Source organism: Callospermophilus lateralis, unplaced genomic scaffold, assembly GCF_048772815.1.
Source record: "Callospermophilus lateralis isolate mCalLat2 unplaced genomic scaffold, mCalLat2.hap1 Scaffold_193, whole genome shotgun sequence".
Classification (NCBI taxonomy): domain Eukaryota; kingdom Metazoa; phylum Chordata; class Mammalia; order Rodentia; family Sciuridae; genus Callospermophilus; species Callospermophilus lateralis.
In genome coordinates, this window is record NW_027512944.1 from 1,766,292 (window position 1) to 1,838,380 (window position 72,089).

General features: G+C 42.7%; 1 long non-coding RNA gene across 2 annotated transcripts; it reads right to left on the minus strand.

The window, feature by feature from the left end:
* Positions 1-7,299: 7,299 nt before the first annotated feature.
* Positions 7,300-34,301, minus strand: LOC143390219 (uncharacterized). 2 transcript variants are annotated; one of them, XR_013090226.2, is made up of 3 exons: positions 34,232-34,301; positions 20,874-20,991; positions 7,300-7,424 (listed from the first exon to the last, which is right to left on the minus strand). It is a non-coding gene; the product is annotated as an uncharacterized LOC143390219 (long non-coding RNA). The 2 variants fall into 2 exon arrangements; XR_013090227.1 differs by lacking the exon at positions 7,300-7,424 and adding an exon at positions 18,898-18,932.
* Between the last annotated feature and the right edge of the window lie 37,788 nt (positions 34,302-72,089).

Below are 72,089 nucleotides of genomic sequence, written 5' to 3' on the forward strand. Positions count from 1 at the left end.
AAGGGGAGGGAAATTCCATCTAAGAGGTCAACAAATAGCTCCTCACGCCAATATAACTTCTAGTATAGATAAAGTCCTTAAAAACAAGTTACTATTAAAAAAGATAGTGCACCATAATCAAGTGGTATATTCATCCCAGGAATGCAAGTTCAATAGTTCAATATACATAAATTGATAAACATAATTCATCACATCAATAGACTTAAAGAATCATATGCTTATCTCGAAAGATGCAGAAAAAGCATGACAAAATACAGCAGCCATTCATGTTCAAAACACTAGAAAAGCCAGGGATAGCAGGAATATACCTCAACATTGTAAAAGCTATATATTTAAACCTAAAGCCAACATCATTCTAAATGGAGAAAAATTGAAAACCTTCCCTCTTAAAACTAGACAAGGATGCCCTCTTTCACCATTTCTATTCAACATAGTCCTTGAAAGTCTAACCAGAGCAATTAGACAGAAGAAAGAAATTAAAAGGATAATAAAAGGAAAAGAAGAACTCAGACTATCCCTATTTGCCAAAGACATGATTCTATATTTAGAAAATCTAAAAAACTCCACCAGAAAACTTATAAACGAATTCAGCAAAGTAGCAGGACATAAAATTAAAACCAAAAATCAAATTGCATTCCAATACATCAGTGATGAATCAACTGAAATGAAAGGGAAATTAGAAAAACTATCCCATTCACAATAGCCTCAAAAAAATAAAACATTTGAGACAATCTAACAAAACAGATGAAATACCTCTACAATGAAAATTACAGATCACTAAAGAAATTGAAGAAAACCCTGGAAGATGGGAAGATCTCCCACATTCCTGAATAGGCAGAATTAATACTGTCAAAATGGCCAGACTACCAGAAGCACTATATAGATTCAATGCAATTCCTATTAAAATTCCAATGACATTCTTTATAGAAATAGAAAAAGCAGTCACGAAATTCATTTGGGAAAATAGGAGGACCAGAATAGCCAGAGCAATCCTTAGTGAGAAAAGCAAAGCAGGAGGCATCACAATACCAGACCTTAAGTTAAAATACAGAGTAACAAAAACATGGTATTGGCACCAAAACAGACATGAAGACCAATGGTACAAAACAGAAATACAGTTTCATCATATTAGACAAAGGTGCCATAAACATACATTGGAGAAAAGACAGCCTATTTCAACAAACGGTGCTGAGGAAAGGAAATTCATATAACAAAATAAAATTAAACCCCTCTCACCCTGCATAAAACTCAACTCAAAGTGAATCAAGGACCAAACTCAACTCAAAGTGAATCAAGGCATTAATTAGACCAGAGACACCCCGCCCACTAGAAGAAAAAGTAGGCCCAAATCTTCATCATGTCAGCTTAGGAACTGACTTCCTTAACAAGACTCCTAAAGCGCAAGAAGTAAAATCAATAAATGGATCCAGGCGAGATGGCACACACCCGTAATCTCAGTGGCTTAGGAGGCTGAGCCAGGAGGATTGCAAGTTCAAAGCCAGTCTCAGCAACAGTGAGGTGTGTTAGGCAACTCAGTGAGACCCTGTCTCTAAATAAAATACAAAATAGAGCTGGGGATGTAGCTCAGTGGCGAAGTGCCCCTGAGTTCAATACCTGGTACCAAAAAAAAAAAAAAATCTCCATGATAGATAAAGAACTCAAAAAACTTAATAACAACAACAACAACAAAAAAAAAAAAAAAAAAAACAGAAAAATCAATAAATGGGCAAAGGAACTGAACAGACACTTCACAGAAGAAACAAATATATGAAAAAATGTTCAACAATTCTAGCAATTAGAGAAATGCAAATTAAAATTACACTAGCATTCCATTCACTCTAGTCAGAATGGCAATTATCAAGAATATGAGTAATGAGAGCTGGGGCTCAGTGGCAGAGTGCTTACCTAGCATGTGTGAGGCACTGGGTTTAATCCTCAGCATTTCATAAGAAGATAAATAAATAAAGTAAAATAAAGGTATTGTGTCCACCTACAACTAAAAAAATTAATAAAAAAATATAAGTAATGATAAATGTTAGTGAGGATGTGAGGAAAAGTGTACACTCATACATTGCTGATTGGACTGCAAATTGATGCAACCACTCTGAAAAGCAGTATGGAGATTCCTCAAAAACCATGAAATGGAACCACCATTTGATCCAGATATCTATCCCACTCCTTGGCATATACCCAAAGGATTTAAAATCAGCATACTATAGTGACATCAATGTTTATAGCAGCTCAATTCACAATAGCTAAACCATGGAACCAATCTAGGTGCCCTTCATGCCCTTCAACAGATGAATGAGTTTAGAAAATGTGGTATATATACACAATGGAATATTACTGAGTCATAAAGAAGAATGAAATTATGGCATTTGTCAGTAAATGGAGACTACCATGATAAGTGAAATAAATCAATTCCAAAAAACCAAAGGCCAAATATTCCTTCTGGTACACAGATGCTAACTCACAATGAGGGGTGGGGATAGAAGTTCACTGGATTAGACAAAGAGGAATGAAGGGAAGGGAAGGGAGGGAGGAGAGGAATAGGAAAGACAAAAGTAGGATGAATCAGACATGACTTTCTTATGTTCATATATGAACATACAACCAGCGTATCTCCATATCATGTACAAACACAAGAATGGAAATTTATACTCCATGTATGTATATCAAAATATATTCTGTCATGAATAACTAAAAAGAAAACAAGCAAATGTTAATTTGTTGCATTCTCCACAGAATTCTGTTTATATAGTTCAAATTTCAAAATAGTCTAAATTCTTCAAAATATAAGAACCAGCCACTGTTTCTTTGGCTCCCCCAAGAATGGCTAAAATCTGCCACTTTCTTATCTTTGAATCAGTATTTTGTGTGAGGCACTGGGTTCACTTTTCTTTTTTCGTGAATCAGTTAAACCTAAACCAAAAAATCTAATTTAATAATCACAAATGCCTTTGGGCACCCTGATGAGCTAATGGGTTGTGTTTACTTTTCAAAAGTAAATTCCAAACATACTTCATTTATCTTCTTGTTACAAGTCACAAATTTATGAATATGGTGGTATTAAATAATATTTGAAATGCCTAGGGTTCTAGGAAGTAGTTAATTGTTAAACAAAATCAAAAGTAAAACAAGAACACAGAAAGGAGGAGTGAGGACAGCTGTGTTCTTGATATATTCCTCCCCCAATGAGAGTAACCAGGACCCTGGTTGAAAACTGACAGTTTCAGGGGATCACCAGGAATAAGAGTGCCTGCCTCCAAGGCTCCTCCACCGGGCCTGGGCAGACTGCCTGCTGCACTGGCTACTTCACGGGGGAGCACGCCAGCACCCCCAGTTACTCTTGTTGCTGCAAAACACACACTATGAAAACACCAGAATCCTATTGCACCTGAAATCTAATACAAAATTTTTAAAAGACTATTGGGCTGGTAAAGCACTTCCATCAAGAGAAACAACAACCTGATTACAGAATAGCTCTTAAAACTGAGATGTTATTATACTATGGAGCAATATACTTCCCAACTTTGTATTAAAGCAGCTACACAGCATTCCCTTATGAAGAAGGGAATACATACATTTTTTAAATATATATATATATTTTTTAAATCAAGGATTGTTTTCTTCTGTACTATGCTGTTTTCATTTCTGCACTCCTTAGAATTTTCAAGATTTACACAAAGTTCTATCATTGTAAGTACAAATCCACATTTTTAAAAAATGAAGTTGAAAGACCAACCAACCTTTTTACATACAATTATGCTTCATTTAAGGATGAGATACATTCTGAGAAATGTGCCATCACGCAATGCCACTGTGGTACAATCCTCACAGAGTGTGCTCACACAGACTCAGGCACTGTGAGGTCACTGACTGATGCAATCTTATGGAACCCCCATCGTATGGCGGTGCATGATTGTACTGTATTTTGTTGTTAAAGAAAAAATTAAAACAACAAGACTTCAAACCCTTGCAACTTTTCCTTTGGATTCAGGCAGTCTTTATAAAATCAAGCACTCTCTCTTTTCTAAACATCGGCATATATAAACCTGAAATTTACCAGACCAATTAGGAAGAAGCAAGGGTCCCTAATATTCCTGATGCTAGATCAAATAAGAAAACTGCTCCAGAATCATTGGAATACCCAAATTCATACACACTTATCCACCCAAATCCATTCCCCAACATGATGTATAAAAAGTCATGAATCAGATCTCAACCTCAAACCTTGAACGAGTGAACTGAGCCTAAGACTAAAACTCATACTTCTCTCTCTGTGAGTCATGAGGCCCCACCTGATCTGGCCCCTGCCCACATCACCTCCTACTATTCCTCCTATTCCTCTCCTTCCTCCAGTCACATCAGCCTATGTTCTGTTTCTCTAAAAAAAAACAACACACAAAAACAAAAAACAAAACTACTAGTGTATTCCTCCTTCAAGGCCCTTTGCTTCTACCAGCCCCTCTTCCTGGATCGCTCTCCTCCAGATCTTTGTGTGGCTGTTTCCTTTCTAACCAGGGATGGAATTCAACGTCTTTCTCAGGAAGCCTTCCCTCGGCCGGAGGCCAATCAGCCTCTCCCTACATAGTCCTCCAGGGCATCTGACTGTCCTCAGAGCACTTGCTTCGATCTGGAATGATTCTATCGACTTAATTACTTGTTTATCTGCTTCCTCCCCTATAAAATGGAAGTTCTCTGACACTAGGACCTTATCTGTTCTGCCCACTACCCTAGAAGAGTACCCGTCTGCAGTGCACACTCAGTATCTGTCAAACTACTGAGTAGATGAATAAATGGATAATAGGCTTGTTAACTTTGAATAACTTTTAATCAAAGTACCACAAAACTAGTGTTGAGATTTCCCAATTATCTGGGTAGAATGAGAAGGTGATACAAAGCCCATAAAACATCACACGTAATTCATTCACAACACCTACCCCACAGAATGCTTAATCCAGAAGAATACAGTTAGACAATCACCAGTAAGGAATCTGAAAGGCCTCATGAACACTTGAGTAAATATCAAAGGTCAGGACTGGGGGAGGTCTGCAAAAATCAGAACTGTGCTATTTCTGACAAATTTAGGTAAAAATGATAGTAGCACAACTAGTTACTTCACATTCTGAGTAATTATGTTGGCCTAAGCTACTACATATTGGATTGCTTCATCTTTACAACAGGTATATGAATTAGTATTGCAGGTTGAGTATCCCTAATCCAAAAAATCTGAAATCCAAAATGCTCCCAAAAAGGAATCTTTTAGGGTGCCATCATGATACCACAAGTGGAAAATTCCACACCTGACACCTCATGTGATAGGTCACAGTCAAAAGGCAAGCACACTAAAAATATTGTATAAAACCACCTTCTGTTTATGTGTATATGAAACAAATGAATTTTACGTTTGGAAGCATGAAAATGGAGGTCTCATCCCCAAGTTATGCAGATACATACAGATACTCCAAAATTCAAAAATATCTGAACTTCAAAACACTATTAGTCCCAAACATTTCAGACAAGGAATACTCAACCTATACTACTACCACCATCTTGACAAGTGAGAAAACTAAGAGGAATGAAGGAACACCACATGCCACACGTCTAGAAGCCAACATTTGCTCACTAGGTGGTTTGCTCTAGAATTCCCACTCCTGGCACACACCACATCACCTCAGCAAAAACGACAGCTGTCATTAACAGCCCTTAGTTACTGGGTGCTTCTCTATCCATGTTCACCCAGGTGCTCATCACCACACTCTGTGACCTGTATCTGACCAGGAGTGAGCTAGGGCACCAAGAAAGGACATGGGAGAGCCACAGGGCTAGGGCACCCTGGCTCGCCGTGCCCAGGCAGTGTGGCCTCGGAGTTCCCCCTCCCACCCACTGCCCTGTGTGGCTTCTCAAGGTCACTGCAGTCTAATGTCACTGCAGGTCTGCTCTTGAAGAGAACAGACTTTAGTTTGAAGCCTAAAGAAGTAACTGCAGGGTCGTCCACCTCCCAGGGCTCGTGCTCCTTCAGAACCTCATTCCCACGGCCTGGACTGACTGACGCACAGTCACCTCCTGGCCTGCGTTCCATCTCCACCAAGATTCCACCTCACAGATTCAACCAGGTATCTCTCACCTAGGTTAATTTGTAAAACAGAATGAATTCTTGAATCACATTTAGAATCCAATTTCAAATCCGGTGGAACAAAACTGCAGTAATACCTACCAGAAAAGCATGCTGCTATAATTCAGCAGAAAGAAAACAGGAAGCAAGATTTCAGAAGTCACATATGAGAAAGTAACACACACATACAATTCCTACAAGGGCTAAATGCAAGGCCATGGGTATAAATGAAGTAACGGGCCCTCCAACTGGGTAGCAATGGCAGGAAAAAATGTAGCAGAAAAAAAATTGAACAGTTACCTGCTTAATGGCCAGTGACAAAACTCAACCTGCAAAGCTGGCCTGTACCTTCAGTGTTTGCTCATCAAGACTTATCAACTCCATAGAGACAATTATTTTTACGGACTGTCCCTCAGTCTATATTTAATGGAAGCAAGTGAATAAAAACAAGCTTTCCTTACAGCAACTTTAGCAAAGCCATCTATTCCAAACAAGCAACAACCATCGGCCTCTACAACCTCAACATTCCACCTTGGAACAATTCCATGCATGATGTGTAGACCTGTCTTCCCCAAGACCATGACCAGTGAAAACAAGGAAAGAGATGCAGTCTTGTTGGTGGCACACCTGACTTGCCCCTTCTCACCTCAGTGATTAATGTCTCCCAATAAAAATGTGGCAAAAAAAACACAACATTCTGTGTAATTTCTATTCTGAATAAAACTGAAGGAAAGGAAAAGCCAACCCAAGGCTTCATTGCTTCATTTACATTGAAGACTATGAACATATGAAGACTTTGAACCCAGCATCACCACAACTATTGATGGCTTCTTACAGTGGAATAAATCTGCCAGTCAGCCAGTTCCCGTGTGTCCTGGGAGGAGGGGAGCAGCTGCCCCACGCTTTATCCACAGTATCCAGAAACACACAGCATGTGATTACTCAATCCCATCTTCATGTTTAGTTAAGTTCCCTGACATACATGAAGTAGAGGCAACCATTTCTTTACCATAGGACCTTGAGTGTACAAATGAACCACTTCAAATATAGTCCTTTCAAGGTCAGAAAAATAGTTATTGTCAGTCACAGCTAAGGACCACATTTAGAAAACGCATGCAGAGTCACTTGCAGTAGACTATTCCAACATTGTTACCTTTAAAGTTTTATAGTAAATGGCTCTGTTGATTTCCAGTGGAAACAAATTTTGCTCCTCTCCTGAGCAAGCCCAGTTCACATATCGCAGCCAGTTCCCCTTCTCTGGATCAGTGGCATCGATGCACATCCATCCCAAATTCGGGTAATATACCTTGGAAATGGGGGAAAACAACCTTTGTTAAGATAGGAGTACTTACAAGTATCTTCATGTTCAATGTTTAAAACAAGTCTTCCTCATTACACACAACTACTCGATAAAGCATTTTACAGAAACAAAATAAGTGACAGAGAAAAGAAAAATACCAAGTAAAAACTGAAACTCAAAACCATGTGATTCCCATTATTTTTTTATTTGGGCCTGCTTACTTTTTCCCCTAAACAGAAGGAGCTATGTAACTAATATACTTGATGATCACCAAAAGCTTTGCAAATACATGCATAAAGGAAGTGACAACTACATTCCTGAAAATGTGACTTAGGACTGTGAAGCTTGAAGAGTGCTGAGCAGGGCAAATCCCCATTCTCAGGGTTGCTCTGCCACTCCAGTAGGGGGGCCTGGCCCTGTGGGTGACCCAAGTCAGTGGGTCTTTTTCTGGCAGGATTGACAGGGACTTCAGGAAGTAAACACACACTGTGAACCAGTCACGAGGGTGATGGAGCATGATGCTCTGCAAACTCAGCCAGCTCTTACCACTCTATCCAGGGCTCCTGTCAGGACTAAGGTGCCATGGGTCACACTCTAGGAAACATCAATGCCTTCCAAAAACATACTGAAAATTCAGCCCTTCTTTGAGAAGTCACATCAAATCCACTCTTGCAGGAAGCGTCCCTGCAAGACCCTTAGACAATTTCTCCCAGAGAGGCTTCCAGCGCTTAGCTAACATTCCTTCTTGTATTTATTTATTTTTTGTGGAATACCAGGGATTGAACCCAGGGGCACTTAACCACTGAGTAACACCCCTTTCTGTATTTTATTTAGAGACAGGTTCTCACTGAGTTGCTCAGGGCCTCACTATATTGTTGAGGCTGGCTTTGAACTTGTGATCTTCCTGCCTCAGCCTCCTGAGCTGCTGGGATTACAGGCATGCACCATCATGCCTGGCAACATTCCTTGGTTTTAAAGAACATCTATTTTTCAACAATTTTTCACTTTAACTTTTATATATGCAATACATGTACACATTTTATTCACCAAAACTAAACTGCAAAACACCCACTAGGCACTGAAAGAGAAATGCAGAGAGATAAGAACAAGTTTTTTATTTTCCTTTTAGGAGGAAAGAAAAGAATCTACATGCCATAACTCTTACCATGACTCCCACCACTTGCTCCTCCTCTCCTCTCCTCCCACTTGAATCACCACCCATAGCTGCACTGTTCCTTCCAGAACAAAGCACCAGCCCCTACCTGATGTCCTAGAGGCCTGGCAAGCAGGGTGCAGCACCCACCCTCCTGGGCAACTGCTGGGGCTCGGGGCTCATCAGGCACAACGCTCCGCTGCCCACCACTTCCTGCTTCCTCACTGAGCCCCAGGAGGCTCATTTACTACTACTTCTTCCACCACGTGGAAACCAAGGCTCAAAAGTCAAACGACTTTCCTTTCAAAGTCACTCAACTGCGGCCAAAATGGGCTTAAACCCAGGTCTGCAGAACCTCCAAGACCCAGAGCTGCCCCTACCACCCCCATAAAAGTGCACCCCTCCCTCTCCTCAGCACCCAGTCTTTCCACCTCACTTTTCCTACCCTTCCAGGTGCTAGGTGCAGTGCAGTATCGTCTGTCGCTTCAGTTCCTTGTTCAGGGCCTGTCTCTCCCACTAGAGCCTCAGCACCCTGAGAAGGCATCAGCCTTTTCTCTTGTGCCAGTGCCTCCAACACCTCAACCAGTGCCTGGCATACAGTAAGGTAACAATAAATGACCACCCGAGTGCATAACCACCACCATCCAATGAACGCCTACTGTGTGGTGGGGACTGTGGCAGAACCCCCTCTGCAGTCAGTTTATTTCATCATCATAAGCACCAAGGTACATATTTTAACTGCCATCCAGCTGTGAGCTGATTCAAAACTTGACTGCTCAGAAAGCAACCACCTGCACCACTCTCAAGAGGTAACCATGTGGCATCAGGCTCCCTTGCACCTCACTGTCATACTCCCTCTCCACATTCCTCCCCTTTGAAACAGAGTAGCCTATGTGGCAAGAAACTGCATCACAATGCAAAATTCAAACTTAACACACCAAAACAGCAAAAGCTGCTTTCATTTAAAATGTTTCAGAGACACACGTGTTCATAATGTCTGCGGGCACAGTAAAATAAGGAAAATGGGGTGCGTGGTGCTTGAGTATTACCAATCCATCTTAGTTATTGTTCACTAACTCACAAGGCATTATTCCCCTGGACCGGAGAGAAAATGCCCCAGGCACAGAGACAAAGTCTTGTTTTGATGTATCCCAGTGCACGTCAGGGCCTCACTGGATCCCCACCTGCATACTGGCACAGCAACCGAGATAGATCAATGGGACTGCAGAGACAGGCATGGCTGCCAGCAATCCCACAGCATGGAGGAAGGCAGCCACATCCACCTGCCCACACAATGCGGCTCTGCTGGAACTTCCTAGCTCTCAGGTCAGCACAGACCTTTGTGAAAAGCAAGCTGTTCCAGTTGAGTGAATTCTTTCTTTGTGCATAACTCCCTGTGCTTCAAAGGGGACTAAGGCATCTTCTAAGTCACATTGGTGTGCAAAAAGAAAATACTTAATTTTATAGAAAAAGATGGACACTTCAATTTTTTAAAAATAGGAAAACAAGGAATTCACAAAGGAATACACATAGCCTAAAAACCTCAAAAAAGAAACTTAATGATCAAAAATAATTTCAAATTAAAAGTTTTCATTTATTAAATTGTCAAAAATTATTTTTAAGGGAAAAGAAAAAACATATTGGAAGGGTTATATGAACACATTCTCCCAAGTGCTTACAATCAGAGAACAAACTGGTATAATTGTTTTGGGTGGAATTTTAGCAGCACTTAACAAAAAAAATCTTTCAATATATACACATTCCAACCAGCATGCAAGCTTAGAGGAATTTATTTTAATCAGACAGTTGAGCAACGGTACCAACACTTATGTACAAGGCTGTTCCCAGCAGTGTGGTTTACTACAAAACCATATGGAATCAGCTCAGAAAACTATAATCCGTCAATACAAAAGAGTACTAAGAAGACACTTAAAAGTTATGTAAGTGATTAATCGGATTATTTCCTGTGAGACACTGCTATACCCAAGAATTTTTTAATGTGATACATAATTTCTGTAACTAAAAGAAAATAAAGAATAAAGATAACAGGATATTGTAGAAATCTATTTATCAAGATACATAATACATTGATGACTGAATCAAGCTATTATAGAAAGAATCAATTACATGATATCATTTTGTCTTAAACATATAACTATATAAGAAAAAATTCTTAAAACTTAATGAATGAAAACACAATAGTGGTTTTCTCTAAAAAGATAAATGAGTCATAATTTTTACTTTTTTCTTGTTTAATAAGAATTGTCTATACCTTTCCACCATTGACTTAGTAGAATCTGCATGGCAAAAGAGGGAGATGGACCGGGAGGAGCACATGCTCTTCTGAACAAAAGCCTAAGTCTGAATGAAGGTAACCAAGGCCTAAGTCAAAATCCTCTTCATCATCATCATCACACAGATTTTAAAAAGCAGCAGCGCATAGCTTTCTCATTTTACTGAGCTTAATCTTTTTTTAATATTTATTTTTTAGTTACAGGTGGACACAATATCTTTATTTTATTTTTATGTGGTGCTGAGGATGAAACCAAGTACCTCATGCATGCTAGGCGAGCGCTCTACCTCTGAGCCACAACCCCAGCCCCCCTGAGCTTAATCTTATACCTAGGAACTGGGATGAGAATGTGCTCTTATACAATTCCCATCTTAGTAGGTCAAAGCCTGGTTTCCAATCAAATTAATTTTAATGAATGACAAACAGAACCTACCTCCAAAATGTGATCAAATTTTGCCTCACGTGACTACAGATCACTAGACTTCAAAAGTGCCATCCGCCATTAGGCTGGAAAACCAACTCCAATTTCCTCCTTTCAGACAAGACAGGCAAAAACAGGATGAACTTCTACCCTCACTTAAACCCACAAATGAAACAAGATAGGCTTCATGTAAGAAGTCTACTTCCAGATCTTTACAATAACCAGGAAATACACAGCTTACTGGATCCTAAGAGAAATGTTATTACATACAATTAATGATTTTTTTTTTCTGACTGAATCCACAAAACAATCCCTTTTCACAAAATAAAGTTCTGTTTATGTAGTATCAATGCCACTCTACCAAGCACCAGACTAGGGGTGTTATGAGTTATTTGTTTAACCTTCATAAGAATCTAAAGATAATCTATGAAATACTAAGTCCCTTTCCTAAATGAGGGAAACTGACAATGGATTGGCCACTATAGTAATCAAGTCAATAAAAATCAGAGCCAGTGTTCAAACCTGGCCCCCTCATTTTTTCCTATATCCTACACTAAAATAAAACAGTATATAAATAAGGGAATGGAGAGAAAGGTTCCCTTTTGTCTTGAGGGGCGCTCTCAATTTACTTCCTGTCTTCCCTCCTTACAGACCCCCGTGAGTCTCTTACCTCCTATGTTATCTAGGCCTACCTCCTTTCTGCTTCCATCACTAATCAGGAAGCAGGCACCAACTTTGTGGAGTGTCAGTCTGATACCACCCAATTTCCATTCAATTTAATCCGGTCATTTTGAAATTATCATAAAATAATCTAAACTCAAACTTTAGTGCACATACCAATTTAAATACACATTCAAATTCATTTCTTTATATCATTTAGAGAAGATGTGCAGCAAACTTTATCATTTGTTACTTTTTAAGTGCATTAATTCACCTTGTAAATTTTAAAAATTCTCATTCATTTATGCAAACATACCATCATTCACATCCTCAACTGTTTACCTGCAAGGAACCAACTAACTGTGACAGAAATCACTCCCAGAATTTAAGGCAACAAATAAATCTTATATTGTATCAGCTCTCTTGGTGAAAGAGTCTATTTTCATGGGAACCAGCTCCCCAGAGTCAGAGTCCGCAGTAGCAAAGCCTTCTCCCTCCACTCTTCTCTGGACCCCTTGCAGCACAGGAAAACTGGGGTGCCAACACATCAGCCAAGAGACAGAGAATCTCCTGGAAGCCAGGTCCCCATTTCAGTGGCCCTGGTGTGCCCACACTGCCTAAGGCTCCTTTTCATATTTCATCTCCTTGAGGATCTAGTTTGCTTGACTAGTTCTGTTTCCCACTTGTACTGCAACTACAAAAAAAAAAGAATTTTTATTCTCTATGATCAAATGTTTTTCTTCAATGTTTGGGTTCAACTAATATTTCTAAACTGAGCCAGAATCGTCTTAAACTACTAATTTCATAAACATATTCCAATCTGCAGTCAAGCAAATCAACGAGAATAAAGAAAAAGAAAAGGGTAACCTAAATTTGGTGTGAAAACATTTAATAAAAGTTATATCTTATATAAAGAGAATTTATTAAAACTGCTACCTAGAAAATACCATACTTCCTTAATATGTTCAAATTCCAGTCATTTTTCAATAATAGAGCTGGATATTTGCAGGTCTTATTATGGATTACAAAACTTTCACCCCACAGAAGTAACTTTCTGGGGAATACAAAAATGGACCTTCGGTATCAACTACTTCACTCTTTAGATTGCTTTCAGAGGGCAGGGACTTTTAAAGAACTACTCAAATGTATCACTATTTTCTGAAATGTTCTAAACATTCTGGAATAAAAGAAGTAAGAGAATCCAGTCAGTCATTGCACATTTTACCATAAGCCTGTTACTCACATAGGTGGACTCGAAAATACACACTTAAAAAGTAAATAGCTTAGCCTTTCAGACCCTTAACGCACAGTCTAAGATCCATCTCTATGGAGCAAGCCACACTGACTGGACCTCTCTTTTGAAATGACTCTCAGTAAGTTTTGGACTACAACCACACAAATGTTCTGAAAAATATCAACACAAAAGATGATCAATAACTGCTAACTGGTTCATAGCAGGCCCCCAATCAACATCTTCTGGATAAACAAAATAATTTATTCTTGAAACTCTTAAGTCAGAAACTCTGTGGGCCTGTGGGCCAAGGATGTTTATGAATTCCATAGAACCCTAGAAATAACACGCAAGCTCCTCTGTGTACATGTGCATGTGCATGTGCATACTTTCTGGGGAGACTTTCAGGGAGTGCTATGGTTAGAGTGTCTTCCCAAAGGTCCATGTGTGAAGGCTTGGTCCCCTGGTTAGTGGGACTGAGAGGCGGTGAACCTGTAAGATAAGGTGGGACTTAGTGTGAGGTCCTTAGTATTATTAGTGCCATGCCCTCAAAAGAAAATGTGGGGCCCTGCGGTCCCCTCCCACTCTGCTCTGGTTTGAGGTCTGAGATGTGACTGTTTTGTTCCTACATGTGTGCTCACCATGATGTGCTGCCATATCTGAGGGATGCTCTTTGCCAACAGGAAGAGAACTGCACAGGCAATCAAAGGTGGCTCCTGATGTGACTCCAGGGCTACCAGCTTACAGACATCCAGCAGCCCAGGAGGTCAAGAATTTCTGATTTGTGGTAAAATTTAGGTTATTTCTAGTAGTCCTTCATTCCATGAACATGTCATCAGATATCAGGTATCACCAGCAGTTCATAACATGACAAAAGTTATACACCAAGCCTTATGTTCCAGAACTTAGGACAGGGCCTGGTATTTGGTAAAAGCTTAACAGATAGGCACTAAATAGGTAAATAATAGGATCCCAAAGAGAAATTCCTTTTTGTCCTAGACCAGGCTGACAATCTGAGCACAGCTAACTTGCTCAGAAATATCAATTAATCCTCTGTACTTCAATGTCCTCATCTGTCCTGCAATTCCTGAGAGAAGAATGTGATTGGCTCAACTGTTTCCATGACAACCAGCTCTGCAGCCATCCCACTTCCCAGCACCACTCACTGAACGTTTAACACCAGGCACTTCCACGCTAGCTCACTCGCTCACTCCTACCCTCCTCTTCCTCACACACCAGCCGGGTTAAGCATACTTTTTCCATCAAGGATTATGCAAAAAATATTTTCTGCTTAGCAGGCCAGACACAGTTTCTGTTGCCACTGCTTAACTCTGCCATTATGGGACAAAAGCAGCCACAGATAACATGTAAACAAATGAACAGAGCTATGTTCCAATAAAACTTTACTCATGAACTAAAATTTGAATTTCACAAAATGTTCCTATGTCACAAAACATTTGAATTTTTCCTACCATTAAAAAATGTAAAAACCCTTAGTAACTCCAGGGCTTAAAAAACAGGGGGCAGGTTGGACTCCCCCAAAGATCCAGACCTTTCCTAGGAGGCTGCTTTGACACAGGTTCAGAGGCTGGAAAGCAGCTGTAAGGGCTCATTGACCCTTTCTGAAAAAAGGTTCTGCAGAATCAGCTAGCTGACTTCTCTCCGCTCTTTCTTCTTCCCTGCAATTTTAACTTAAAAGTGACTTGAAATTAAAAGAATTGAGATAGCAAGGTTTATGCCACACTCTTGCTAATATTTAATTAATCGTAATGGTTCTGACTAATAAAAAGTGCTTTCACTTCATTAAAAAATTAAAGTCTTCTCATCTCAGAGTCATTTCTCTATCAAGTTTAATTGACATGCAATTCTACTATTTCCCTTCATCCTCCTGACTCAAATTTTGCCTGAATGAATAAAACAAACAGAAAGAGTGAATTATCAGATTTCATCCATAAGAAAGGTTTTTAAAAACTATTAAAAAGAGCCAGGGGGCTAGGGATGTGGCTCAAGCGGTAGCGCGCTCGCCTGGCAAGCGTGCGGCCCGGGTTTGATCCTCAGCACCACATACAAACAAAGATGTTGTGTCCGCTGATAACTAAAAAATAAATATTAAAAAAAAGAGCCAGGTGTAATGATACACCCACCATATGAGAGACATTTAAAAAGCAGACAGAAAAGCAGAGTTAAAAGAACGTTCACCAAGACATTCACAGTGGTTATACCTGCGTGCCAGGAGATGGAATAATTTTTACCTTCTTGTTTATTTTTCTGTACTGTTTAATTGATTTTACAATGAGAATGTATGAAGTTAAAAAAAAAGACTTATTAGAATGTACATCACCAAGAGTGAGACCTAACATAAACTAAGAACTTTGGGTGATAAACATGTGCCAAGGCAGATTCAATAACTATCATGAGTGGCCCAGTCTGGTGTGAGGTACTCATGGTGTGGAAGGCTGTGCTTGTGTAGAATGTGGGGGTGGGGATTAAGGTTTGAGAGCATCTCCCAAAAGCATGTGTTGGAAACTCAATCCCCAATGCAACAGTGTTGAGAGGAAGAGCCTGATGGGATGATGCGAGCTCAATGCCCTGCAATGCCTTTGGCCACGTTGAGGCAGCAAGAAGCCCTTCAGCATGTAGTTCCTAGATCTTAGACCTCCTAGCCCCCAGAACTGTGAGCCAATAAAAAGCATCTATAAATTGCCCAGTCTGTGTTATTTTATTATGGCAACATGAAACAGAACAGGATAGAAACATTTATGTATTTTCAGGTCAATTTTTCTGTGAAACTAAAACTGCTGTAAAAAATTAAGTCTCTTTAACAAACAGACATATTAAAAGAATTCTCATTCAAGCAATTCAAAAGTTCTGCTCGCTAGAAGTAATTTGAGTACCACAGAAGTCAAGTGGGAAGGCTTTTATCAGAAGTGGTTTCAAAACACTGCAGATTGCTCAACACTTGGGGTAGCTGGGAGGAGTACTGCACACAGCCCCGCCTGCCAGTTCACTAATGTTACCCACCAGAAACAGTGAAGAATGCACTCTCCTCTTCTGAGCACCTATTTTGTGCATTCACCCTGAGCATACTCTACAGCTTTTCTCCTGTTATTTCTGACTCAGTAGAATATTTTCAGTAAAAGCTTAGAGGACATAGTGCAGGTTAGATTACCAAGGGCTCCAGAAAAGCAATTTAACACTTTGTCTTAGATTAGCTTTAAAATAAGAGTTCTAAGCCAGTTTAAGGGCCTTGATGGAAGAACACATACCAAGATAAGAGTCTGACGATCAGCACTTGTTACATTAGAGACATTCTGATGCAAGTCTGAGAACAAGACCAGAATTGGAATAAATAAATGGGAAAATACTACATTTTTATCTTTTCAATACATTATAACCTATATTTCCTATAGTTCATCACATGCATACTTGTATATCACGTGCAGGTGTATATATACATACACCTTATTTTTTAAAAAAATATCTTTAATATTTTTTGTAGTTATAGATGGACACAATACCTTTATGTTATTTATTTATCTTAATATGATGCTGAGGATCGAACCCAGGGCCTCACACGTACTAGGCAAGCACTCTACAACTGAGCTACATATAACCCCAACCCCTACACCTTTATTTTTAAAAGAGTTTAAAAAAACAAGAGGCCTAAAGTCCATTATATCAAACATACACCCTATGGTGGGAACTAAGTGAATGAGATCCTACAATTTCAATTGCTGAAAAAGAAAGCCAGCCTTAACAACCAAATCCTTAAGCCTGACTGAAGAGAACTGGCACCATTTTAAGAATTTACAAACTATGACTAGTATGTAAGTACAAGTATCTTAAATTAACAACGTAGTAGTAACAAGTTCATAGTGGAAAGTGAGTCCCTAATATCTCATCGTTCCAAATCACAATTTTTCAACAATCTACTGTCAAGTCAATACTATGTATGAATTTCAGTGCAAATCAAACTCAAAATTCACATAAGGCAGGAGTAATCATTTACACATTATGCCTAACAATACAAATTGTTACACTGGGAAAAATAGGTGCCCTTAACTTAAGCTTAATATGAATGGCATTTGTTCAAACTTGGCATTACATACATAGAACTAGAGCAAGCATTTGCTGGTACCTTGACATTAACATCACTGAGATTAGTGTTTAACCTGGTAGAGCATGTTTGTTAGTTTCCCTTGATAAACTTTTAAAATTTAAAAGTACAGTTTATTTTGGAGCACTGGTAATGACATTTTTAAAGAGACAGGCACTCTTCATAACCCAATTGAGTCAAATGTATGAAAGATGATATATCATGAGCTTTGTAATGTTTTGAACAACCAATAAAAAAATGTAAAAAAAAAAGAGAGAGAGACAGGCACTCTCTTCAGCAATTAAGACTTTTTTGCCTGGGCAGTTTTCCTACAATTGCAAAATTCCCTCACTACAGAAATAGTTGAATGATAAAACACAAGGACTCTCAAATTATCTTAAAGCCCCTGGGTTAGTTCTCAGGAGGTGCATTACAAAAAATTCACAAGAAACAAACCCAAAATGATGGACAAACATCAGACCAAGTTAAGAACACTGCTATGGCCTTAGAAAAAAACAGCCACACATTAAGCCTCCCAGTGCCCAGAACTTCTGGAGGAAGTGCCCAATATTTCCTAGCCATGTTTTGCTTTCAGGCTTTCAGATCTTAATATGTGAGAAGCAGATGTGATTCAATTTAAGACAACCTAATAGGAATGCTTATTCAAAAAACTTAACTTGCTTTTAAAGGCGTCACACCACAACCCTCCAATACCTGAGGAGCTTGAACAGGGCACTGGTCTGAACTACAATCAACATAAATGCAGAATTCACACAGAATACCTACAGAATGACACTGAAAAATTTTTGTCTTCTCAACTATCCTAAAGTGATTTCTTTTAGTATACCCATTGTTTAAATTGAGGATTTCACTGCTGAGGTCAGGTACCCTGCTCAAAGTCATGAAATCAGAAGCAGGATCTGAGCCCAGTCAATGAAAGACAACAATTTAAATGCCCCACTTTAAGGCAGGACAGATGGCTCCTGACTCTGCATCTGTATTCCTCAAGCCTGGGCCTGTTTCCTGGCTAGTTCTCCTTTAAAAGGGGCCTGCTCTTGCCCTGTTCCATTTTCCAGAACTGTTGTGAGATCACAAAATTAATTAATGAAAATCTTCCGAAAAATTAAATGCTTTTTTAGTGTGCCATGTGCTAAATATAACCAATTCTAAGTATTCCAAGGATACAAAAATTACTTTCTAAAATATAGAGTAACCAGTGTTTTCTTTGCAGCCACTTGGAGAGTCTTTTATGGTATATATCTAGTGACACCTGTAAAGTGACAAACCACCACACAGGAAGTTGAGTTCTTAGTTGCAAAGTAAAACACCTGGACAGTCAAAATAAAAAAAATAAATTTGACGTTTATTGTTGAGGACAGTCAAGCAGGTTCAAATACAAAAATACATTATCAGTAGAAGTCTGTACCCAGGAAACACATTTTCTCTTTAATAAAAATATTCTTGATTTTAAAGAACATATTAAAATGATTGTTTTAAGTTCAAAATGAGAAAACCTGAGAGAACAGGATCATGATGGCTTTAAAATGTACAGAACTCTGATAAACAAAGAACCAGAATTCTTTCTTACCTCCCACATGTATACATTATTCTTAACCTGAGATCTTTTTGCCTTTTAAAATTGGTTTAGTGGCCCAGACACCTAGAAAATAAAACCAATATTTTTAAATGTATTGTGATTATTTTAAAGATTGAAAGCATTGAATGAAGTCAATTCAATTTCACGAAATAGTTAAAAAGCTAGATTCCCTAAAAGTAAGATAATGTTAAATCAACTGAGATAAATCAAATTACATCAAATCCTCAACAGGGATTTTTATTTTTCTTCTTTATACTTTTCAATATTTTCTAAATAGGTTTAAAGAACCTGTATTGTGTTATAACCAGAAAAGGTTTTATATTTAATTTTTCCACGTAAGATTGCTCATATAGTACAATCACAAACACTTTGAAAACAATCACAACTGAAGAGAAAAGATATTAGAATGGAATAAAACTAAAACAATTTAAACTTTTCATGCCAGTCATGGCAGTGCACACTGGTAGTCCCTGCAACTCAGGAAGCTGAGGCAGAAGGATCACAAGTTCCATCCTCAGAAACTTGGTGAGACCCTATCTCAAAATAAAAAATAAAAAGGACTGGGGATGTGGCTCAATGGTAAAATGTTCCCACGTTCAAACCCTAGTATCAAAATGCAAGTAAATAAAAAAACTCTTCATTTTACATTTCTACAGATTTCAAATTTTCTCCACTAAATATGACTTGTTTTTATAAAGAATTAGAAATATAATTTTATAAGCAAATATTTTTTATATTCATTTGACATTCATTTGTTTACAGTGGAAAACCTCTTCTCTCTAGCTACACTTCCTGAAAATGTAGCTACTGAGACAACTTGTTTTTTAGAGTTTCAAACAATCAAAATGCATGCTCATCCAGGTATGCCTAGGATTGTTTCTATCTTCTGTGTACAGATCATAAGCAAATGGATGCAATGAAAAAAGCAAGTTGGTGAATCAGCAGGAGCCCAGCGTGGGAGTCAAGAAAATTGGCACTCAGGGCCACTCTGTACAAGCTCCTTCATTTTCTAACCTCAGTGTCCTTATGTACAGAATGGAGTAGAGGGTGGGCCAGTCCTGTCCTGAGAGGACATATGAATTCCACTTTTCTGTAGGTCGGCTATGAACTGCATTTGATGACATGCAGTTAGCAAACAATATGCTGAGCTATAAAATTAATTCCTTTCACTTATACAAAATTAACACTTTTTTTTGTTTGTAGTTGTAAATGGACAGACAACTTTATTTTATTTTGTTTATTTTTATGTAGTGCTAAGGATTGAACCCAGTGCCTCACACATGCTGGGCAAGTGCTTTAACACAGAGCCACAACCCAGCCCCAAATTAACACTCTTAACTGTTCAGCAAATAAATTTTCAATGAGAATTAGGAAAACATTTATTAAAAATGTATTCACTACATATGTATATAAACTATAATATCAGAAGTACATCTTAAAAAATAAAGAAATGGGATATAAACATGATATAGTCCAAGACATTTTGGTTGGATTTTTAAAATTTACCTCCTTAGCCTTCTATAAATAAAAATAACCCAATACACACAAGCTTGGTTTGTATTCAATGAGAAACCATACCAGAAGATTCGGACACACCGGGGTCATGTCTTTCATTCAAAGATCTACTGAGAGTCCATAAAATGCTGGTACTGGAGACACAAAGGCAAGTAAGAAATGAAGGTACTCACAATCAAGGACCGGGACAGACGTAAAGACAACCACAGAATAATGAAATAAGCAAAATAACACGATCATACAAAAGCCACAGTGAAGACAGAGAGAAGAGAACACCACATCCTGTTGGAAGAAGCCCAAGAGATGCAGGGGATGCCTGGAAGAGTCAGCAAGGATGGGGTGTGGGTGTGTGCCTAGTTTTGTTTTTAATAATCTATGTCTCTTAAGTCAGGGCAAATCCACTGCCCTTGGGTGTGCTGCCTGCCACCTCACTTGCTCCCACAGGACTCTGCCTGCTCTGCTGCCCATCTCTCTGAATGCAGTACTTACCGATCCGGGTCTTGTCAACAGCTGATGGGAACAGCCTCACTTCCTCCGGAAGTCCTCGCAGCACGTGTTCAGGTACCTCAGCCAGGGTCTCAGCAGCTGCCAAAGGCTCAGGAGCGTTCTGCAAGTCAAGACGGAGAAGGATCAGAGCAAAAGGAAGAAAGTACAAGTAGTGTTTTGTTGTATTTTGTTTTTCTATCTGGTCCAATAAGTAAATATGCCAAAATACAACTGAAATCTGAAGTGGGCAAATCCGAAACAATGATGCTAAGCATTTGGGCAGTTACTCTGATGCCTATTTGTTAGTGCCCAAAGGAAACCACTCAACCTTCAAGCACATCTGTGTTGATCTATTTTGGTTCTGCCACTGCAGCCATTTTCAAAATACATGAATCTCCAGCACCATACTCCTTTTTAAAGTGCAACAGAATCCTACAGAAAAAAACATCTTAAGCTTAATTTAAAATCAAAAGTTACCAGTAGCTATAAGCACATTTTGAAAATAAAAATCAACCCTCCCCACTTAAAAGAATAACTGTAAAAGCTACACATACCATAAAGCCTGTCCTGACTAATCTGCCAGTGCCTCACTCATGCATCCCTGTAGCGACCACACCCAACTTGACCACAACTCACATATTCTCCCCAGGAGCACTGCACTCTTCCTGCAGTCCACACTGGAGCTCTGACTTTCCAGGAAACAGGAGCTGACCACTGTATGCCAACCGCTAAACAGTAAAGCCATCCCAACATCCCAAGGTACTAGGAAATAGAGAATTTTATACAACTATTTGTCAAAGTTTGGAAGAATTCATCATAATTTAAGACATGTATGGAAGGATCTGCGCCAACTGGTAGAGCATGACTATTACATTAAAAATAATTTTTAAATTGATGGAAAACCAAGTGTCTAGTAACTGGTACCACATAAACCCTAAAGAACTGATTTGTTTATCACACCCCTTCTAAGAATGATGAATTTTGTAGTATGAGTATTTTATTTCACTGCAAAGAAATGTTTCAATGATTTTCAAAGGAGCCAATGTAGGCAAAAAAACAAAAGTTCCGAGCTAAAAAGATTAATTTTTCCCAACAACAATGAAGCTTTTATAGTTTTTAAGAATGTTCATGTGCCAAGAAAATAATATCATCCAAATTTGCAGATTTCCAATATCTCAACCTTTTTTTAAACATCAATAGCTGCTTCGAGAAATAAATCTCCCAGTCATATTGACGGTCTGCTCCCTGGCCTGTGTAGACAGCCAGAAAGTCTGCAGGGGTGCACAGACCAGGGTCACCTCTTGAGCAGGGTCAAGACACCAGTGCACAAATGCTCGGCTCTGCCTGAGTTCCACCTTTGTCTTTTTTTTTTAATATTTTTTTAATTGTAGATGAACACGATACCTTTATTAAATTAATTTATTTTTATGTGGTGCTGAGGATCGACCCAGTGCTTCTCACATGTGAGGCGAGCGCTCTACCCCTGAGCCATATCCCCAGCCCTCTACCTTTGTCTTGTCAAAACCCTACACAGGCCTTCCAGACCCTGGGAAAATCAAATTGTCCCAGAAAATGGCCTCATGGCTTCAGATTACCTAAACTGTGAATAAAATTAGGACTGACATTTCTCACTTCTAAATATAATATCCCTGTTTTTACATTTTTATTCTGTAAGCTGGGTTTTTTTATGTGGATAAAGTTTTTCCAAAGGGGGAAAAAAGGTGTTAAGTTGGTAATTATATCCAAGGATACATAATGATTATAACATTGAAAAATTAAGTGATATTAACAAATACGAGCCAGAGTCGTAGAGGCACTGGCCATTTAGTACAGAGGGAATTCTCTTCCCCTTTCTGGGCTGTGATCCTGGGCAAAGACCTGGCACCATCTGCCATCCCCAGGAGCACTTCCCTGAAAGGACAGCGTCTGCTAGCCCTCTTTCAGGCGCTGCCACAGTAACAGGAGTAACAGCTCCACAAGACATTCTGCAGACTCCCTTGGTGCGAGGTCCTGTGCTAACAGTCTTCCACGCTTGATGGAGTTTACCCCAAACAGTCCAAGGGACAGGTGCTACCAGTGCCTTCCTGTCCTGCCCCTGACACACACTAGAATAGGAAAGTGGGACTCAGGGAAAGGGACTAAGTTGCTCAAGCAAGGCCGGAATCTGAACCCTTGTCTAACTCTGGAGCCCAAGTTCACAACCACTGTGGGATCTGCATTTAAATCTCTGGAATATAATCTGATAATTTCTCAACAGAAGACTTCCTACAGAAGACATGGCCATGCCCACAGGAGACATGAAACTCAAGAACAAGACAGAGACCACAGAGAATAAAACTTCTGAATCACCTATGAATATAAAGAACCTCAGCAAAGTTGTCAGGCAAAAACAAGAAAAAGGAAAATTCCTATGGCTTTGCTTACCTGTTTAGGTCAACCCATGATTTTTCACATGGGCTCATACAATAATAGGACTCAACTATAACAAGGAACCTAAGTTCACAGCAACCCACTCCAGACACAGTGGCCGTGGGCCTCTCCTCCCACCTCCCCAGCTGCTGGACTCTCCACAGCAGTGGGTCTGACTGCAAACTCCCTGGAACATTCTTAGAAAAAGTAATGACTTGAGAAGTAGAAGAGGGGAAGTTGTGGGATGACCAGCCTATAAAGAAACACCTTCTAGCTTTCCTTATTTTTCTTTCATAGTTCTTATTACATATTTTAATAATTATTTGTATAATTATGTGTTTAATGAGTGCCTCCCCTGGGAGACTGCCGTGAAGACAGATGGTGTCTGACTTGCTCAGCACTGGGTTCCCAATGCTTAACTCTTGCACTAAAGAGTCATAATTTGATCCTGGAATTATTCCCAGATTGATCTTATGTAAAAGAAACTGCAATACCTACTCAACATATTAATAGATTTCTGAATTCCTGCTGGGGCCGATGTTCTGGGCATCACAATTGGACCAACAATGTGTTACTGGGGAGGAAGACAGATAAACTCAAACACACACACACACACACACACACACACACACACACAATGCCTGATCAAAAGAAAAATCGAGCATGAAAAGGGGACTCAGTGTTGGAGCAGGGATGGGGGTGCCACTCAGACAGAATGCTCAGGACTCTAGAAATGAAAATGAAAAGGGACTTGTATGGTGACATGGGAGGATACTCAACAGCAGGGACCAGATCCTAAGTTAGGAAGGAGCCTGGTGTGTTCTGCGAGCAGTCCCACAAAAACCCAAAGCATCCAGGGCAAAGGAAGTGAGAGAAGCACTTAGAGGGGAGGTAGGCAGAGCAGGGCTGCAGGCCACTGGCTATTTGCAAGTGAGCGGGAGGAGTGTACCATCAGAGAACAGAAGGCCAGGATCAGCAAGGGGCACCGAGCTCCCTCCAGAGCCTCCCAGGACCTCTCTGTGGTGACCCAGCCTCCTGGCACCCTGACTTGCTGCCCTAATACAGGCACATTCCTGGTTTAGAGACCCTTAAATCACTGACAACTGGGACAGAGGTGTAAGTTGAAGGACTTCTCTACTCCCCTGTGACAAAGACCTCAAGGAGGCCTCACTCTTTCATGCCTAATGAGTACCGTCTCCAAACACATCGATACTGACAGGGAACAGTAAGCATCCAACCTAATGTGTCCAATTTAAGTTAATGTAATAAGCTACTTAGTTGTTAACCATTAATTAACCTCATTAATACATATTTTCAACTTCCAACTACCTTAAACTCAAAGAAAAGCCAATATTCCCCCCTTTCCCCAACTAATGGCCACAAACCATTCTCCTTCATTCAGTCCCTCATTCAGTCATTAACAAATATTTCCTGGGTGCCTGCTTCCGGCTGGCTCTGCTGGACAGTGGAGACACAAAGGTTAAGCTGTCATGAAACGTGCCACCTAGGGGACCCTCTCTGTTCCCACCATTTAAGAAACCTCAAGAAAGCTTTTCGGTTCTCCAGATGCCACCTTGCTGGAAGCATGTGACAGGTCCTTCGACACTTTCCATGACACCATTCCCAGGACAACCTTCCCTTGCTGGACAGGTGGGGAGCTGAGGAATGAACCCTTCACTGCTTCCTCTGGGCAGGGAAGTGTCTCTTCAGTTAAGCATCATCCGCACAGCGATGGTGCTTAGAGGAACCCAGACATGCTTGGAGCACTCTGCATCGCCTGTCTGGCCTTCACATCACCATGTGCTACAGACACTTTTACGATTCCCACTCCACCGAGGAAACTGAAACTTGTCCACTGCCACAACAAGCAAGTGGCAGCACTGGGTTATTCCAACACAGGCAGTCAGGACTCGGGGTCTGGACTCAGAAAGCAGGCCCAGAGCAGCCCCATAAAATCCAGCTAGTTAAAGTCTAGAGTCCACATTTTATGACCAACCCAGTGGAGTCTCTTCCACATCATCCAGGGATGCTTCAGAAGACCCTCTTGGGGGTTCACAAGGTCAGAAGTATTGTTATCACACCACCAAGATGTCACCTGTCTTGTCCACTCTCAGGTGTAGAAGAGAGTTTTCTGGAAGCTAAAATGTATGATGGCACCATCACTCACCAGATGATAGAATGTCTGATTGCTTAATTTTGTATTTTAAATGTATCAGATTTGTAAATAAGGCCTGCAGTTGAATATACTGCACCAAATCACCTTTGCAGTTCTGATGCTGCACTTCAGCTTCATGAGGCCGCCTGGGGAAAGCCAAGTTGACTGAGAAAGACCTCACTGCAGGCTGCTAAGGGCCCCGCTGGGGTCTCCCAGCAAAGCACAATGGTCTCAGAGTATCCAGTGCAATAGTCTATGCTCAGTGCCCCAGACTGAGCTCCAGGGAAACAAAAGAAACACAGAAGAGAGTTGCTGCCCTCTGCAATCAAGCCCAGGGGCGTGGGGCTAAGGCGCCAGCAAGGCAGCACAGAACCTAAAGGGGCCACTTGGCATCAGTATTGCACGCCTCAGCTCTACCCAGAAGACACTTTGGCCTCTGAGAAGCAGGTGCCCACCATCCTACCCTGGGGGACTTCCCCTGAGGTCCTTACAACACTTCCTCAACTCGCTGCAGTTTGCCTTTCCTAAGCCCTGACTTGGACTCTCAGGAAGGACAGGCTTAGACAGACTGAGCTAGCGCAGTTTCACCGCAGCTGTGCCTGGCCCTGGCCCAGCATCCATGCACAGAGCAGTGGCTGCTGTGAAGGAACAAAAGTCCAGCAGTCAAAACTGCAAAGCAGTCTGGGACACCGGGGTGGCTGAACAGTGCCACAGACTCAACTGGAGATGGGCTCCCCGGGGCCGCAGGAGGGCCTTCATGGTAAACAGAGGAGGAGGGAAAAGGTAAGAAGGGAGCCTCGGGAAACCGTGTTCCCAAGTGGAAGAGAAAGAAGAGCAGTGAAGAGGCGCTAGTGCCCCAAATCAGAGGAGAGGCAGTCGGGGAGGAGACCAGAGCTGGGGAGAGGACCCCAGCAGGGGGAGGCAGCAGGGCCTTTGAAATCTCTGTACCTGTGCCCTTCTCCAATCCCACTGCCACCACCACTCTTCAAACCTGAAATGGCACAGTCAACCCCACTTGTCCCCCATGTGGCTGGCAAGTGCTCCCCTAGGCCTTCAGCAACCAAAACAGGCAGGACTCACACGCGCTGGGCCCCCAAGCTGCTGTGGGAACCTGCAGGCATCCCACTAACAGCAGCCATACTGCAAGTGAGCAGCAGGGCTGGGGGTCAGCTCAGAGTGCCGTGCTTGCCCAGCACACACTAGGCCCAGGGCTCAACCTCCAGTACCACAAAAAAATAAGTGACAGGACAAGCTTCCTGCCACCTGCAGCCCTCAGGCTGGCAGGAAGGCTGGACAGGAATGGAGTCAGAGTGGGAATGGGTTGGGGCAGGTAGAGGTTATATGCCGCCTCCTAAGGGTCCACTGCTGATGACTGGATTATAATTTCTTAAATCATTTTCATCCAATCAAACCATGGGGCTACAGCCCTCCAAGTCAGGTGGGGTTCGTCTGGTCTACTCATGGCTTTATTTAAGGAAAAAAATTCTACTGGGAGAAATCACAGAAAAGTCCCCATTTTTCTCTCAAGATTCCTCCCAGGCCCCTAACTGCCCCTAGACCTGGTCCTCTTCCTTCCTGGTGGAGTCTGTCACTAGTCAGGCTTTTTCACTAACAATCCAGCCACTGGTCCTCCTGGCCCTCAATTCTTCCAACCAGTCAATATCCTCTACATACTACTAGGTCAAGTTCAAATCCCATGAAGTTCTTGATAACCCTCCATGATAGCCCCTTTTCTAGCTTCCTATATAGTCTGTTTTGTGTTATGTAACAACAGAACTCAAGGCCTGTGGGGAATGATTTGCCAGGGAGAGAAACTGTCAGCAAGGCAATCAACTGGGAGGTTTGTGTACTAGTTCAAACAAGAAGTATGTGGGATGAAGACTTAAGAGTGTTAGAAAGCATTTTATATAGCAGAATCAGGATGTGGTTACTGACTGAAAATAATAATGAATAATAATAATACTTACACAATGTTTCCTATATGCCAGGCACTGGCCTGAGCTCGTTTATGTTAACTGACTCCTTTACAGTTAAACAAAAGTACAGGTCTACCTCTAGTTAACAGACAAGAAAGCTAAGACCAAGAAGTCAGGTGACCTGCCAAGGTCACAGAGCTGGAGTGGCTGAGTCCAAATTAATTATGGAGACTGAGTCAAAAGACCACAAAGGGGAGGCAGAGCTGAGCTATTCTGAAATATCTCTACCACAGTATTAATATCCGAACAACATAAAAGGTAATCCTTCTCACCAAAAGCTCCCCCTAGTTATTTAAGGAAATCCTACCTAAAATTTTCAGAAATAATCTAATAGTTTGATGCAGAAAGACAATGTCCCAGATTTTATAAATTGCTAATTTATCTAGTAGAATACATGATTCAAAATGAGATTTAGGTGCCATCAATATTCAGGATGTTAATTTATTAATAATTTATTAATTGATATTTAAGCCGTAACAGATAGGAAGCGCTTACTTGAAAGTCTTACTTGAAATAGTTGAAAAAAGTCAGAGCTAGGCAATCCCAAAAAACCAAAGGCCAAATGTTCTCTCTGATATGCTATGCTAACACACGATAAGGGGGCGTCCAGGGGGAACACAATGGATTACACAATGGGGAATGAAGGGAAGGGAGGGAGTATGGGAATAGGAAAGATATCCAAACAGAACAATTTTTTTTAAAAAAAGAATATTAAAGTCAGTGGTAAATATGTTCTGTTATATTAAAGAGTATAAAAGAATATCAAAAAATGAAAATTAGGGCTGGGGGTATAGCTCTGTGGTAGAATGTTTGTCCTGCATGCATAAGGCACTGGGTTTGATCCCCAGTATTGCAAAAAATAAAAATTAAAAATATGAAAAATCAACTTTGTATTTATAATTATAAAAAACACAACATATATATTGTTAGCATATGCTTTTGGTTTCAACTATTTTATAATATGTTTATTTTCAGGATTAGAAAAGGGGAGGAAGATAACCAAAATGAAAGAAAGCAACCCAAGTTCACCAACCCTTAAAGCTCGGTTTATGAACTTACTTAACTAGAAGGTCAGATGTTCTCCCCAAACTAGCTCCTGTACAAGAAATGAACTACTGACACATGGAAAGTAAACCAATCTCAAAAACAATATAGTGATCAATGAAAGTCACACATGAAACAGCAGCCACTGAATGGTCCTAGTTTTGAACAGGAAAAACCAATCTATAGGCACAGAAAACTCATCCGGGGTTGTCTGGGGTGGCAAAAAGATCTTTGGGGGATAACAGAAATGTCCTGTAATTTGATGACAGTGGACATGCATGTAGACGTTTGTCAAACAAGCTATGCACTTAAGGTGGGTACGTTTTACTGCTAACTAAAAAATAAATAATTCCTATGTTCTTATCTTGAAATCGTGTTAAAATGAAACTTACAGTGAACCAAGAAAATAGTTTAAAAGACAAAAATACTGATGCAATACAAAACAAGTTTTTTAATCAAGTTTCATTTTTTCAACCTGACTCAAACATTCCTCTGCTTGAGACCCTCCAAACATTCCTCTGCTCGAGGCTGCCATCTCCCAGGCAAATTCTACTCTGGTCCTTACAAAACCCATGGAGCTGACCCCACACCTTCTCCATGACCTACCCCTTCTCCCAGCCCCCACCTCTCAGCTCCAGCACATGTAGCCTCAGTTTCCTCCACCCCCTCACCGTGGCCCTCTCTCCATCCCACTGGACAAATGTCCACTACAGTGCTTAGGACAGCCCCACAGAACAGCACAACTGGCCCTGCCTGCTGTTACACAGGCTGCATATACCACCTCACCTGGGCAACACATACTCATGTTTTTGGTTTTTAAAAAATGCAAGAATAAGCATATTTTATTCATATTCCACTTAACACAATTCACCCAGATAGTGACAGGATATGATTATATCTCCTTTAACTATTTAATTAAAGCATCTAGCTTGTTACAGACCTTTCAGAACAAAACATTGAAGAGTAAAAGCAGTGGCTGATGGGGACGTTAAACTCAATAACGTTTAATATTAAGAACATGTTGTAGTTATCTTCATGCAAAGTTAAGAGGCTGCTCCTACAATAGGCTAAGAAGAATCCCATAGCAATTACTATAAGCAAAGAACATCCAAGAATCATAGGGTATTAAAATATTCCAGAACTCTTTGGACAACTCTTCTTTTTTTAGACTTACAATCAAGATTCTAAGCTACTAAACAATAGGGGGAAAAAATCCAACAAGCTTCACTTTACTGAAATAGCATTAAACTGCATTTGGTTAAGGAATGAATCTAACTGCAATAACAATAAGCAGATGGACACAGAAAAGAAAGTCGTTTATACTTATATCTTTGAAAGAACGGCAACTAGTTCTCAAACACAAAAATATACCTTCTTTTCAAAAGCTGGCAGCTCATTAAGTTCTCCAACTGAAGAAGCTGTCATCAAATATGGTGTTAATCTCAATAATGAGAAAGCATATTACCAAGTCCTTACCCCCTCCCAACCCACTCTCCAAGGCACAGTAAAAGTGATATTCTAAAAATGGAAATCAGATCATGTCGCTATCCAGAGCTTCTAACTGTAAATATAATAAATATAAATGCCTTCCCATGGCCCTAAGTCCTATAAATCTGGCCCTTACCTCTCACCAATGTCATCTTGTCCCTGAGTCAGATGGAGCTCCAAGTATGGCCAAGCTCCACCCCCTGGCTTGCCCTCTCTTTCTTGAACCAAACTCATTCCCACCTCAGGATCCCTGTATTTACTGTGCATTTACTCTGCCTAGAATTTTCTTTCTCTAGATCTTCACATATCTAGCTAGTTCGTGGTTATCACCTAAGTCTTGTTTCTACTATCTGTTATCTCCTTAGGACAGCCTTCTCTGTGTAATCCAGAGAACCTCCCCCATCCTGACCTACCATTCTCCACCACAGCACTTTGCACTACTGGAAATTGCCTGGCTGCAGTCCCTGTCCCTCTGTGAGCTCACAGGTTACAGTGCTTTGCCACCTAGCTCTCTGCGGCATCCACCACATCTGGGATAGGGTCTGCACCAGGATGTGAGAGGTGGAGGGACATTCAAGATGGCTGAGATAATGGAACTATGGGTGGCTCATCCCAACTCTCAGGGTTGAATTTGTCACACTGAGTGATTAAAAGCTCCTTTGGTTATTTTACTAATCTTTGAAACAAGCTTAGAAAACTAAATTGCTTTGCTACTGGTAAACAGCAGTAACAGATTACTAATCAGGATGTACAGACAATGCAATCATAAACCACTAAACTGACACACTAATAACAATTTGCACTGCGCAAAGACTCTTGAAAAAAAAAATCTAAGTGTAATTCAGTGAATTAGTAGTAAAAGTACTTGCAGTAAAATCATCATGGTTGTTTTTAAATGTCACAGTTCTCCTCTGCTACGAGGCACCCAATTGCACTATACTGCTCCCCTGACCCAAGTGCTAAGTTAGAGATGCCAGCATGACTGTACCAATGAGTGCACACCAGGGTGCTGTATATGGAGACAAACTTCCATCACCCTTGGTTCCTGAGTGACTACAACAGCAGAGCCCCAAACAAGTCCACAATGGGTTGGTGGCAAGAACAAGATATAAATTATCGCTGTGTTGTGCCACCAAAAATTTCAAGTTGCTTGCTCCCTCGTCATAACATAATTTACCCTACTGCAGCAGTACAGCACAGTGACCAAGAACCTGAACTATGGAATCTGAGGAGTTGTTCATTATAAGAACAGCTGTACTTACCATTTGAATGACCACAAGCAAGCTACAGCCACCTGTTTGGGCCTTAATATTTTCATCCATAAAATTAAAGTTACAATATCTATGCTTCATTGAGTGGCTACAAAGACTAAATTAATATGAAAATGTACATACTATGCTTAACAGAGTGCCTGTCCAGTTTGTTAAGCAACCTCAATAGAGAGCAAATGGTATTAAACTCTACATATCTATTCTAAGCGGCTATGAGCCTACTTGCATTACAACATTAAATAAGTCTAAGGAAAGACTAGAAGACCTCAAAAGTTAAATATAGATGAAACCCAACACATTATGGATTGACTTACCATTTTTTGACTTTATGATGGGTTTATCGGGACGTAACCACAGAGTGAGTGGAGAAAAATCTGTACCAGGATGGATGTAGCATGTTAATGAAAGAAAAAAAAATAGGAAGGATTTGAAAATAGAGAAGATGAGAAATGGGGGTGGGGAGGTCAGTGATTGCTACTCCATCTGCCAATACGGCACGCAGAGCAAGCTGGAATTCTATGTGGAGAGGATTAGAGATGAAGAGAGGAGTAAGTACTGAGTAGGAACAAAGGGCAGAGGAAGAAAGACAAAGAATACTCCAGGGCCTGGTGGAACCCCATAGCTGACCATAAAGGGAGAACCTGGCAAGGCACGACCTGGTGGGACAGCTCAGGATGCTTCTCAATGGTCAATGCCAACAATACTGACAGGCGCTGAACTCTATTTTCTTCTAAAATAATCATTTGCTAGCAATATGGTGTGCAGCGCCCAGGACCCTTCAGTCCCTGACCTCAACTGGCAGGGACACATGAAACAAACAGTTCTGAACTATTCTCTTAGATAGCATGCCCTTCATCAGACAGGTCTGACAGCTCAAAGCAATGCCCATCAGTTCCAAGAAAGACTACTCCTACCTCAAAATAATCATCAGGATTTCAACTGAAAGTTAATCTTGCTCAAGTTCACATTTTTTAATATCTGAATTTTTTGTGTAGAGTTATTTTGAAGTAAATTTTTAGTGCAATTTATTAATTATTTTCACTGGCTGCAAATGAAAGGAATAAATACACAAGTGAAAGCTATCAACTATCAAGAATAATCCTTAGTTTCTTAAAATTACTGGGACAATCGCTGGAAAACACCAATAGATTTTATGCTACAGCATAATGATCAAGTCTAAATAGCATGCAACTAATACTTTTTCAATAATGAAATCTAAGCAAAAATGCTGAAAATTTTAGTCAGAGAAAATGAGCAATTTTTACAAACCAAATAAAACTTTCATTACTACCAGACCATTTAAATTACACTCAAATCAGAAATGTGCTAACCATTAGAAACATAAGAGGACACTTTTTCACTGATATCTGGCATTTAACATCAAAGGCAGCCCTCCATAGATCTGGCATTAGAACTTGTCAAAAGCAGAATGAAACTGTAAATGAGCCAAAAAGAGAAATGGTTATTGCTGCAACTCTTATGAATGGCATGTGGTCTTCTTTCAAATGGAAGTTCATTTGGTATACATGGAGTGTTAAAGCAAATGTGTGAAGTGTCCAAAACAAACAAACAAACAAACAAAAAAGTTCACACACAAAACACACTACTGGCCCAACAGGATATAAGAATTAGGCATAGTTAAGCCTGAGGTTAAAACTGCAGGCCCCTCAAACAAATGAGTGCTGAACGTGGATGCAACAAGAACCAAACCAATATTCAGACTCCACCTGGGAAGCACTGGAGAGCATTCTAACCAGAATCCAGACTCCTCTAACAAAAGTCCTGAGGCAGCAGAAGAGCAAGCTCCTCTGAGTGACCAGGGTCACATCAAGAATCAGAAAATAAATGAAACCTATGATACATACGCACATCACTTTGTTGGATGAAAACTGTGAAAATCCACTGTTCTTTATTCCTTCACCCCGCCCTCACCATTTCAAAAATAATTTGTCTTCAAAGGCACGTCAGTAAATCTCCATGTTTTAAAAGAATAGAAACCATGTGCCCATGTGTTTGCCAGACTCATTTTTTATGAAGTATAGTCCTCTGCATTAAAATAAACATATTTCTGATAAAGAAAGTAATGAAAAAAAATCAAAAGAATCCATTCCAAAAATTTCACATCTCTCAATGCAACACAGAACTGAATTTATTAAGCTTCCTCACCTAATGAAATTGGACTTGTGATCTCAAGTTAGAAGCACCTGTAAATGATAAAAATAGTGTCTAAAGTTTCAGCTGAAGGATACAAAATGTTTTCAAGTCTGAGAGTTCTAAGTTAAGAACTAAAAAAAAAAAATACATACTTCACATTTTTAGGTTTTATCCTGCATATTAAAAAATGTTTTTATGAAGATTTCTGAGAAAATGTTTCTGACACCCATAAATTTCGGTAACTGCAAATTAAATAATATTGAAACCAGAAAATAAGAATACATTAAATCCACACAACTGATTCCACTCATCAGAACATCCTTGAGGTTATAGAAATAGCTGGAGTAGAATAATTTAATTTCCAGGTAATCCCATACCCTTCTGTAAAAAGAAACACATCTTATTTTTCAATATCTGTCCTCTTTATTCTCTGAAAAGGACTTTCAAGGACAAAATACTTCATGTTTACACTGGAGCCATGGCAGTCTCTAAAAATAACTCCCTCTTCCCTTTTCAATCAATGGAAAATTGCAAAATAAAAAGTGTTTAAAACAAAAGCTTAATAAGCTTAAAAACAAAGACAAAACCTCACAGTAGAGTGTGGCAGGGGAGAAGTAAAAAAGAAAAGTTGAACTAAAATCCCTAAGTATGAGCCCTCCAGGGACCCACAGAAATGTCAACCCCACCAAACAGCACATTCCACTCCACAAATGCACACTGTGAAAGCAACAAACTAATAAATGGCATTAAGAAACAAAAGTGAAAATCTGGGAGGAATGAATACGTGTGTGGCTATCTTTTAAAATCAAGAACTGGTCTGACATCTAGATCATGTATTTGTATAAATTTTATTTTTAAACTCACCTGATTCATTTTCAATTCCTGTTGTGTTCTGTAAAGATACACACAACAAAGAAACTTCTTTGATTACATGAGCCCTAAAAAGAAAAACAGACAATTGTAATATGTACCTGCCTACAAATTCAGTGATTTAAAACCACATTCAGAACTGCAGAGTCTGCTCACAGGGTCATTCACAAAGCAACTGCATGCCAGATTCACTTCAGTCTATGCTCACAACTTCTCAGATTTATTATCTACAACAAAGTAGGTTTCTCACTAATCCTTACTAGGGCATCATTGCACTCTACAATCGAAAGCAGACTCATTAGAACTGACATCAAAATTTTGCTTTGGAATTGCATCACTCCTAAGAAGAAATAAATTTGCTTTGTTAATAGTCAGAAACACAAAGCACCAGGATTAACTCATACCAGGCCAGCGTGCTCTGCCTTCAATCCTGAGCTGCACGCAAACATTACCAGACCCCAGCATGCTACTCTGTTCTTCAAGTCCCTGAGGTAGAAAGGTGAATTTACTAACACTGGCCATGGGGAATATTTTTTGAGGAAAAGGAAAAAATATGTGAAGATGCAAATGTTTTAATAAAAGAAGTCTAGAAAGAGCACAATTATTCCTTCAATTTTTAGTGTTCAACATATTCATAGTACAGCAAAAGATCAAGACAAACTCTTTCCTTGTGACATTTCAGTCAACAAAGGACCACACACATGAGGGTAGTCCTATAAGCTCGTGCTTCATTGTGACGCCACAGCTCTTGGCCACGCTGGGCACGTGTATTCATGATGTTCACAAAGCTCTGAAGCTGCCTAATAACACATTTCTCATAGTACAGCCTGTAGCAAGCTGATGCACCACTGTACTCATTTCTGAGTAGCATCCACGCAGATGGTCCCTTCTACAATGCGTACTAAGTCACAGGATGTTATCATACTACTTGAAGTAGGACTTCCACTGCAACATTCTAAACATTCCTGGAATGGTCACATGTACCATTAAGGGTGATTCTTCTATTTCTTCATGCACTTATTTGAAATAAGTTGTTTTCCTCCTTCAACTCCCAAGACTCTGCTTTCATTGTACCTTTATTTCTAGTTGTTAATATCTCAGGGAATATGTAATTTAGTGATATTCTTCATGCTCAAGTATATACTACCTACCCACTGTCACAGAAAATTGTGCTCTGACATTTTATACTTTACCCCGGTTCTATATTAAGGATGGCTGATTTTTTTTTCCTTCCTCTCTTGAGCTATTGAACCACACTCACCTGATCACCTTTCACAAGCAAAGGCACCATATTTAAATCAGGGCCTGGTAATATGGACTATAATTTGTAATTGGCATAGGGAATGTGTTCCCAAACGCTGCATCTTGTTAGAGGGCAGTGCTAGCCAAACCAATATAATCTCAATGAGTAAAACATGAGATCCCTGCAGGTAACTCATGAAGCCCATTCCTTTGAAGTTTAATAGTAAACATCTTTCTCACACACACTAAGCATGTCCTTGTTATGCATCGTATGTTGAACATAATCAATCCTATTGTATGAGACCTGAGATTGTTATTATCACGTTAAAATGTATACTTGAATGTAAAAATGTGATAAGGCTCATAATGCTTAAGATATGCTCACCTGACCCCCCAAGACCACAAATGGCCCCAACTACCATGAGTTCCTCAAGGAGGTACTGTGCAATACCTTATGCCCCAGGTGAAAAGGTTCTAGGAGTTGCACCTGTTCTCTCACTAAGCTTTTTACGGGTGGGTTTATTAACTTTAGCCAAAGGAAGTTGTCTTTGAAGCAAAAAAATGTGCAGTCAAAGGCAGATACTTTCCTGAGATGTACAACAGGAGCCACCAAGCTATACCACCTCCCTTGACCGTGGTTCCTTCTCACAGCACCATCAGTACCATCTTCATGAACAGGACACAAGAAGCTCCCAGGCCCAGCAGGTCTGTGCTACCTTCGAAGGACAGACTGGGATAGGATCTTCACCAGAGTGCTAGCACCTCACCAACAAGACAGGTGCAAGCAGGCAGGGGCAAGCTGGGAGGGTCACAATTCTGGCTCCTGCTCCTCAGCCCTATTTCATTGTTGTTCAGGTTTTGTATTTTGGCATCTTCACTGAGATAGCCACATAGCATACAACTCCGTTACTCTCAATGCACAACTCCAGAAGGTTTATATTCACAACTGTGCAACCAATACCACAATCCATTTTAGATCATTTTCATCAGTATGAACAGAAACCTTGTGCCCAATGGCAGTGACCCCCGAATCCCAGTGCAAGGCAATTACTAATCTACTTTCTGTCTCTACAGACTTGCCAACCTGGACACTGAATACTGTCAAAGGACAAAGTGACAATTTACTTTAAAGATTTTAATTGGCTTTACCTTCCACCCTAGAATTGGGCAATACTTCATCCCCCAAAATAGAAGTTTTTCCTCACCCACCTGTTACTCCTGCCTCCCCCGAGTACCTATACATGTCCAGCACTGTTCTTGAGCAAGGAACAGAAGGAAGATCCCTGCCTTCTAGGGGAGGAGATCTGCAGTAAACAAACACAAACTAAAGAAGAGCGTCAGATAGGAAACTACTTTAGAGAAAAATGAAGAGCAAGGGAGAAGGAGACAGGGGATAAAATCTGCCTCTGTCTGCACACCTGCAAGTCCAACCATCCAGTCTGAGGGACAGAGGAGTCATCTCTAACAGCCGGGAAGAAGGGCCGTGATGGGGCTGGGGCTGTAGCTCAGTGGTAGACCGCTTGCCTACCATGTAGGATGCACTGGGTTTGATCTTCAGCTCCACATATAAATAAATAAATAAAGATATTATGACCATCCACAACTAAAAATATATAGGAAAAAAAATTTTTAAAAAAGGGCTGTGAGCTGCAAAAACCAGGGCAAGGAGCATTAGGGGAAAAGGGTGCTCATGAGAGGGTTCCTGGGGAGAGACCAGGGGCTAAGGGACAAGGAAGCAGTGTGGCTCATGCACAAGGATGGGGTCAACATAGGAGGTGATATCAGAGGCCACTGCCCAGTTCAAGCAAGAGTGGATGCTGGCTAGGCCCCAGTGGTAGAAGAGACATGAGAAGCAACTGGATCCTAGATGTTTTTAAAACAGAGCCCCCAATTTTGCTACAGTGAGGCATGAAAGGAGAGGAAGTCAGGGATTTCACCCAATTTTTGTCCCAAGAGCACAGGAGGATGAGCTGCTGCTTTCTGGGGCACTACCTTCTTTCCACCTGTTTTTCACTTGATTTCCCCTTATTTAATCCTTCTCTCCTTTCCTCACCTCACCCTTTGTAGTCACTAGCTCTCACATACTATTCCAACCAAGATATCCTGACATCTGATTTCAGATAACTAGTACAGCACTTCAAACACTTTACTCTTTGATTTATTATCTCAATGAATGGTAACTTTTTTTCTAACTTAAAAAAACTAGAGCATAATTCAGATTATTACACGTGTAATCATCTTCTATGACCAGGCATGGCATCACAATCCTATAATCCCAGCAACTGGAACTGAGGAGGTTAAGCCAAGAGGATCACAAGTTCAAAACCAACCTCAGCAACTTAGTGAGACTGTCTTTAAAAAAAAAAAGTATATCATTGCCACTGAGCTTTATCCATAGTCCTTTCTAATTTTTATTTTGAGACACAGTGTCACTAAATTGTGGAGACTGACCTCAAACTTACAATCCTGCCTCAACTTCTGGAGCAGCTGAGATTCCAGGCACGTGCTACGGTGCCCAGTAATACCCTTGTTTTTTTTCTCTTTCCCTTGTGACTCACAACATGGTCATCTAAAGTATTTTCCAATGCCAAAAATATTGCAAATCTGATACTGACGTCTCAAGTGGCACTTTCAAATCAAATTCTGAATTAACTATATTAAAAATAAGGGATGTTAAAAAAAATGAAGCCAGGCACAGTGGCACACACCTGTAGCCCCAGTTATCGGGGAGGCTGAGGCAGGAGGAACTTGAGCCCAGAAGTTTATTCACCAGCCTGGAAACCATCTCAAAAAATAATAAATAAAAAATTAAGTAAGTAAATAAAAGGAAATGGAGACTTCAGGCAGAGCATCTCCACAGAAGACCACTGTGCATGAGAATGGACGACTTGGGTGAGACTGAGCCTTTCACCATGGGCCTCCAGCACTGTCCTCCGCAGTCCGTGCCCACCATGCCTCCAGTCTTTTCCACATCCCAAACATCTACACGCACCCCCAGTACACTCCCAGACAGAGCCTCTGAACTGCGGTCCTGGGCAACTGGCTACAGTGTGGCGCACCAGGACGCACGTTAAAGCAACCGTGACTGCAAATGCTATTTTAGAGAGATTTCCTTAAGATTCCTCCAGCAGTCTCAAAGTCCCTGTGACCGCCCGCGCCTGGCAATCCAACACGGTTCTCACGTTCAGTACTGTTTCCACAGCACTGTTTTCACCCACCCACTTCAGTATCAAATGGTATCTCAAGGTCAACATTTCAGCCAAGGTGAGAAATTTCATGATGGATCCTGTCAGTACAGAGGCAAGGAGGAATTGTTCCGTACCTGTCACTGAAACCTTAACATCCTATGAAATGCTTTCTTCAATGCTAAAGAATTAAATGCTGGGCCAGAAATGCAGATCAATGGTAAAGCATCTGCCTGTCATGTGCCAGGCCCGAGGTTCCATGCCCAGCACAATCAAAAGGAAAAAAAAGAAATTAAGTGTCTCAGGTCTTCTAATGGTAGATACTAAAAATCTTAAAAACTCCAGAACTTCTCTGACCATGGCTTATGATATAGTTTCTCACATGGATTTCCACGCCTGATCACACATTCTTGAATACGTCTAGATCATTTCTAAATATGTCTTATGTAGTCCTCCTGGTCCCCCTTGTTAATATTAATCAGTCCTGAAAGAGCAGAAAAAGTACATTATGCACATTTAGAGCTTTTGAATTTTTATCACCAACTACAGTATACTAACAGCATACACTTTTTAAAATTATTTTTTAATTGTGGATAGACACAATATCTTTATGTTTATTTATTTATTTTTATGTGGTACTGAGAATTGAACCCAGGGCCTTATACATGCAAGGCAAGCACTCTACCACTGAGCTCCAACCCTAGCCCCAAACAGCATACACTCTTAAAAAAAAGGTAAGTTTGATCTCTTTTTTACATATCTAAAGTTTTAATGCTGAGTATATACCGAACTTTTTGAGAAATTGCTTTCAAATTCTAGAATCATCCTTTCCAATATTTAATCTATTACTATCATAAAGATGATTTGATTATAAATTATCAGTATTAACACAGGAACAATAAAATAATTTCGGACTTTATTTAAACACTGGCTGCGAAAGTGTCAAGGCAATATGAACAACTGTTTAGCTGGGCTATCTAATATGGAGGTCCAGAGACCAGAAAGTCTAGAGAAAGGTGGGACTCTCACATCCCTAGGTCTGAACAACCCTGCAACTCAAGTCCTATCTCCCTCACCAAACCTCTGAATAAAGCAGAAACCAGCTGGCACTATGAATCACACAACACCAGCTAAACTGTGTCTGTGTACCTTTGCAGACTTGTAAAATCTACAAAGTTATATGAAAGGCAAAAAACCCCAAACAAACAAAAAAGCAGATTGTAAGTCTGGAGAAAAGAGAGAATTGAAAAAATACTCAATAACATTTTATTTGATACACACAGTCATCTCTAAATCAATGATTTTACAATTATTCTTTAGGATAGGTTTAGATCTTTTGTGGCTGTTTGAAAAATACTGTAATTAACTTTGCAATGCCACTTAGAAGGCTTGTAAATCAGATCTAGACTTGAAAGGAGACTTAAAGAAACAGTTCCATGAATAAATAAACATCTAACACAAAATAATCCTCAAATGAGTATGTGTGTAGATATATTTATGTAACTGCAAAATCCAACTGAGAAAACAGGGAGCTAAAAACTGTTATTTCTCATAACAGTATCTGCAAAAAAAAAAAAATGCTTAGAGGCTTAGAAGCGGAATTTACACTTTGCACATTTTTTAAAAGATTATAAAACTTCATAATAGAAAAAGCTTTCAAAAATTTTTAATAATAAAAAGAAAATCTCAGGCTTTAGAAACATTACAGATCATTATGAAATTAATAAGTTATGACTCAAAGTGAAGAATAGTTAATGGCATTGATACATATAGCATCGTATGGGAAGACAGGTCACAATTAATACACAATACTAATCCTGCATAAATGCAAGCCAAGTTCTACACATAAATATATATGACTAAGGATAGACATATGGACACCAAGAGAGACTAGCAGGTGAGAATTTGCCAAAATGTTAACAATGGCTACCTGAAAAGGAAGAAGGTTATAATCAATTTCTATCCCTTCTTTGTGATTTTCTATTTTCCATCTGTTCTGCTGTGAGAATATTTTGTTTATGCTTTGTACTTACAAAACTAATACCGTATTTACAAATTTAAACTTTATTATTTCAGGCACTACCTACAAAATAAGACAAACCCAAATAAATGTACCAACTTTTCCAGGAAAGAAAATACCTTCAAAATTGACAAAAGCAAACACTTACTAAGCATTATTATTATTACATTCCTAACATTTTCCTGAGTAATTCAAATGTACTAGTTTAGTTCAATCAAAGCAGAAAAGATGTGTCAGGTAAAGAGTCCTGAATTAACAGCAAATGCAGATGAGTGTTAGTTCTCACTATGAATTTCCATCTCTGTTTCCACAGCCTGAACTGAGGGAGGTTTAATAAGGTGATCTTTACAGGTTTTCTCAAAGCTAAACTGATATCCACTAGGAAAAGAAAGGCTGGAGAATGAAGAGGCAGTTAGTTGCATGCCATCTCAAAAACAGAACCCTACTAAAGGGAAAGGGCGTGATTATGTCTCAGTTCTCCCTCCTTAATATCTGTACACGCATTTCCTATCATGTTTAAAAAAAAAAGGAACCTACTTTTTTTTTCATACATGAACAAAACTAATCAAACTGAAATGAAATCTGTGCTATTGTAGATAAAAGAAACAGGGAAAGGTTCCATTTGCTATTAATTTGCTTTTATTTGTAACAATAAAACTGGAGTAAACAAAAACTTCTATATATTTTAGTCATGTTTGGGGGACAATACTGTTCTAGAGGCAATCATTTCAGTGTCCCATTAAAGGGGTCTAAGAACAAGTTACTGGGATTCAGCAATAGGCGTTCTGCTTATCAAACACACACACCAAAAAAACCCTCAACACAACCTTAGATGCACAGCTCGGACCAGCAGGAACTGCATCTCTGCACAGGGACAGGATTCCAGCAGCGCAGGCTTGGGAAATGGGGCTTCCCGGTTAACTGGGGGATTTTCCCCACTGCTCACAGCCTGACATAGGGTTGTAAGCCCGTGGGTGTTCCCCGCGTGGATTGGGAGGGATCCTGGAGGCCTGACCTCTTAGGTTTGCTCCATGTCTCGCTCGCCACCTTCAGAAAAAGGTGCATGCATTGCTCTTAGTAACAAATGTGTTAACATACTCAGAAGTGCACATCTGTCACACACACACACACACACACACACGCACAGACACACACACACACACACGCACAGACACACACACGCCGGTGGGTCCACGGAGATATCCTGGGAGACAATCTCTAACACGAAAACTACTCAGGAAACACAAAGACGCAAGACACGGAACAGACGAAGCACGCAAACGCGCAGGGAACACTCAGCGGGAACACAAAAGAGGCGCAGGACGGCGACTTGACAATCGGGACAGCCCAGCCGCGAAGCCCACGTGGGGTCCCCGGCGGCCCTGCAGCCCTGCACCCCGGGCCCGCCAATCCGCCACAAAGCGAGCCCCAAACTTCGCCGGGAGGGACCCCCTGAGTCGTCAGGGAGGGACCCCGTGACGCCGCCCGACGCCCGCCAGCGGGGCCACCGACGCGGCGAACCCTGCCTCGCTCCCGGGCCCCCACCGGCCCGCGGCGCCCGGGACCTCGGAAGGGACGCGGCCGCCCGCCCCTGGCGTGTGGCGGCCGCCGCACTCCCCGCGGGACCCCGGCGCCGCCCCGAGGCCGCCCGCCCCCGCCGGCTCTTACCCGCGCCCGCCGCGCCCCGCGCCTCAAAGCGCCGAGAGCCGCCGCCGCCGCCGCCACTCTGCCTGCCCCAGCGCCCGCGCCTCGCCGCCGCCATCTTGGCCCCGGCCGGAAGTGACGTCGCGGCGGCGCGGCCTCCGCGCCCCAGACCGCGCGCCGCACCCCGGCCCCACTCCACCGCCGGCCGCGCCTGGCCGGCACCGTGGCCCCGAGCGCACTGGGGTGTTGGGCTTCCGTGCGATTCCGAGTTACCGAAGACTCCGTGGCCTTCCCGAAGGCAGGGGAGTGGGAGGGAAGGGCCGTCGGGGAAGCTCGCAGGCCCGGTCCCCGCCGTCCAGGGCCCCGCTGTCCAGGGCCCCGCTGTCGCCTCGCCGGGAAAGACCAAACTCCAGGGAGGCGGGCCCCGCGGTCGGCGTTGGCCCGTCCATCGCGAAGTCGTGTGCGCTGGCTGCCCGCCTTGCGCTTAGCACGGGTCCAAGGTGCAGCGGCTCCAGAACGACAGGACAGTGGCCTTGTCCCTGTGGAACCTGGTGTTTGCAGAGAGGGAGCAAACAGGTTCTGAAGGACGAGGCGCGGGGTCCTGCGGAGGTGAACTGGATTGAACTGGATGGGAGAGAGGGTCTGGGGGGCCCTGAATCCGGAGCTGCAGTGAGGCAGAAAGTTCGGAGTGGTCACTTAGATGTGGTATCTGAAGGTATCCTGTGCAGATGACATCAGGAAGACGCTGACACTTGCCCTCGGTGGGAAGGACCCAATCTAAAGAACAGACTTTTAATTCAGTGCAGATGCACCTCTGACGTTGTCCGGAGATGTGATGAGCCCCCTGATGCACACAAGTTCATCAACGCGTGTCCCTGTGTCGTCTTATTGTGAGGGGATGATGTTGTAGCTGATGACCTAACTCTAGTGAATGAATCAGTGTTACTAAGGCCTTAAAAATTGACAGGGCCGGCACATCCTAAGGGAAAAGGAAGTCACACTTTAAAAGTTTATTTCTTCCAGTCTTTTAGGAAAAGAGATTGTCCATTTCCTGGATGCCTGCAAGCAAGTCACTAATATGAAGTCGTATGAATCAAGCGGTCATTTGTCTTTTGCACTCCTTAACTTAATGCCTTTCAACTTGATCTATGTATCAAAAGCATATAAGGTGGGAAATTTAAAAAAATAAAAGGCCCCACCATTCCATCCACCATCAAAACACTGACTTACAAATCAGCATTTTAAAAGAAAAGCTGTAGGCTGACTGCTGTTCAATTGCACTCTAAAGAAAAATAAAGGAATGTTAAGTTAGAAGTGATGTGGTGAATCAGAACCAGACAGGGTAGTGCCAAGAAATGATTGATAGAATGGTCAGTGGTTGTCCTCCCTGGCCTTAATCTAAAATGGCTGGGTGTGTTTGTTTCCTGGGGCTGTTGTTACAAATTTGACAGGTTAATACAACAGAAATTTATTCTCTTAACAATTGTGGAACCAAATATTAGTGTCACTGGGCTAAAGTCAGGATGTCAGCAAGGCCACACTTCCTCCTTCCCTCTTCTGACTTCTGGTAGCTGCCGGCATGCCTTGACTTAGGACTCCCATTACTTTAATCTTTGAGGCCAGCATCTTCATCTCTCTCTGCTTCATCTTCAAATTACCTGCTCTAGTCAAATTTCCCTCTGCTCCCTCTTGTAAGAGTACATGTGATTGCATTGAGGGCCACCCGGATAATCTAGGGTAAACTCCCTGTCACTTAGTCACATCTTCAGAAACTCTTTCCATAGTGGGTAATAGGATTACAAGTTCAAGGGCAGCCTGGGCAACTTAGTGAGTCCCTGTCCCAAAATAAAAAGGGTTGTGGTTGTAGCTCAGTGGTAAACACTTGTGAGGTACTGGATTCGATCCTTGGCACCACATATAAGTAAATAAAGGTATTGTATCAATCTACAACTAAAAATATTTTTTTAATTCTTTTTAAATGTACTGTCTAAATCTACAATGTGAATTAAACTCCACTCTATACAAGTGCACCTAGCACAGCTTCTGATTAGTTTCTTCCATTGTGTGGTGTTGCTATTGTAGAGGACATGATCTCAATCACTACAACATCCCAGGACTCAGATCAGTATGTGGTATGTGGTCAACACTAAATGGACTAGGGGCGGGGTACTGGGGATTGAACCCAGGGGAGCTCTACCACTGAGCTACACCCCTAGGCCTTTTTACCTTTTATTTTGAGACAGGGTCTAAGTTACTCAGGCTGTCTTTGAACTTGCCACCCTCCTACCTCAGCCTCTGGTATTACAGGCGTGCACCACTGCACTCTGATAAATAGATGTTTTTATGGCGGGGAAAAGCCTTCTCCCTTGCTCTGGATGTGGATGGATTAAAGCAAATATGTTGTGGCCCAGACGTTGTGTATTTAAAAGACAGCATATGGTTATAATTGGAACCCCAGGGCTCATGCTCAGTGTAGCAGCCTGACGCCTGCAGCATTGCTCCTAAAGAGATTAAAGCTTCTACAACTGAGATTAAAGAGTTTACAGCACATTTCCACCGAAAATGTAAGTGGACTTCAAACTCCCCGAATGATAACAGTACTTATTCTCTGCTGAGTTCAGTTCTTGATATTTTACATGCACTTTCTCACTTATCCTCACGATAATCCTGTGTGATAAGCACTATGCTCATGTACGACTGAGGAACACAACCCAGGAGGGATGAAAGAATCTGCCTAAAGAAATACTAGACCAGGTTTTGATCCTAGACAGGTTAGCCCCCTAGTGAGCAACCTCCTCACCCCCAGTGCTCACACGTGTCTGTGTGTGTGCACCTGCACGAGGACATACACCAAAGCTGGGCCAGGAGCCAGGCAATTGCACCACACACATGCCATCAACTAGTTGTTCCTCCTCCAAAATACTCAATACTCAGGGTGGACGTTCAGAAGTACTTTTTAACATTTTTTTTCATTAAGACACCATTCTAAATACTGTTCCTGGACTCTCATACAGAACACCTATTAAAGATCAGAGGAAGGGGACCCAGGGCCTGGGAGAAACTGCATCAAATCAACTCATCTTTTGATCAGACAGCACATTGCTTGCCTTAGAAAACAAAAACAGAAGAACTGAGTTCCCTTTCCTGTGGCTGCAAATGATTTTCAACAAGGTTAGCATGTCTTTTGGTTTCTTCACCTTGCCCTTCCCACCTGCCTTTCTTCTGCAGCATGATGTGCCCCAGCAAGGAATCACACTTTAGCAATCACACCTGCAAATACCTGCACTCTGGGTTCTGACTAGAGAGGTGTGAATGAAGTGCAAAGATAGCCACTCTGAGGATGAGAGATACATCTTATTGTGCAAGAGACACTTTGGGCTGCTCAGTTCCATGAAAAAAACCTCTGCAACCTCACAACATATCGATGATTCTCAGCAGTGGTGGAACTTAATGATAAGAAGGGAAGAGAGGTCACCTGTAGTGAGCACCAGTCTGCACCTAACACTAAGGCAATATACTGAGTCCTCATTTAATCCCCACAACAGCAAGGACAGCTCCTGTTACAGATGAAGAAGCTGAAGCCAAAATTCAATGTTGAGAGACACAGGCTGGTTGCAGAGTCAAGGACTTGACTGGTGTCAAAGTCCACAATGTGTCTACTGTTCATACTGTTGCCAGCCACGAAGATGCTCTCAGATACTCTGGACAAAGACACCACCCCTACCCTCCAAGAATGCAGGGTCTGATGGAGGAGGCTGGATTTGCAAAAGCAGCTTAGAGCTCAGTGTGCAACTAGGACTGCACCCTGACACTCCGCCCTGTGGAGCAAGTACTTAGCTTACTGAGCCATACCCCCAGCCCCTTAGATACTATTTTAAAAAAGAAGAGAAAGAAGACTGACTCCAAGTTGCTAAAATTTCTAACCAGAGCACTGACTCTAGAAGTTTCCATGGTCTTTCTATGTCACATATTTTTTATAACCAGACATGTAATAAATCAGTTAACAGGCTCAGCCTCTCCAAAACAGATGCCCCTAAGTAGCAGAACCTGTTTCAGAACCTTCAGTGTACCAAGCTCTTAGGCTGCTGTGGTTGGTCCTGAGAATACAAAGGGAAGTTCAGTCTCCATCTTCCTGGAAGGCAGAATTAATTCACTAATTCACCACAACGAGAGCATGAATAAAACATATAGGTTGACAACAAAGACATAAAATGAAAATATTTTTCAGCAGGAAATGGCAGCAGCATTAAAAGGAACAGAAGATAAATCAGGTACAGAAATGCGCAGGCTGCACCGCGGTGGTGACACCATGAGCCAGGTTTGCTGCCTCAGATGAGATGCTGCAGTGTGTCACTTTAGAGGATGTCTACAGACAGGATGACATGCTGCCTGCCTGGTCATCACCCACTCATCCCCAGCATGAACCAGCTGTTCCCAGGGACCCCTGCTTCTGCAGAGACACCACTGTAGGAGCCCCATATTCTGGAAATGCTTGGAGCTTTTCTTCGTCTTGCTTTCTGGTTGGGATTTGCTTATGTCCCTTCTCTGCTGCACCCAAATTTTGCCTTTCCTTAGAAGCCAGCTTTTGGATGAAATCTTGCTTCATTGTATCAATTCCCTAGGGCTTCCATAACAAAAGACAGTATCCCAAGTGTGGTGTTTAAAACAACAGAATTTAGCCTCTCACAGCTCTGCCATTGTGGGCAGGGTTGGTACCTTCTGGAGGTTCTGAGGGGGGATTTTTCTACGTCCCTCTCCTAGATTCTGGGGTTTGCCTTGGCATTCATTGGCTTTTAGACGCCTCACTTGAACTGTCTTGGTCTTCACATGGCCTTCTTATAAGGCCTTCTTTATAAGCCATGGATTTAAGGTCTACCCTAAGCAGTATGTCCTCATCCGAATCCATTACATCTGCAGACATGCTTCAGTGAGGTCACATCTTGAGATTCTTTCTGGTAGATGTGAATTTTGGGGGGACACCACCCAACCCAGTGAGGAGTAGAGCCCTCTTTCATCATTCCATATTTCTCTGAATCCCACTATAACCCCCACCAGCAATTGTCCATGTGCTGTTTATCCCACTGCAGTCTGACCCCTGGATGTGTCTTAGGTCCCAAACATATTCTAAGCCCCTTGAAAATGGAAACAGAGTCATATATCTCCACTCTAATCAGTGATGGGCACAAGTAATCCTTCGATCAATTACAGACCAGTGCACTGTTTCGTGATGTAGAAATGATTCCTGAAACAGAAACACATCAGCCACCGCTAAGCAAGGACTCAGGCCAGTGTGTGGAATTTGCTTTTCTCCCAATTTTGCTTATGTGTCCCCTTGCCATGAAGGATTTAAACTCTAGTAATCAAGATTTTCTGAGGCTAACAAAAGAAGGAATAATTCCTTTCCAAGGCTCCATAAGTAGAGTGAGAAGCACAGCCTTCCTTTGTCACAGAGGTCATTATTTCAACCTCATAAGGCAGCCACAGAGGTGTCACAAACAGAGAGCATCTGCCAATACCTGCCAAGACAGAGATACCTGATCCAGGTTCAGAAGCATCATAGCCAACCTACATGAGCCTCTAGTTAAAATTGGCCCATCAGCCAAGTTATGGTTAATTTTAATTGTACAGCAATGGTCCCAACTGGGATGAGATTTTACCCCTGGGGGGGACATTTTGCAATGATGGGGACATCTTGAGTTGTCATCACTGGGTGAAGGGCACTACCAACCCCTGGTGACTCAAGGCCTGGGAAGTCTATTTCATTTAGCGTACATCTCCAAGGTTCATCCCTGCTGTAGCATGTGTACAGATTTCTCATGTTTTGAAGGCTGCATAATATTCTATTGTATGTATGTACTACATCTTGCTTATCCATTAATCGGTCTATGGACACGTGGGTTGCTACCAACCTCTTGACCGTTGAGAATAATTTTGTTATGAGCATGGTGTACAGACATCTCTTGGAGGCCCTGCTGTCGAGATCCATGACTAAAACACTCAGGGTCACTCCAGGGGAACTGGGCTGCACGAAATAACCACACAAGAGACAGAGATACCTTTTTCTTTGGGTCCTGTGATGGCTCCTCTGACCTTAGGGGTTCGTGGAAGGAGTGAGAGGGAGAGAGGAGCATGTGCTGAACCCTTTTACTGGGGAGAAGCCATTCAAATGCAACAAGAGGTCAGGTTTGGGTGAGTGGGGTTGAGTCTAGCTTTGTGATGTCTGCTGTCAGCAGGTTGATTGACATCTAGGAAGGCCACACCCAAAGGCAGAGCAAGAAAAGGGGACACACACCAAGGGCGTTTCCATGGAACAGTCTATCCCAAACAGGGCAAAGGGGTAGGGTTACAAAAGAATAGGTGAATGCAGCTCAACCCCAGGGGTGTGCCTGCTCAGAAGACTGGCCTTGCTATCCGAGGGGGGGAAAGATCGAGTCCCCAAGTCATGGCTCTACCGTGCCTGGCTACAGTGGATCCCCTGGTGCATCAGAAGTGGAGGGCGTGGTCACTCAATGTGGCTCCCCACACCTGCCCTCAATAATTTGGGGTCTATATGTGGAAGCGAAATTGCTGGGTCATGCAGTCATTTTATTTTTAATATTTTGAGAAACCAACTGCCCTTATGATGAGTCTGTAATGACTGCACCCTTTACACTCCCACCATCCCTGTACAAGTGTTGTAGTTTCTCCTCATCTTGACAGCATTTATTTCCTTACTATCCTTTCTTAATAGTGGCCATGTTAATGGACATGCTGAGGTATCTCATTGTGGTTTTGGTCTCTATTTCCCTAGAGATTGGTGATACTCAATCACTTTTCATTTTATTGGCCATTTGTTTATCTTCTTTGAAGAATTGTCCATTCAAATTCCTTGTCCATTTTTATTTGGTTTTTGTTGGGTTGTTCGGCTATGGAGTTCTTTACATATTGTGGATGTTACCCCCTTATCAGATGTACAACTAGTAAGTATTCTGTTCCAAATGACAGGTTGTCTTTTCACTCTGATGATTATGTCCTTTGATGCACAGATTTTAATTTTGATACAGCCTGGCATTGTCTATTTTTTCTTTTGTCATCTGCAATTTTGGCATGATAACCAGGAAGTCATTGCCAAATTCAGTGTATGAAGTTTCTAATAATTGTCTACTCTTAGCTTTTATGTTTAGGTCTTTGACCCATTTGGAGTTCATTTTTGTATATGACATAAGGTCAAAAACCAACAAGAGTTTCCCAAAACCATTTGTTTAAAAAGACAGTCTTCTCATTAAAACATCTGGGCACCTTGTTGCAATCACTTGACCATATAAGGGAGGGCTTATTTCTGGGCTTATAAACAGTTGTTAAATGTAAATTTAGCTTCCATGTTTCCTTTTTTAAATATAAGTTTCAACCTTTAAAAGGCTGTTTAAAAAAAAAAAAAAAATATATATATATATATATATATATATATATATATATATATATATATATACTAGTTGTATATGGACAGAATACCTTTATTTTGTTTATTTATTTTTTATGTAGTGCTGAGGATTGAACCCAGTGCTTGACATGTGCAAGGCAAGCACTCTATCGCTGAGTCACAGCCCCAGCTCCTGAAAAGCTTTTAATGTTTATTTTGTTTATTTATTTATTTGTTTGTTTATTTATTTATTTTTGGTACCAAGAATTGAACTCAGGGGCACTCATCCACTGAGCCACATCCCTAGCCCTATTTTGTATTTTATTTAGACACAGGGTCTCACTGAGTTGCTTAGCATCTCACTGCTGCTGAGGCTGGCTTTGAACTCTAGATCCTCCTATCTCAGTCTCCCAAACTGCTGGGATGACAGGCGTGTGCCACTGTGCCCGGCTTGATGTTTAATTTTTGTTATGAGAATTTATGGCCAGAACTTTAGATTTTTATTTTGTCACTGGGAATGGATCCAGGGGGCACTTTGTCACTGAACTGTATCCCTAAACCTTTTTATTTTTTAAGACAGAGTCTCAATAAGTTGCTTAGAACCTTGATAAATTGTTAAGACTGGCCTAGAACTTGTTATCTCCCTGTCTCAGCCTCCCAGGTTTCTGGAATGACAGGCATGTGTCACCATGCCTAACTATGGCCAGAAATTTTTAAATGTCTTATGACTAAGATTTTGTACCTTTCGACAATCAATTTTTGCCCCCATTGAGAGTTCATAAATTCTAACCCATAACATTGCAGTTGCTAAGGAGTAGCTCAATGGCAGAGTGCAGGCTTAGCCTGTGTGACACCCTGGGTTCAATCCCGAGAATGAATGAATAAATGAATGAATGAATAGTGATCAAGAGATGAAAGTTGATTAAAGTGAAGGTTGAATACATGGGTCAGGTAGGGTTGTTATACTTTTATTTATGTTTTAGTTTTATTACCTATCATTTTCCCAACTATTCCCATTCACATTCTTCATGTGAAAATGGCTCTCTTTTGTAAATCTATAAGGACCTGCTTAGCCAAGCCAGAGTCTGCCAACTAAATCCCCCTTATAAGGACAGAACCCAGCTGACTTTCTGAACTGAAGTTACCTGAGCTAAAAATACACACAAACCCAGGCTCCGGGGCCTGCAGAGGGACTCTGGCCCCTTGCAGGTGGACTCTGCGACAGCTCTGAGGAAAGCTTTTACACATTCTTCTCCAAGAGCAGATGTCCAAAAAGTGCCTGGGCAAGCCTAAGGCCTCATTATCCAGGCGGGATCATGTGTGCTCCAGAGGCAGGCCAAGAAGAGCAGGCAGCAGGCGCCGGCCAGGGTATTCAAGTTTCCTTCCTCGGACATAAAGAAAGTTAGCGATGGGTGTTCTTAGGAATCACTGACACCCACCACGGAGGGTCACACCTCACAAGGCCTCCAGAGCTTCTTAGAGTAGACTGTGACCAAATGTCAGGGCTACAGTTGCAGGAGGGCAAACAAACATTTCAGCAGGAAATAGACTAATCTTTATGTAAGATTATAAATGACACTTAAATGTAAAATCGGCTCCCGTGTTTCCTTTCTAAATTATTTGTTTCTGTCTTTGAAAACTGTTTCAGGGAGGGGTAGTGGATTTGTTGCTGTTGTTTTTAAGGATCTGTGGTTTAAGAATTTGTATGAGCTAGTCATGATACCAAGGTTGCTAGGCCTACTTTATATCATATCTGTGAAACCAAGGAGCTAGACTAAACCCCTACGATCCCTTCTAATTCCAAAAGATATTGTTCTGCTTTTATTTATATAAATTACTCCAGGACAGTTTCATGATTTTAACGAATCCCAGCAATATTTGAGAATGAAGGGTAGAAATAGGATATGTGAGAAATGGTCTAAAAAATAAATTTCATAATCTTTTTTTGAAACTTCTGGCATTTTTCAACAAAAACAATTGTTTAAGTCTACTCATATACAATTCACCTTTTATTACAGGTGGCATAGGAAGAAAAATACAAACAAAGAAAACCACAGTATTATACAACTTGAGACTTATGTCGTATTCTGTTGAAATGTCATTATGGAATTTGGACATTTGAAGTTAAAAGGGAATGTTCTTTCTGTGACAAAAACCAAACCTCATTACTTTATATGTAGTTGAGTATATATTCTGTAAAATGCATAATGAAGACATATAAATATATGGTCTAATATGAAGTAGGCAAATGTATTTATCTAATATAAAATTATTATATTATCTATATTAAAAGTCACTATTCTAAATCAGAGGACAAGAGGACTATCATTTAGAACATCATTTTACCTTAAAACACTATTTATATTCTTTCCCTGAGTTGGAAGATATCTAAATAATAGAACAAAAATTGACTTGAAAATGGGAAGAATTTTCTTCTCTAGATCTGTAATATATATTTTAACAAGCAGTTGCAATTCCAAAAATATATGTAAAATTATAAGAACAGTATATGTGAGGCTGGTCAAGGTTGTAATGATGGTTTAATCCTTTCTAGCTCCGATGAATCTTTGAAGATTCTGACCTAAATGTGTAAAGGAAGAGCCGGGGATAGTTTGGTTGGTTTTTCTATTTCACCTCATTCCTAAAATAATAATGACAGCCATACATACCTAGGGTGTGGCAGGGCAAAAATAGTAAAAAAGAGGGGAATAAAATTAAGTGAGCACAACAGAAGTTTCTACAACAATGGCCGTAGGGTCCAAAGTGTGAGTATCCCTCATGTTCATAAGTCCCCACCTGGACATAACAATAAAGTGTAGGCCAGAAAAAGCAATTCTGCCAGCAGCTAACATTAAAATTGCATCAAGATGGTGTTAGCCAGTGTTCTCCAGAGAAACAGAATATATGTCTATCCTATATATTCTGTGGGATATATGTATCAGAGGAAGAGAGAGAGGTTCATTATCATGAATGGCTCACATGTTTATGAAGACTTGCCAGTCCCAAGTCTGCAATGCAGGGAGTAATGTCAAGATCCAGGAGTCAGTGTTCTAGTTCTGATCCAAAGGTGGGCAGACTAGGGACCCAGGAGAGCTGACAGTGCAGGTGAAGTCTGGAGACTGTCTGCTGGAGGATACTCTGCTGTTCATTGCCGCAGTCTGGCTGGGCACAAAATCATGAGCCACTCACAACTTTGTAGATTCAAACAGCAATTCTTTATTCCCAAACTCACACCGACACTCTACAAAACACGTTTTGGGGAAATCCACGTTCTCTGCCCAAATACTCTCTGAATCCTGTGAGAACTCAATGGGAACTACTGGAGCGGGCACGCCTGAGGCAGCAGGATACACCCTATTCCCAGCAGGGTACACCTTAAACCTGGAACCACCCTAAACCCAAGGAGAGCCCTAAACCCTGATCTGCCCTAAACCCAGATCCGCCCTGGTCCTTGAGCAAGGTCACCTTACATGCAATGTCACTGCAAAATGTCCAAGGCAAGTCCATTTTACCACGAGTCCTTCCTCTAAGCAACATGGGGTACGCTGGCAAGGAAATTGTCATACCTACTTGGCTAATGGCTCTCAGCAGTTCATTGTTCTATTCAGGTCTTCAACTGATGAGAAGAGGCCCACCTATGTTACAGAGGGCAATCTGTTTTCCCAGAAGGTCACTGATTTAAATGTTAATCTCATCCCAAAAGACCTTCCAAGTGTAAGCATGAAATGAACCACTTCAAAGATACAGTAATACTAGTAAATGGCACCTGATATCATTGATTTTTGTCTTGGAGGTCACATGTGCAGATAAAGTTGGTCTTTCCCAATCTACAATATTCCTCCTGAAAGGGTAGTGCGATTCCTGATGTCAGATCTTTGGCATTTGATTCACTGTGTTCTCTTACATACATGAATTTCTGAGGGAAGATTATTCCCATATGAGTGCAAGGGCACAAACCTGTAGTCCCAGCTCCCCAGAGACAAAAGCAGGAGGATCATGAATTCAAAGTCAGCCTGGCCAACATAGCGAGACCCAGTCCCACACCACCTGAAAAAGTATTCCTCTGAAGAAGAAAACAAAAAGACACTAAAGCAAAGCCAAGCTTGATCATGTTTATGCATCTCTTAGTATTTGCACATGTTTAGCTGCAGATTAACACATGGAATTTAGACAGGTCTTGACTTGAGGTCTGGAAGAATCTTTCTTACTGCTTCAGCACTATTTTATAACAAAGTGTTATTTATTTATTTATTATTTTTTAAAATTTATTTTTTTATTAGTTACACATGACAGTACAATGATCTTGACATTTCATACATTTGAATCAAATGGGGTATAATTTCTCATTTTTCTGATTGTACAGGTTGCAGAATCACATTGGTCATATAGTCACGTGTGTTTTTTAATATAAGCATCTTTAAACAACATTATTAACCAATAGAAGAAAAAGCACTTCAAACTTCTTGGAGGAAAATGTGTTTATGTTCTGTGTGCACACACACGACATTTGTTAGAAAAAAAAAAACTGCACCATGACATTACCTTTAAAAGCAAAAACAAGAATACAGATATAACATCATTAAATGTAAAACATTATTTTCTCCTTTAAATGACCTTTTTCTCTGAAGTCTTCTATAGGAACAGACTCTGATATTTCCCTTTCATCTTGTATCCTTTATCTATTTTACTGCCTTGCTCATAAGATGAACTAAGCAGAATTGTGGGAAAAATTGTTATTTATGTCACTAAACTGACCATGTGTCAAGGCAAGGTCTGGTTAGTCCAGATTCATCTGTTCATTCAGAATGGATTTATTGAGTATGTTGTGGAGCTCAGAGGATTCGGTGTGAGCAGGCAGACCGTGGCCTTCCTGGATAGGGATTTACAGTCTGCCCACCAAGCCAGCGTCTGTTCTGCTGGAAGGTCAAGGCCTCGAGTGCCACTGCATTCACGTACGCTTCAGCTCCATCGACCTTGACTGCTTGTCAGCGGCCCCTGGACCCCCACATCCTGCTTCCCTTCCTCACTTCCCTCTCCCGGGAAAGCCCTTCTCCTGCCTGTCCACATGTTCCAGGTCCTCCCCATCCCTGAGCAGGGAGAGATTCCTCCCATCTCTACACGCCCTGGATTTCCCAGAGTGCATCTGTCCCATGGCATCTAGAACCTTCTACCTGGTTGTCTCTTTATTTGCACGCACGTCGTTTCCCCTCTAGACTGCTGTTGGTTTCAGGATGGGGCCAAGGCTATTTACCCCATTACCTGTGTGGCACAGCACCCTGCAGACAGGACAGGTAATGAGTGAGTTTGGGTAAATGATTCAACCTCATTTAGTCTGATGTGGAAAGCAAGCTGGGACACAGACAGCACGCCACTTCATAAACATCCACAATGATATTTTTTATCCTGCTTCCCCTTGAGTAGGAAACTGATTAAACACATCTCAGCCTTACATAGAAGTCTGGATCCACAACTTGAACTTAAAGGGTGTAGAGTGCCCTTTTCTGGCCCTTGTGGGCTCTGCCTCCTCCAGAACCAACCAATTCTCAGCCAGACAATAACCAAGTGGCTGTCAGCCAGACTCTTGGACCCCCCCTTGCACAGAAATCATCTCTCTAGACCCCTCCCCTCCTGCCTTTGCTGTCCCCTGCTCTGACACTCTCCTAGTCACCTTGTGACCTCTCCATAGACCTGTCCCACCTCTCTGTCCACACTTGGCTTCTTGCACATGCAGACTTTTCGAGTTGTAATTCAAAACCCCCTCAAACACAGATGCATTTGAATAACTTTGTTCATATTATTGCTCTTCAAAATGTCCCTCTTCCTGCCATGATTCAACTTTTTGCCTTCATCTTGGAGAACCCTCTCCTGACCCCTCAGGTGGGGCTCCTCCTTCAGTGTCCTGCAATGCATGACTCCTTTAAAACGCCATCTCTTCGGCACTCCTGGTCTGGTTCCTGTGCCAGGTGGCCCCAGGAGGCGAGAACCCTCCAGCCTACCTCTAGATTCTCTTCTTGTCTGGATTAGTAAATTCCAATGCTGTGGGACGCCTTAGGACAAAGTTAAGGTCTTCAGGGCTGGGGGCATAGCTTGTGGGAGCATGCCCAAGACCCTGGGTTCCACCCCCCAGCATTGGAAAAAAAGAAAAAGAAAAAGAAGAAGAGGAGGAGGAAGAGGAAGGAGGAAGAGGAGGAGAAGGAGGAGGAGGAGTTGTTGTTGAAGTTGTGACGTTGTTAGCTGTGAATTTAGATAGCTTTGGCATTATAGATATCCTTGCTTTGTGATGAAACCCAAGGGTGCACACTATGCTGTTTGCAGCGAGGAGCCCTTGAGCCACACAATATGACCAAACATCCTGGCTTCACAACCGGCAGTTATGTGACCCTAAGTCAGTTACACATTTCCTGAAAGCCTCATTTCCATTAGCTGTAAGTTGGGGGTGGGATTCGATGAGATGAAGGCGCAGATCACTCTGCACCGTTCCTGGTTTATAGACGTCATGGCTGTTGGCATCACTGGTTTTAGGGCAGCTCACCTGGAATTTCACTAAGGGAGCTTCAGTTTCTCTTTCCCTTGCCATGCAGGTTTCTGCTCTAGAATATCAAAAGTTCTGTGGATTTTACGATTTGGAGATCAGCGGTGGGTCTGAAGTTCCTGCTGCCACCAACTGCTACATTTCAGAAATCAGAAGGTGAAACATGCAGGATGTGTCGGTGTGGGAGAAGGCACCAGGCAGATTAGAGCCCATTCCATTTCTTTTCTTCTGTCCTCCCCCCTCTTCTAATACTAAGGATCTAACTCAGGGTCTCACATATGCCAGATCTCTACAACTGAGCTCCATCCCCAGCCCTTTTTATTCTATTTTGAGATGGAATCTCACTAAGTTGCCCAGTTGGCCTTGAACTTGCAATCCTCCTGCCTTAACCTCCTGCATACCTGGGTTATAGGGGCGCACTATGCCTGGCTTCATTCCACGCCTGCACAGAGGACCTGGTGAAATCGCCCAGTCTAACGCCTGCTATCCGCACGGGAATCTACTATCCAAAAAGGAAAAGAGATGGTGGGCTGCCTGTTGTCCTTAGGAGCCTCAACTCCTCCTTGAAACCATATCACCAGTAGAATCAGATGACCTTGGCCACTTATCTAATGGGCAAGCATCCATTCATCCACATCCCACCAGCAGCAGTTCTGAGCTACCCTTTAGGGATGGAAAGAGGAATCGAATGAATAACTTTGCTTCTTTAAGTAGAAAAAGATCAACGTAGGGAAAGAGGTTTGAAGTTTGGTGGTGTGTACTCTGGCATCCGTCTCCCCGGAATCTAGTGCTAGAAGAACCAGACTCGGTTCTGGTGCCCTCCCCAGAAGGATGTGTGGTCCTGGAGGCTGGGCCAGATCAGGCAAATCCAATTATCATGATCCCATTCTTTTTTTCTATGACAGGGCAAAAAAAGCAGAATCAAGACAGAGTACATCATTTTTCTGGAAGCCTGCTGGACTGGGGTCAGGCATGGGATCATTTATGAAGACAATTCAAATGAAAGGGAGACCATGCCCCATCTCACATCAGAGCTGTCCAATCAAAATACAACACAAGTCTTATACAGATATTAAATTTTGGCTAGGAAGTATTTTTAAAAGATTAAAAAAATATATAATTTATTCTGTCTGCTTGAAATATTCAAATAAAAACAATAGTTTTATATATATATATATATATATATATATATATATATATATATATATATATATATATACAGAGTAGTGTTGTAAAAAGAGCTTGAGGTTTGGCATCAGACCCATTTCTGAATCCCCAATTCTGGAGTATTCTGAGGTAATGTACAGTTTACAGGAGTTGTAACGGATTAAATGAGGTAGTTGGTGACATTCCTAGCACATGACAGGGGATGGAAATGCAGGGCAGGCGGTACCCTTCCTGCTGATCAGTCATCCTCCCTTAAGGTTGGAGATCTTTATTAATTCCCTAGGACAGTCACTCTCAGGCTGCTCATTCACAGCGGTGGAGAGAGGGAGTTAGTCCTCTTGGCCATGTCTGTACTTAGCCTTCTCCTGTCTGGACACATTTTTTTAACATGTGCTTTTCTATATTAGATGCTATTAGAGTCTTGTACTCCCCTGTTATGTACAGGTCTTCCTCCCAAATTCTCAAAGAGACCCGACCTTTATTAAATACCTCAAGTGCAACAAATCCTTAGCAGCTCACAAAGATTTCAGGGCCTCCAAAACTGGCAAGAAGTTCGGGGAAATCACAGGGAAATCCATTCGCTGCATGATTAATCCTGGGTGAGTTGGTCCCAGAAAAGCGCACATGGGTTGGCAGCAAGCAACGGCTTGCAGAATTTCACAAAACAAACTGTCTAACGGACAGGCCCCAAAGTACGTGTTTTGGACCAAAGTTCAGAGTGAGGGTGGGGCCAGACAGTTGAGGAAAACGCCAGATGTGTGGACAACCGTCTTCTTTTGAATCCACGAACACCCCAAGAGATGACACATGGGACCAGATTATAAAACTGAACCAGATTATAGCACTGGATGGGAGAAACCCAGTAGGGCCCAGGACCCTAAGAGAAGGATAATAACATTCATCACCATAATTGCCCCCAGCCCAGCTCCCCAACAATAGCTCAGCTCCATGAAGTTAGTCATCCATATTCAAGTCACCTCACTCATTACTCCCAGACAAAAACCCTGCTGAGCCTCAGCTCCTGCCCAGTGCAGCTTCCACACACAGCCACCCCCGCCCCTCCCCAGGCTGCCCACCCCAGTGGGGCTTCTTTCTTTCTTTTTTTCTCCAGTCCTGGGGATGGAACCCAGGGCCCCACGCACATTAGGCAAGTGCTCCACAGCAGACTCCATCGCATCCCAGCCCCGGGCTGGCCTTGATTCTTTATCAGTGGACTTTCTAGCTATTTTTTCAAACAAGATTGAGCACCTCCTTCTAGGAGTACTTTTGATGCTTAGGAACTGGCTGGACATGATTACAACCAACCCTAGCCCTGGGGGAAACAAAGGACCAGGAAGCCTGGGCCTGTGTTTCCTGGGATGCTAGGATGTGTGGCTCAGGTAGGTTCCTCCCTCACCTTGTTCTGCTGAGTACAAAATGTTGTCATGTGCACAGTGTCTGGCCAAAACGGAAACGAAATAAAGAACTGTATATATTCCAGTGGAAAGAGAAGTTCCAAAGACAGGACAACCATGAATAGCTCATGGCCCCTGTAAACAGAGTGGTTCAGTCTCTTTGAAGCAGACACCCTGGCACAAGAGCACTCCGTATAATTTCCTTAAGTCTAGGGGTTCTTGTCTGCCCTGGAATTATAGAAATGCAGGCTGGGCACCCTGGAGACCACACCCTCTCCAAGAAAGACTCTCCTGGGGCTAGGCCTACCTAGATCTTAAATATGGAAAGCCTTCAGCAACCTCCGGCCTCAAAGATCAATAGCTTGCTTACAATTCCTTCAGCCAATATTTGGTGAGCAACTATTATTATCAGACATTGTCCTGACCCCGGGGAGCAAACCTAGACACATCGGAGTCCTCTGGAGCTTATATGCCATCAGGGAAACAGACACAGATACAAATCCCAGAAAAGAAGTAAAACACTGACAGGTGTTCATGGAGATCAGCACACAGCACACTAGGAAGAAGGGGGCAAGAGATAAGGGGTGGCAAGAAGAGGACACAGGGGAGGGGAACGTGTGGATGGTGTGGCCTGGCCATCAGACTGAATCCACTTAAAGTCCAAGGAGTCACAGACAGAAATTCAGTTGTTGACATTTTGGGCCCGTTCAATACATGGCCCCAAACCCACTTAAACCTCAATGTTTGTACCAGTGCTCCAGGCCGGGGTGTAGCTCACAGGCAGAGCACTTGCCTAGCTTGCTCCAGGCCCTGGACTGGGTCCCAGCACGGAAGAAAGAGAAAGCAGAACAACCGGCTTCCATCCACCACTCTACTCAACCACCCCTCCCCCCCCCCGCCCCCAACACACAGTACCTTCCCTTAAGAGGTAAGTGAGGCCTCTTCCAGTCTGTCCCCAAGAAGGTGCTGGCACACAGGGGAGACCTAGGCCATGCAGCGGGAAACTCTCCCAGGACCAGCCCTCCTGATTGGGACGCTGGGGAAAGCCCAGGGGCTCTAACCTAGGCAGAAGCCCCTGGCTGCCATCTTCTGTGGGCTTGTCTCTTGTGAGCTGACCCTTTGGGCGGCCCCTTCTGCCCCCAGCCTGGCCGCCTGTGGATTCCGGGGCGCCTCCTGCCACACCCACTCCGCTGTTTCTTTGGGACTTGTCCCCAGCTAAGCCGCTCCTGGGCTCCTCTCCTCCTCTGGGATGCGGGCCGACTCCCGTGCAAGCGCACCCCCGCGCTCCGCGGGGAGACCTCAGACCCCAGGCCCGGCATTGCAGCAGTCTCCGCTCGCGGGTCCCCCACCAGCAACTGCTGGCGGCCACCATCGCTGGCGCTTACCTCCCTGCGCCTGGACCCAGAGCCACGCGCTCCCCAAAATCAAGAGCAGCACGGGAGCCGTCCACATCTTCCCCGCAGACTCGTGCTCTCTGTGGCCGCCTGAGGTGTCCGTGCTGGGCAGATGGAGAGGCAGCAGCCTGGGCCCAGCCTGGAGGAGCGCAAGCCTGGGGTGGCCGAGTTCCACTGGGTGCAAACTTCGCAGCTGGCAACTTGGGAGCCGAATCAGCATTTATCCTTCCCGATGAGGGCGTCAGGTGGTCCCGGCCGGGGCACTGGGACCGCCCTCGGGCTCTGTTTGGCTAGCGCCAAAACGATGATCTCAGGCCAGGTTTAAAGTTACAGGGCCGCAGCTGCGGGGACCCAGCTCTGGCAAAATGGGCTTGTTTATTCTGTCCAACGACCAGAGAGAGGGAAAGGCGCCGCGTGCAATGAACGGTTTTGCTTTTTAATTTTTTTTTAAAAAATTGCTCTATTTATTATTCTGCTTTTAAGAGGAAAGCACAAGCCTACATTTTTCTTGTCATGGACTGAAGGGAGAAGTAAACTGATCCTTGGGTGGTCAGTAGTTTTAGAACCAAGCATGGAATTGTTCTCTTGTAAATATTGAATTTGATGACTTACAAAAAAAAAAAAAATTGGCAGTCATCTGGATGGGTGAGAGGCAGCTCATGCCGGTCAATTGCACCATTGTCCACCAGGTTGACCAGGATGGACGGGCTGTGCTGGCTGGAGGGGAGCAGGGCTTATTTTGGTGGCTTTGGCAATTCTGAAGAAGAGCGAGCTTCAACTGTCCCCTCACCCCCAAATCCGGAGCTGCAGACCGGCCCCTGAGCAGTCAGATCAGGCCTGGACAGGTGGTCACTCACCTGTGTCTGCTAACAGCTTGGGCTCATCCCTTTTAATCCCACACTTTGGCCCCTTTATCTCCACTTTATTGGTTTCAGCAATCTTTCCCGAATCTCAATCACTGAGTATTGGCAACAAGAAAAGAACTGTCAACTGTAGGAATTTTTTTTTCTTTTTTCTTTTTTTTTTTAAAGAATTGGATTTGGGGAGGTGATCTCTGTGACCAGTCGCCACAAAATTCCATTCAACAAAACAGTCAGAAGATTAGCGCCCCCTTCCTCAAGCACCACACCAGGGGTACAGTGAGTTGTTTCCAGATCTTCATCTTTGATTCCCCCTCATTCTAAATCTATCTTGTCCTAAGCCTCACACCAGGGCGATTGTTTTAAGTGCTCAGATTTCTGGGTTCCAAACGAAGCTCATTAAGTCAGACCATTGGGGGAATTTCTAGTTTAAACCAGCATCCCAGGGAGAACATGTCCAGGGGAACATGTTCTCCCTGGGATGAACATGCCCTCTAGCAGCCCTTCCCTGGGTGAATCACTGGGGGCTGGTTGCCACACTTGCAGGTGCAGGAGAGTCTCATCCTGGGGCTGCAGGATAGGAACTGAGTACCTGAAGCATGGAGAAACCGGAAAGATACTCTTTCTGATCTGAGCCCCCTTGGTGATTCTTTAATATTATTTCTCCCACATGAACACTATTTGTGGAGCAATGCCTGGGGCTAGACTCTGGTTCCAGGAAACCCAGACCCTAACCCTTCTCCCAGTGATGTGTCCAGATTCTAGAAGGTCCATTCCTTGACTTTGTGGGAAAAGATGAAGGAGGGGGAGATAATAGGGATAAGGGTCCTGTTGGGGACACTGGAGACGGGGAGAGGGTCCAAGACAAAGGGAGTTCTGTGCACAGGTTCTGGGCACTCTGGGTCTGAGTAGCTGGTGAGCATGACCGGGCCTAGGAGGGGCTGCTGAGAGACCCGTGGGCAGAAGTTACCTTCCTCAACAGTGGAAACTCCAGGTTGAAAGAGGGAATGCTGACCTTGGGCAGAGGAGAGACTCAGGGTCAGCTAGGGTGGAAGCCATGGAGCCTGAGACTCAGCCCAGCTGGAGGGACAAAGGAAAGGAGGGCAAGTGCCAGAAGAGTCCCCCACTCTTATGAAACAGCATGTGGACTATGAATAAGGATGAGGCAGAGATGGAACAGTGACTTTCGCCTGAGATAAGAGTCACAGCCACCCCCACTCAATGGCTTTGCCTGCTCCTGGGGATTTGCACTATCTCATTCAGTCTTCAGAACAACCTTTGATCTAGGAACAAAGTACTCAGGAGTTTGCTTTGGAGCTGACTCACCTGGAGGGCATGAGGACTCAGGTTGCAGGACCCCACTCCCCAAATGCTCACTGATTTGGTCTGGAGAATCTTCATTTCTAACAACTGCCCAGGTGCTGCTGCTCCTGCTGCTGGTCCTGGGGCCCCACTTTGAGAAGCACTGTTCAGAGGACACCAGAATTGTCCAGAGTCCTACAGCCAGTGAGTGATAGAGCCACAGAGTGTCCCTCTCCTGCAAATCAGGACAGGAGATGCTACAGATGTTGTGCTTGATTAAGGATTTGATAGGAGAGTTCTGTAAATTGCTTTCAGGGAGCAGGAAAGCCCCCCAGAGAGTAGGAAACTAAGTTGTGCAATGAGAAGGAACCAGGCCTGAACATTCAGTGTGGGCCCTTCACCTGCGGGGTGCTAGAGATTGAGGCTGGGGTCTCTCCCTGCCTTCTCTGTGGGGTCTGTACAGTCTGGAGAGCAGTTGACTGAGCTTCTTCAGATTGTCCAAGGAGACACAGTGCTTCGGGGCTGAAGCACCCCAACCTGAACCTCCCAGGGCAAGGACAGTTCTGTGACCATGAGTTAATCATGCACTTGGGGTACAGGCTGGAGCCTAAACGTATAGGGCAGGAATGAGATGAGGCTGTGGGTGGTGGGAGGTGCTGGGACTGAAGGAACTTGTTCTGATGAAAAGAGACCAAGTGTCTGGGAATTGAAATCAGTGCTGTGTGGCCTCAGGCAACATGAACCTTAATTTCTGCTTCTTTAAACTATGGGAGTGTCTTTCCACCTGTAAGGGCTCCTTGGGCTGAAAGGAGCACAACTTCATGCTTGCCCCTGCCTGGTTCTCAGAGTCTTTGCTCCTCTGGCACATAGCTGCATATTCAGCCAGCCCTTGTGTCTCCTGCAGAAGTTCTTAAAATGAATCCAATAGGACAGGTTTCTTTCAAGTTTAGGAAACCCAGCTCACCATCAGATCATCCTCTTTGCTAGTGAAACCCTCACCTCAGGCCTTATATCTAAGTTGCCCTTGATCCTGCCTGACCCCTGGAACCCAGGACCCTTCTGGGAAATTGGATTACCTCCCCACTGCACTCAGGAACCAGCATCCTGCACCACGACCCCAACCTGGAGTCTGGCTCCTGCCTTTCCATGAACAGGGGACTGGCTTGGCTTTCTGGCCCACTGGACTCCTCTGGAGCACCCTGCTGCTCTTTGGATGCTGACCTCCCCTGCTACTGTGAGAGTCTGATATCTCCAGTATTTGACCTGCCTTCTAGTGGGCTGCATGCAATTTGACTTGCATTTGAAAAGCTAGATACCACTTGTCTTTCATCATTAGAGTTAAATAAGTATGGTGGTCAGTCCTTGAGTCTGTGGGGGACAGACTCTAGGACACCCAGTCCCTGGGGTATGGACCTCTGTGGATGCTCAAGTTCTTTATGTAAAGTGGTGTCATGTTTTTAGTTTAAATCATCTCTAGATTACTTGCAATACCTACTACAATGCAAATGATATGCACATAGCTGTTACATGATATTGTTTGGAGAGCCATGGCAAGGCAAATTGTCCAGTGTGTTCAGAATAGATGCAAAGCCTTTTTTCCAAATATTTTCAATCTGTAGTTGGTTAAGCCTGTGGATACAGAGGGCTTACTGTAAATGTTATAGACCATATTAAATATGTTTAATATGTAGACCATATTAAACACTCCATAAAAAGGAATCCCAGGAAGATCGGCTGTAACTGGAAAAAATGTTTCATGACATGATTTGATAAGATTAACCATGAAAAAATTTACATAAAATTTTGTCTGTGAATCTTAACCCATATATCTTGACATTTTTAAAAAAGTTTTTTTTTTTTTTAATTTTGGACTGGGGACAGCACTTGCCTAACATCCTAACATGTGCAAGGCCCTGAGTTTCATCCCCAGCAGAGCAAAAAAAAAAAAAAGAAAGAAAGAAAGAAACAAAGTTTTAACTTTTATTTATTTATTTGTATGGTCCTAGGGATTAAACTCAGGGGTGCTCTACTGAATGTCTACAGACATTCCCAGCCCTTTTAATTAGTTAACTATTTGTTTGTTGGTCATGATTTATTAATTTTTTTAGAGGAGGAATGGTTGATTCGGGCTCATGGTCCCAGAGGTTCAGTCCATAATCGGCTGACTCCATAGCTCTGGGCCAAGATGAGACAGAGCATCACGGTGGAAGACCCGCAGAGGAGAGCAGCTCAGGACATTCCAGTCATGAAGCAGAGAGAGAAAACTGCTCACCTCACTGGGGAAAATGCACAAACCCAAAGACACACCCACAGCGACCTGCTTCCTCTAGCCACACCTTACCTTCCTACAGTATTGTCCAGTTAATCCACATCACTGGATTAATCCACTGATTATGTCAGAGCTCTCATATCCTACTCGTTTCACCTCTGGGCAATTTTTTGTTGTTGTTGTTGTTTTAAATATTTAGTTTTTAGTTGTAGTTGGACACAATACCTTTATTTTATTTATTTATTTTTATGGGGTGCTGAGGATGGAACCCAGGGCCTCGCATGTGCTAGGTGAGTGCTCTACCGCTGAGCCACAACCCCAGTCCTCACCTCTGGACATTCTTGCATTCTTATACAGGAGTTATTGGGGGACATCTCTTATCTAAACCATAATGTTCTGCACCTGACCCCCAAAAGCTCATGCCCATCTCACAATGCAAAATAAATATAGTTCATTTCCAAGAGTCCCCGTGGTCTTAACTGTTTCAGTACTGCCAAAAGCCCACATCCAAACCTCATCTGAGACTCAAGATAACCAAAATGATCAAAAACAAGCCCTGGGGCTGGGGATATGGCTCAAGCGGTAGCGCCCTCGCCTGGCATGCGTGCAGCCTGGGTTCGATCCTCAGCACCACATACAAATAAAGATGTTGTGTCCGCTGAAAACTAAAAAATAAATATTAAAAATTCTCTCTCTCTCTCTTTATAAAAAAAAAAAAAACAAGCCACATATAACCAATATGTCATGGCACAGAGTAAATATTTCCATTCCACAAGGGAGAAATAGGGGACATTTCTCTATTTCCATCCCTTCTTTCTGTGCCCTGATTCTCCCTTATGTGTTTCTGAGCTCCCACCAGAATTGCCCACTAAACTCCACTTTCAACATCTAAAGCTTTTCCATATGACTCAACTTTCCTATGTACATATAGAAACACACCACAGTGAATCGCCACGTCATGTACAACCCAAGAAACACGCTTTCAACCCAGAAAATACTCCATAATAAGATCAGGATGGACAGGACTCTGCTTTTCCTCTGGAAATGGGGAAAGGTTACTGTGGAGGTGTGATGTTCTCCCAGCTGGTTGAGAAGATGAGGAAGAAGCAAGGAGGCTTTGGAAAGTGATCCCCTTGGGCCCTCCAGGGTGGCATTCCCCTGGGGAGATCCATGTGCATCTGTTGTCTGAGGCTTCCTGCCCTGTCCCTCCACTGGGTTGGATGTCCTCCTAGGATTAGTGGGGTCTCACCCCACCCTGTGGTAGTTAAAGGGTTGAGCCCAGGATGTTCCCAGAGAGGGTGGCTTCCTGTCCCCTTCGATAAAGTCACAAGTTCCTTAAAGCCATGAGGTTAGTTTGCTGACATATCATTTTCAAATATATAAAGTATAATATAATATAATATAATATAATATAATATAATATAATATAATATATCAGCCTCTGGTGCTACTTCCTAAATGTCTGTAAAAGGAAAGCTTGTGATTTTGTCCAACTCTCTGGAAGGTCCTCACTAGAGAGGAACCCAGCCCAGCCCAAGACTTGGAGATTGAGTGATTGGCACGTGGTCTATACAGACAGCCTGACCAGACAGAGAAAAGATGAATGAGTGACTTCTGGGATGCTGGGAAAGTCCTGCTGGCATGTCCCCAAATCTCATCCCACTTCCCAACACTGGCTGGGCTAGGGCTGGCCTAGGGCTAGCATTCCATGGAGGTGCAGTCTTTGGCTTAAAGCCTCTGTCCCTGTTGACTGCAAGTTCTCCCGGGAAGATCAGCACCTTGGCACACACAGTCATGTGGACCTTGATACAGACGGGGTCTGGGTTTACTACTGGGTCTGGGTTTGCTGCTGGGTGGTTACATTGGGAAATCCGAGACTGGGTAATTTATGGATAAAAGAAATGTATTTCTTTCAAGTCTAGAGGCTGATAAGGCCACCATCGAGACCACAGGGTCTTGCTGTGTCATTACATGGTGGAAGGTAACATGGCCAGGAATAGCAGGAAGCAGACTCAGACCTTTCTTCTTGTAAAGACATCAATGCCAACATGGGGTTCACCTTCATCTAGCTCTGATTATCTCCCAAAGGCCCCACCTTTGAAGACCACCCATGTATAAATTTGAGGATTAAATTTCCAATACATGAAATTTAAAGGATACATTGAAACCATAGCAGATGCATCTCTCTCCCTCTTACAAGAAAAGGTTTGATAAAGTATCCAAGGAACTACTTTCTTGGATACCCCGAGAAGGAGAAGCCAGATACAGTGGTGCACACCCATAATCATAGTCACTTGGGAGACTGAGGCCATGGATTGCAAGTTCAAGACCAGCCTCAGAAACTTAGCAAGGCTTTGTCTCAAAAAATAAAAAGGGCTGGGAATGTGGATCAATGGGTAGAGCAAGCGCCCTTGGGTTCAATCCCTGGTACCATAAAGAATAAAAATATAAAAGGGATAAAGTGTGCAAAATAGGAAGCCCCAGGTTGCTAAAGACACGTTTCACCAGTGCTGTACATTTTTTGGTGAAATGGGGCCTGTTGGCTGTGGTGACTGCTGGGTTTGGCAGGAGCCTCCCTTCCTCTGGCCATCCTCTGTCAGACAGACACGACGGGCGCCCAGGCCTTGGTCGGCTCTGCTCTTACCCGCTCCCTTTGCTAGGGGAAGGTTGAGCCTTCAGGACTGTGTCTCCCGTGGCCCAGGCGGGGCCCTGTGGCTGAGGACAAGGAACAAGGTGTGATTGACAGTCTTTCCCGGCCCTATTAAAAGCACCCAGCTTTCGCTTGAAGAAATAAGGAAAACATTCAACTCATGGATCAACAGGCTTCTGTGCTGTCTGTTGTCCTGGGATGTCCTTGGCCCTCATTGCTGGACGCAGTCATGTGTACAGGGTGGACATCACACCCTGCGGGAGAACTGAGCATTGCTCTGGGCCAACAGGGTGGACGTCACCTTTGCGGTGACAGGGAGACACCCCATCTTATATACTCCGCGTCTGATGTGGCTCCAAAGAAATGCAAGAACTCCTCTGTCCCCTGCTGATTTGTCCCCTGCAGCTCATTGCTTATATACATGCTACCCTTCACCCAGCCAAAAGAAAGGTCCCTGAACCTACCCGTCCATTTGAATCCGGGCGTCTCTGATGGTTTTGGTGAAAGGGTCCTCAACTACTTCAGTGGATGGGGACACAGAGTCAGGCGGATCCTCTGCTTGTTTTTAAGATAAATACTGAGCTTTAAAGGGCAGAGCAGCAGTGCGGAGATCGGTTCACCTTATATTCCACCAGCTGTTACCCATGTGCCAGGCACGATGACAGCATATTGCTACTGCCACCAGGTCCGGCGCCACCCAGCCTGGAGTGTTGGTCCCCAAGATGAGGCCCCAGGCGCTGGCCCAGGCCCCACCCCGCCTGCCTGTGATGCCTGGAACACCTTTGGCATAACCCAGATCTGGTTGGTAAATGAGAATCTCTTTTGTTGAGGTCCAAATCTGTCTTAATCACCGCTCAGGAATCCAATTCAAATATTCAGACTTCAGAATCTGCCAAGAGGTGGGTTTGGCCATAACAGGAAAACAGGAAGAGGCTTTAAAGTTAATAAAGCTGGAAGAAAACAGCTTTTATGTTCACTGTGCAACCCCACAGCCCTGCCGCCCAGCTGCCTCCAGATCAGGGCCGGTCCCGCAGGGAGGGGGCAAGGGCTCTCCTTGTCCCGACAGCCTGATTAAGTTTTCTGGGGACAGGCAAGAGGCACAGGGAGTTTCTGGGAGATGTTATTGGAGCGCATTAATTGTTTTCCTTCACAGACCCGGGCAGCCTGGTCACATGTCCATGACTGGCACTGAGGGACGCAAGCCACCACACAGACTGTCTGTTCAGTGGACAACTGTCTATGGAACATGGAGTGTGCAGCCGGCAGTGTCCTGGCCTGTGCCAGGACCTGGCAGGTGGCGGTGTCTGAGGCTCTGAGTTGGGGGTCAGAGAATGCATGCAGAAATTTTAAAAAGGCCAGAGGTTTGCTGAGTGTCCTGAAAAAGAGAAACCTCCAAGGAGTGACCAGCGGTGCTCCCCATGGGCAGCACTGGCCCTCCAGGGGACACCGGCAGGACAGTTCCTGAGCTTTCATTTCCAGATTCTCAGCGGGCCTGTGTCCCCTTTCCTCACATGCATCCACCTCCTGTCCCCAATGTCCTTCTCCCACTTCTTTCTAGAATGACTGACCTCTCAGCCATGCTTGATCCCACAAGGGTGTGTTGCCTAGGGAGGGTGAGACCCTCTAAGGACACAGAGGGACACTTTGGAATATTGATGAATTCTGTGCATTTGTGTATGTGTGGGGGTCTGTGTGTGTGTGTGTGTGTGTGTGTGTTACTGGGGATCAAACCCAGGATCCTGCACATGGTGGGCAAGCACTCTGCCACTGAGCTGCATCTCAATGGGGGGGGGCAGTCTTTGAGTTGATCCAGTTAAACAAAGTGACTCTAAGTGAAAGAATGATAAGTAATGAGTAGTCACTAAATAATTCTTGGTGATACCTTTTAGGAATGCTCAAATGACTTAGCAACATATCTTTTTGAAAACCAAAAGGTATTTCCCAATACAATAGAAATAAAATGTCCCCCTCCAATATAATAATCTAATTAGCATTATTAAATTATCATATACTGATGTATTACTATGTCATCTTTGATAAATATGCATCTTGTGTATGATTGAGTGAAATTGGCCTGTATCCTTTTTAGCATTGTTATTGTATGACTTTAATATCCAAGCTTATTAGCCTTGTAGAATAAATTAGGGAGTGTTTCTTCCAATAATCTGTTCTTTGAAGGTTTGGAAGGGCTTACCTGAAATGCCTATGGAGTTGGTGTATGTTCTTCTAGTCAATTACTTTTATTTATTTTGAGTTTTAGTTTTTTTCGGACAAGGTCTTGCTGTGTTGCTCAGGTTGGCCTCCAACAGGGGTCAAGCAATCCTCCTACCTCAGCCTCCTGAGAAGCTGGGACTATAGGAGCCACCACTGCACTCAGACGTTTATTTATTTGCTGCTGGGTTGATCCAGGACCCTGTGCATGCTAAGTGCACTTTCTACCACTGCACTACACCCCCAGCCCCAATTTTATGTACTAATTCTACTATTTTTTTTTTCCGAGTATTGAAGATTGAACCTAGGGTGCTCCACCACTGAGTTATACCCCTAGCCCTTTTTATTTCGAGATAGGATCTTGTTTATTTGGTTAGTCAGTCTCTCTCTCTCTCTCTCTCTCTCTCTCTCTCTAAATTTGTCTTGCCAGAAGTTTTAAGCTTTTTTATCTCAAGAATCCAGATCTGGCAGTGTGAATATGACTTGTCAGGCACCGTTCTAAGCGCTTTACTTGTAGTAGCTAATTTAATTTGGTGTATAAATTACTGTCTCATTAAGCTTCCTATTTTTCACATTTTCCATCTTTTTGTCTGTTTTGTATTCTTCAGGTCTCGATTCTCTCTCTGTCTCTCTCTCTGTCTCTGTCTCTCTGTCTCTCTCTCTCTCTGTCTCTCTCTCTGTCTCTCTCTATCCTTCCCAGTTCCCCCATTCTCCCTCTAGTCTCCTGCTTAACACATCCACCGAGTTTCAATGATCAGATCTTTCTATTCAGCTCTTTCTGTGCCGTCTGCCTGGTCAGATTTTTAGGTCTCTTGTTCTTTGCTCTCTTATTTTTTTTTCTATAAAAATGTCATTCTTTGGGTTTTGTATCTTACAATTCCAATATCAGAAATTCCTAGGATCCTGCATCTGTCTTTGGGGAGCTCTACTTCTCTTGCCCCCCAGTGGGGGGGGTTGGGGGGAGCCTCTGTGAGTTGGACGTAGTCTGCAGGGGATCCTGGAGCTCTTGGTGACACTTTCCTTCCGAAGGATCTTCACTGTCGCTACACTGTGCACACTGTGCTCCCTCTGAGAACCAGGGCTCAGTGGGAGTCCCAGATTCACCTCCCTGGTCTTGCAGAGAGCTGGGGCTTAGTGTCGGCAGGTCCTCATTCCATCTGCCCTCGTCACAGGTGCTGACTGTTCCCATTCAATATTCTCCTCCCTTCCCTCACTGACCTTGGAGATTGTCCTTCTTTCCTACAAAGCGAGCAATGCCTGGAGAAATGTTTATTGTAATTTTCCCAAGACCTAGTTATATCCAGTGGGAGGATCCTTCAGACACACTGGTTTGCCATGCTCCTGGGAGGGAATTATATGTATTTTTAATCTTTAGATTACATCAAAGAGAAAATCTGAATTAAGTGTTTTTCCCCCTTGATCCCCAGGGATTGAACCCAGGGGCGTTCAATGAGCCACATCCTCAACCCTTTTAAAATATTTTATTTAGAGATTGGGTCTCACTGATTTTTCTCAGGGCTTTACTAAATTGCTGAGGCTGGCTTTGAACTCCTGATCCTCCTACCTCAACCTCCTGAGCTGCTGGGATAACAGGCATGTGCCACCGTGCCTGGCCCCTGAATGAAATGTTTTTGTGTTGTGTGTGTGTGTGTGTGTGTGTGTGTGTGTGTGTGTGTGTTGAGGATGGAATCCAGGGCCTTGAACATGTCAGGCAAGTGTTCTACCACTGAGCTACACCCCTGTTCCTGTGTCTTTAACCTCTTTAGTTCACCACTCAAGAGTTAAGATTTCACCAGCAGTAACATCTGGCTATATTTATTTATTCATTTATTGGTTAATTTTTAGTGCTGGGCATGGAACCTCAGGGCCTCATGCAGGCCAGCAAAGAGCTGTACCTCTGGGCTGCACCCCACGCCCTGCAGTTCCTAGAATTCAATATCACTGCTTTACTTTCATTCCCTCTATAATGTGGTCACATTCTATTGAGGCAAGTAATACTAGTTTTCAATTTACCATAGCAATACGAAGTGGTCTGTAAAGAGGAATTAACTTCTATATGAAAAATGATTCAATATAAATAATAAATAAATCATTAAATAAACAATCATGCTGGTTGCTCTTAAATATTGCAAAAACCATATGAGAACAAGGGCTAGGAAACACCGGTCAGTACCTTCCCCGTTCCTCAGATCACCTGTCCTCTGCAGCCCAACCCCAGAGCTCCTTCTGACCCCGTGAACAACCCAAGAAAGCTCTGTGGCCAGTGCCTCCCAGGCCCCTCCTGTGACCACATGTCTGAGTCCCTAACTCACCCAGGACTGAAGCAAGCTCCTGAGACAAACTCAAGCCCACGCCCCCCAGGGCATGTGTCCCTTATACCTGTTTGTGCCCTCCTCAGACTTGGTCTCCTTATGTGACTTCATTACTCTCTCTCCTGTGTCCCCCTACAGGCCTTGTGTCCCTGAAAAACCCTGCCTGGTGTCTTCCATATAATGGGTGCTCCTCTGGCATTTGGCCAGCTCTGGGTGGATTTGGACATTAAAATGGGTTGGCATAACCAGGGGGACAAGCTGGGGTGGGAGG